Source organism: Saccostrea cucullata, unplaced genomic scaffold, assembly GCF_032062105.1.
Source record: "Saccostrea cucullata isolate Sc308-1 unplaced genomic scaffold, CSIRO_AGI_Scuc_v1 ctg1066, whole genome shotgun sequence".
Taxonomy (NCBI): domain Eukaryota; kingdom Metazoa; phylum Mollusca; class Bivalvia; order Ostreida; family Ostreidae; genus Saccostrea; species Saccostrea cuccullata.
The window spans coordinates 1-69,944 of NW_026933978.1; the positions used below are offsets into that span (position 1 = coordinate 1).

A 69,944-nucleotide genomic window follows, 5' to 3' on the forward strand; every position below is an offset into this window, starting at 1 on the left:
CCGTGATTTTTCATATAAAGTAATTGATAATGAAGTGTGAAATGATTAAATCTTAAGCGAGCACTAAAGGGTATAACAAAACAATTATAGACTGGGATTAGGGCAACATATGATTTGTTGGACCTGCAGGTGAAAATGTTGCCCTTGGCCTGGGCCTCGGGCAACATTTTCACCTTCAGGTCCAACAAATCATATGTTACCCTCATACCCAGTCAATAACTGTATAAAATAGTTTTCAAGTTGAATCTATTCGACATTGCATCCAGCGTGTTAAATGAGTCATTTCTAGTATTTGAGAGCGACCGTATTCTACGTGTAATAATTATTGGTTGTAGGTTTTTATAAGATCCTTTTGGGGGCAATTTTCGCAATTTAGGCAAGGTTTTTGAGTAATATTGTCATTCAATTTTCTGCTAATTTTAGATGTTGTCAGTGTCATTATATTATTCAAGGTTATATTTGTTAGTTTTTTTTTTTACAATTAGATACCACAGACTTATATACATGTATTTGTTGTGATTTTATTTAAACGACTCCGATGTATTTAAATAAATTTTAATTTGTTTTATTATAATTATTAAACATCTAAGTATATTTCTTTTTGGTTGATATTTTGTACAGGAATTAATCTGAAAGAACATGAGTTGATGAGTTGATACCGTATGACAGCCATATGCTCCACTAACAAAAAAAAATACTTTAAGTTCCCGTATTTCAGATAGCCACTGTAAAAAAAAAATACAGACCGAAAACGATAAAGCTGATATAATATTAAGACAATAAACATTAATTATTACCTGAAGAAAATGGTAGCAGAGAAAAAGACGAACATCTAGATATATGAGGTGGGATCAGGTGTCATGGAGGAGCGAGCTTCTCCTTTCCAACTTTCTCTTTTTCACACCCGGCCCTTGTTATGATTTGGCAAACAAAATAATTTGTAAAAAATGATTTAAAAAGTAAGCAATTCTTATGGAATGAGTGGTAAATTTTGAATACATATTGTTCCGTTTCACGAAATTGAACCCGATGTTTATAACTATTTAAATATCTCTCAATGACAAATTAACGACAGAATTGATTTAATTGCATTTATCACCATATTGGGATAAATGCTTTTGATACCAGTGCAAAGGCGATAACTCGTGCGTTCTTGGTAGTGGTAAAACAATATTGAGACTTTGGGTTTTTAATAGATGACGCAATATTTTCAAGCACCTTATGACACTGGTTGTCAAAATCTACCGAAAAAGCTAGAAGGGCAGACATGTTGCAAAATTTCATCATCCCACCCTTCCCCAAAAATTGTGTACATATTTCTGCTGCTATCTCTTCTGTTATTTCAATGACAAAAGCCTATTATTCAATGGAAATTGGTGTTTATGTGGAACACGGTTGGAATCATAATCAAAGGAAGGATGTGGTCATGATGTTTATGGTTGGATCATTTGGTGTTTATTGGACATTTTCTGTTTAAACAAATGATATACCCCAGGAATCGTTCGGTCCAGGGTCATAAACGGTATTAAGCGTGTACATCGGCACCAAAAAGCAAGCGTAATTTTTACATTTCTTTTACGGCAATGCTACATTCTACCTATTTTAAGGCATTGCAACCCACTATTGACTTACGGACTCATTTCAAAAATCAAACAATGCCTATAGTTAAAAATATAGAATACAGGTCCTCGGAAAGGGAAACACCTTACATTGTAGGAAAAGAGAATACCCCAGGTTCAACTCGTCACCGTCTTAATTTATTTGAATAACATTGTAGGAACAGATAATATCCAAAATTCAACTCGTCACCGTTTTAATTTATTTGAATAACTTTTCTCCTTACATATATACATCTTAATTTTATCGACTCTGAAAAAAATAACTGTTCCTAAGTCTCATACATTATTACCAATTTATCTATTATCATTATTTATTTATGTCACATGTTTACCTTTTTCAGTCTGTATAATATTAAGAAAATGTAGTATGTTGTTGGAAAATATGTACAGTGAAAAAATTTCTCTGTAAAACCAAATACCAGGTAGGTTGCCCTTATAAGAAATGCAGAAAATCATTTTCAATTTTGTAGTTTTTAGAAAATGTTGTCAGACAACAGCTTGAATTTGAAATTGAATAAAAAATAATCGTAATTTAATTCAAAAATCTACATTTTCTTTTTTTGGTCCTGTCTGGCTATTGTCAACTTTAACCTAGACCCCAACTATTGCGCTGTAAAGTTTAAGGCTTTGATATTTGATATGAGCATTCATTATGGCGAGACATTTCAATATTGGTACAGGTTTTTTTTAACTTGTGACCTCAACTGTGGCCTTTGACCTTTGTTTGAAAAAAAAATTAAAATTGGTCATAACTATTTCACTGTAGCCAAACTCTATTGCACTACCAAAGGTTATGCTTTAATATTTTGGAATGTGCGATTTTCCAGTCTAAGTTCTTAGGTATTTTTACCTTTGCTACATGTACTCTTAATCCAAACATTTTTTTTCAAATATTTATTGATTGATTATATGTTGTTTAATCTCCTTCTCGAGAATTTTTTACTTAAATAGAGACGCCAGCATTTTCCGGTGGAGAGCTGCAAATTCTCTCCTCTACTCGGCAATTGCGGTCATTGAGCTTTGAGGGATCTTTTTCTTGTGTCAGCATCTACTGCCACACAGGACCTCAGTTATTACGGTCTTATCCAAAGGACCGGTCTCCACGTCCCACAGTGGGATTCGAACCACTGACTATAGGATCCACTCCTTAGTTTACGACTCTAGAGCAGACGTTTTAAAAATGCGTCACAGGGCAACTTTTCACAAAAGATTATTTTTAAGAAATGTAAACTAAATTTTTCTTTCACAGATTTATTTTTCACGAATTTTGAAATTTCTTTTAATTTTTCTTTTTTTTGCAATAAAATTGTTAGCAAATGTTTTATGTTTTGTTTATCTAAAGCACATTTCGGGAATTCTGCATGATAAAGGGGTGCAAACTTTGATTGTTATATTACCTATTTGTCATCCAATTCATACAATCTAAGATCTGAAAAACTTGTGTGGCACAAAACCAAAATATTTCAAAATTCTTTTCAATATTGTGTTTTGTTTATCTCCATCACTTCAAAGTTTTAAAATCAAGTCAAGAAAATTTATAATAAAAAGCACTTATATAATTGTATATTGTAGACTGTATTATTAATGAAATTCTGTTTTATTATGTATAATACTGCATACAACATTGTTGAATGTACTATTTATCAAACTTTGATTGTCGTATTTACCTGAGAACAGTTTGCTGTGAATGTCAACTTAATTTTCATTTTGTTACCATTTACACTTTGGAGTTCACTCAGACTGGTTTCATCAAACTCTTCATCTGATTGACCAAATGAATCTATTTTATCATATGAAAACGCAACTTCGTTTAAGTAAAACTTTGTGAGATTTTGATTGGAATCCCTCTTCCCTGTTCGATTGATGACTGTAATTGTCAGATTAAACATTAATTTATTGTTTTTGTCAACAGATTTGGTTTGTGCTTGGTGAGTTCTTTTCGTTGTGAGTTCTAAATGAGTTTCATGTAGCTGGATTATCAGTCACCTACATCCATCTACGTCCATATATCGCAATGCAGTGACCATTATTTAACCTTTATCAAAACAATACACTCTCATTTTAATCCAATTTATTGATTTAATAAATTTTATTTGAAACCAAAAAATTCTGTGGTCAATATACTTCAAAATGAATTAATATTTAAATTTTCAATTTCAATGTAAACAACTTTTCTCAACCAAAATATTCAAGACAAGCAAATGTTAAAATAAAAAGAACTCACAGTAAGTGAGTTCGATTATTATCATTCGGAAAACAAAATCATAATTGGAGATATATATATATAAATTAAAACTATCTATATTAACATAGGGAACTTTACCATTGCATGCTCCAAACATCCTTTGATGATAGGTTTTAACTCTACTGAAAATGAATTTAAGAATACTATATACATTTTTAATCTGCATACCAAATACCTTATCTATTCAGGGATAATTTAAATGCAGTATATATGTACTGTAACATTTGTCCCATCCAACATATGAGAAAATCATTTCTCTGTAAATTTAACCTTTAATTAGGTTTTCATCTATTGCATGTTTATACGTGGCAATGCAAGATGTGTTTAAAAAAAAACAACAAAATGTGCCTTAGATGCAGGTCGGACTTTACATATATCTATGTGCTACATGTAAACACAAACAATTTGTAGTCTCTTAAGTAATAAAATGGAAAATTTATTACATCAAATAACTTTTTTGTTTGCCTTTATTCAATTGTTCTATAAGAAAGTCAACAGTCTACAAACTAAGTCATGAAAAATATATGTATATAGGTTTCACACTTAAATTATAAGGTGTTTCATTATGCATCAATTTCAAACTCATGGTTTTTTTTTTCAAACAAAGATCACATAATTTAATGTTAACTCTACACACACATGAATATTTATGTAACGATTAATGGAAATCATATTTTTACCATCAGTTTCTAGATAGTGTTAAAACTTTATTTACTCAGTCGACCAGTTGTTTAATGCATGCTTTATTTCTTCTGCAACATCTTTCATCGACTTGAGCTTTTCAGCAAGGCTGATTAACTTCTTTTGGTTTGCAATTATTCTCTCCCGGTTTTCAGAAAGTTCTTTGATCGTTTCTTCGATGAATTTTATTCTTCTTTGCAAAATAACATCCGTGATCTTTGATATCAATTTATTCAATGCATCTCCATGGTTGCTTTCCATTGAATTGCATATGTGTGATCTAAACGTTAATTTACATTTATCATATTCCTTATCTATTAGTTTCTTTTTCCTACTATCTCTGCCTAAAAATGCAATGATAGGTGCCGCAAAAGGTACTGAAGCTACAGCTATGGCAACTCCTGCTGCCAGTAGGGGAAACCATATTGGAGACGTAGCTATAATCCCTGCAACATACGGGGCAACGGATTCCTCTTTATAACTTATTTCTCTCTTCGAATAACTTACATCGACAGTCCCTGTCCATGCGTTTTCTATTTTTTCTATTTCGAACGAAATTTCTTTATAGAATTCCAATATGTCATCTTTTATATTCTTGAACTCCTCAATTACTTCGGGAGACCGAACTCTTTCATTTATGTAGTGGTCAATTCTGGCTTGGACGTCATCACCTAGTGTTGTTGGAACATAGGTTACCTCCATTATAGGATCCCAACCCTTTGGATTCAAGATTCTCTCTTTACCATTATCCGATGACATATATTCAAAACTATCCTTTGCTTCTTGCTCTATAAAACTTTTAATACGTTTTCGCCAGCAATGGCTTTTCTGGAAATGAAAAATACGTTGAATAAATGTCCATTATTTATTTCAAATACTTTATTTCTCTTTAAGCATCTAAAGTTTCTTTTTTCGTTGTTGACAAATATCTAACAAATTGATGCTCGAAATTACTGAAAGTCTTATCAACTGCAAATCATCCGTAACGCAAAATTAAGTAATTCATTAAGAAGATATTCGCTAATTTACAGTTTCATTTTTCCCTCCTACGACGGGTTGTTGGTGAAATGCTACGGGTTACTACTATTAATTTTATAGCCAAATATATGATAGAAATGATTTGCAAATTCCAATTCCCATCTAAATGGTAAATGGTTTGTATAAAAAAACATCATCATTTTTCTTTATTGTTTCAACTATTTGATTGGCTCAAAATAGATAACATGGTCAAGCATAAAAAGTGTTATAGACTGGATGTTTCTATTTTAAAAACCTGCTGTTTTCTAAAATTGAAAACGTTTTTCTGTGAAGCAGCAATAGTGCTGACATCACAATAGTCTTTATAAACTGGATGTTTCTAAAAACGGATACTGCCTTTGGTATTCATTACTGTGACGTCATAATGCAAATGACATAACAATGTCTTATATACATGTAAGAACGTACTATTGTTAGAAAGAATGGTTTTAAGACATTTCTTATTAACTGATAAAAAAAAATAAAACAATTGTATCCTTTTGATTCGGCACAATCCCTAGATATATAGACCTTAGGAGAAGCATATTGACCTCGCACTATATGTCTTTATATCTAGGGATTTACCTCATCAAAAGGCTATGATTGTATAATAATCAAACTTCAAAAAATCAACAACAACAAAAAGAAATACAATTTTGTGATGAGGGCATAAAATATGGACCCCTGGCAAATCAAGAGTGGGTCAGTAGCAGTAAGGAGTAAGCTCTCGCATTTTATCCGGTCAAAGGCAAGGTGATTTTCATGTTTTTAATAACCCTATTCAAAGTCTAAAGTTAAAAAACAAAGACCTTACATCCGGTATACAATTATTTAGAAAAGATACAAACCTATGATTAGTCATGCTTTCTAACTAGGTCAATATAATAGCCATAGAGTCCATGAAATACCGAGTGGCTTTCAATAAAGTTACTGAAATTTCTGTAACATATGATTTGAATACCGTTTTGCATTTTTCTCTGAGCGAATCAATCTGCATTTGATGCTCTTTTCTCTTTTTCTCTTGTTCATCTTTGGATTTTTTGACAAGTTCTTGTCTAGTGCGAACCCCTGTGCATACATCATCCAACAGTGTATATAGATATCTGAAATAAAGTACAAAACAACTGAGTTGATTTTGTGGTGTGTGTAAGCATCAACACATACCAATATACTTTCCTATACTCTACAATTCCTAATTCCCCCTCTCCCTCTCTTTCTCTCCATCTTTTTTTTAATTTCAATCCGTCCAATACTCCATCGTTCCATCCATACATACATACATATTTAAATACATAAACCCAAAAAGTGTTCAAAAGAAAAGCTAGCGTAACCTGTGTTGAGGCATCCTTATAAAATCTACTGAAGTGAGTTCAAAGAAAAGGTCTGAAATTAATACCTAAAATGTTCTGTGGTTCTTATATTTTCGTTTTCCATCACCATCTTTTCTAAACACCTTCGAAACTGATTAAACTCTAGGGTTGCAGTTTCCTTTTGATATACCTAAAGACAATAAAAAAGAAATATATATATAAATTAATAATATTTTACAGTTTTTTTAAGTTTAGAAAAATACTAGTAAGTTGGTGCTCAGTATATTTGATATAAATTGCTTAGTGATTGTGATAGTTGTTTATTTTGGTTGAAATGTACTATTTGAAAATATTAAAGTTTTGTAAGAAATCGCGGTCATTAAAGGTCGCCGATAGTGTACACGATCAAACATAAAATGTTATAATAAACATTTTCAATAAAGTTTTTAATGATTTTTTTTTTTGTTTTTCATATAATAAAATGATAAGGATGCAAGTATTTTTTTTGCTATTTTTGGTATGATTTCTACTTAGTTTTTCTTAATACCGATTGCTATACTGATGACAGTAGTCATATTTGAATATAATGATTTTGCTATGTATATTTTTTATGGAATGTATCGTAATTTGCGGTCATTATCAATAAAATCTTCATAAAGTTACGCAAAAAGCTTTTTTTTGTGTCTGACTTCACTTGGCGGGGACAATTGAAATTAACATGTATGGCCAGTTGTGTTTTAAATCTATCAGAGATGATTTTTTGTTTAATTTATATTTATAATTTTAATACACATAAATGTTAATATAAGAATTAAATGTCTAGTTTGTTGGGTATGCAAGGGTCATCAACAATAGTTGGAAATCTTGGATAATTTATCCACAATGGGCTTTGTTCGGTATGGAAATTAGCCCATGTTTCCAACTCTCCTTGACCCTCTGGCAATTACCCAACAAACAAGACAGTGATTTCTTAAATAGATTTTCTTAAAAATAATCATGAAAACAGCAACAGAAATAATATTAAAAAATTCTATAAATATATTTTATATTAATAAATATTAATCTATTTGCATATTTTAGATGATCTAACATTGATAGAAAATGTAATATTTTCTATTCTAAGAGGAAAACCAGTGTAACATAACTTACATCTGTTAGATTCATTCTGAAGATATTTTCTTTTCTGACTGAAGGCCAGTGTCTCTTTATTCTTTCTGATAATTTTTTCCATGTTTTTTCGACCTCATCCTCATCGCTGCTGTCCTCTGGGTCTTTCTTAATGGAATCCCATTTGTTTGTTATGAAGATAACACTTCGTTGATCAAAACAAGGCATTTCATCATCCATTTGTAAGTTTGTAATTGCTCTTAGTATTTCTGGAAGCTATGAGAAATTTTAGTGCAATCTTTGTTTTTTTGTTTAAACATATATCCAATATTCATTTAAAAATTGGGAAATAAATATATTATTTGATTTATGTTAACAATAATGAATATATATTTGTTAAACTTGAAACGATGGAAGATTGATACGTATAATTTCTGTCGTTATACGTAAATATATATAAAAATGACTTAACAGCTATTTTAAATAATCGGCAAGCGATATGAAGTATAACAAAGAAAAATAAATCATGAACATATCAAACAGTAATTGAACTAAAAGATTCATTGACATAGCCCAAAATATCTAAAATATATCTAAAACATCAGAGGTAGGATTAGGTTCATGGAGGAGTAAGCATTTCACACTGCATTATGATACTAAACTGAAATAATTGATTGTGGAAAAAAGAAAAACACTGGTATTTCTTTGTTAATGTTACCAAATATATTCGCAAGCCTTTATCTACAAAAATTAATTTGAATTTTGCACTAATATTTTAGTACGGTCAAATAAAATCCCCACACTTTAAATGTAAGTCGCTATTCTGCAAAACTCGTTATGACAAAAAATACTTTTACGAATATTAGTATCATGGCTTCGACACTTAAACAGAACAGTCTTGCATTAATATGGGGTGTGTAAAATATGATTTGTATTTTATTTTTATTTATTTTTTTATTTATTTATTTTTTTTTTTTTTTGCATCAATGGTCATCTGCAAACCTTAATTGATGAAAATATCCTGATAATTTATCTGTCCTTTGGAGCTGATATCTAAATAATACTTCAGAATCTTATTTGCAATATCTTTGGAGATAGGTCTCTTGAAAATCTCTTTGAATTGCAATCTGGTGAAACGATTTCTGTTTTCTTAAAAAAACAGAATTTATTCACAATTTTCAACTTGAAAAGAACACCTTTGAATTTTTTTTACATTCAGAGATACCCATGACTTTTTTAATCAGCTAACAATTATCATATTAATTATTTGTTGTTTGGATGTATCCCATTGAACTAGATATTAGAGAACATGCGGATTACTTTTAATCAATTAAATATTTGCAGGTTTTATAAATTAAAATAAAAAAGAACATTCAAGGGAAACTAACGATTTATTATTCTAATAATTGCTTTATCCTCAACATATTTTCTCCAAGGTAAAAAATTCGCAAGATCAAACGTATAAATGCTACTGATTACAATTTCTTCTGTAAAGTCGGCTCGGAAAATACGCTCTAGTACAAAACATTAGCAATCTTGTGTAAAGTCAACATTTCGCAAGATCTAAGTACAATAAATGTCGCAAAAACAATCGATGGGTCGAATGATTACTTATGCTTCTCTTAAAAAATTTTAGCCTTTCATTATCACACTGAATTTTCTTCGGAATTGTAGGTTTGCATATACATAGCCATTGGGTAAGCTCTATTAAACCTAACTCTTTTTAAAAGGTCTATGCATATACTTCTCAAAAAATGTATAATTCTGATGGACTCTAGCATGATTACTGCTTGTTACATTCATTCTCAAATAACCTCTTTTCGAATGCATACTACAAAATGTCCATATCAATTTCTAATTAGCCCTTTCACGGTAACTACGGTACTACTCTTCTGCAGGGTAAATTTTAGGCGAAGTTTTTGTTGATAGATAAATAAATGACTTTTTTAAAGTTGATTAAACGTCATAGTTTACAAAAATTTTTAATTTTGCCCCTTTAAAAGAGTAGTACTGTAGCTACAGTTATGATGTAAGGTTTTATTTATTATTTAAGAAAATTACCCTGTCTCTTTGCATCCCCCCTGCACTTGCTATATTGATCACAAATATGAAAGAAACAGCATTTGGCAAGTATTCCATTAACTTTTGACTGACTTTTCCTGAGCCTCCGATGCCTGGTGCATCCACCATTATTGTGTTACCCTGGGAGATAATAATGAATGGAATATTAATAGGTTTTAATTTTTGTATTCATTGTATTCAATATATAATAGTAAGAAAAAAAACTTTTCATTTCTAAACGTAAAGATATGATTTGATGTATTATTATAAATACCTTTAAAAAAGATAGTGGTAATCCAATATCCACACTTTTATACTTCCTACTGCCTTTTTCAATGGTCATATCTGTAAGATTTTTCAAAGTATCTCGAAGAGTTTTTTCCCCTTCCTTTGTTAGTACATCAATGTCACTCATATCTATACGCTCAACCTCACCATTTTCTGACTCAGTTTTTATCACAACTTTGTCAGAGTTTCGTAATTTGCAGACTGTTGATGTAGATTCCATGTTTCTGCCTTTGAAAATTCTCATTTCTAGTATTTTGTTAATAAGGGTGGATTTTCCCGCGCTTGTTTCTCCTGTTAAGAGAATTTCAGGCTGATATAAAAGAAAACATTAATTGTATTCTTTTAAATAGGGTTCATAAAATGCTTGATAAGATCAATCTACGGTTCTATATGTACCATTTGTCTTCGAATATTATTATAAATTAATGAGCATTATTATCACGTTTTCCTTTAAATTTCAGAATGTATTCAGAAAAACATAAATAAAACGATAACATTTAAGGACTTCTAATGATTTTCAAAATGATCACTTACTATAAACACTGCAGTTTGGAATTTTGTACTAATGCCACCTATTGTACTTTGATATTTGAAACTTATTAAAGTTTCAAATATTCTTGCTTCAAATATAACTGAAGATTGAGGCATTCGAATGTTATGAAAAAAGTTAAACTGTACCTGCTACAACAATGCCATGATCTGATCTCATAATATCCTTCTTTCGTTTAGCAATAGACGTCATATAATCTGGAGATGCTTTTTCCAGGCATTGTCTTAGGTTTGTATCATATTCCTTACTTTCAATGATCTTCATTAAGTCATCAAACATGGTAATTATCAGCTTCTGAATATCATTTTTATTCCTTGTAAGTCCTTTTTTGATTAATTGACTAAATTGTGAAGAACAAGATAAACCAATTAAGGAGTACACTTCAATTGCAAGATATTTCGAAGGTAAAAAAAAAGCTTAACCATGTCTTATATGGTAGGGTGGTAGAAATTATTTTTCCGTCTACTCTCAAACTGAAATCTTTATCAGTGTATGATTATAATATACCGATATACATGCTAATTGATTTTGTGAAGACTAACGTTCAATCTTACAGCACAGAATACAATTTAAGTGCATTTAAGTCTACTGCTCGAAAAAAAAAGATTTGTCCCACTAAAGGAGTAAGTAACATTATAAAACAGCGATTCAAAAACGCACTCATTCTTCTAAAATCCAAAAATGCAAAAACATCGTGCCAGATGGTCAACAAAGCTCACATTATATACATGTTTATGTATTTTACAATGTAAAAAATTTAACGTACGTTTCAATACACTGTTAATTTGTGTTGATTTATTTTTTATAACTTCGAATAACATTAGCATTGTACCCACTACCAACTGTACCAAGCCGTCGACACAAGTTTCTCGAATGCATATACATGTATCTATTATTTTGATTGATTGAATTAGACATTGAATACATTTTTGCAGGAAAAGAAAACAACATTTTTTTTCTTCAATAGAACTAGAACTATTTGTTAACAAGAAAATCGTTGAGGGAAAATAATCAGTTCCTTATTTAAGGAATTGAATGTATAGCTTCGAATCTTCCTTCACTTTAAAGTATCATCAGTTTTGTTAAATCCAAATCGATAACAAATTAATGAAATTCCAATGCTCGGATACAAACTCCATTTCCGATACTTGCCGATGAAATCCTGGACAGGTTTTTGGTGGTAACTCTAAACCATGTTCACTGACTTTGCTTGCAGGAGTTTTAGTTAAAATTTGCTGTTTAGATATTTTCTCTGGCTCTGGTGAATGTGTAAGAGTTTCTTCCTGTATTTCCCTCGAAGCATTCTGTTGAAAGCCATGTCTAGTAGTGGATGAGAAGCTCGTTTTGATAAACATGCACATGATTTAAATAGGAAAATGATACTAGTTGTGAAGTATAACCGTACTGTTTATGAAATGAATGTTCAAAAATAAATAAGACATTGGAAATATTGGTCTAAAAAGTTCTTCCAAAATAGCAGAGCGGATTTATTTAGTCTAACATTTATACATTTACGATATTAGGAAAAATACACAAGTCGGATAATGTGACCTAAAGTACACAACACATTACTGAAATAGGCTTACATTGCATGTGATTGAAAAAAAATATTCGCATTCATTTAGCAAGTTAAAAAAGAAATATGAGTACACAGGTATAAGGTTAGTTTATGATCAGCTCAAACCCATACCTTGTTTGTTTTTTGAGGCCATCAGGCGATTTCAGATCTTTGCTCGACTTGTCCAAGATCTGAATGTAGAAATTTATTAAGTGAAAGAAAACCGGATTAAATCCTCAAATTCAAAGTACATTTTTACATAGCGTGACACATGTAATTGTCTAACAGATGTCGAGTCATTCTGCCTGGAAGAGTTTAGTTAATTAATGTGAAATATACATGTACAATACATCCCATTTGAAAATAAGGTATCTTCTGTCATTTAAGTTTTTTATTGTCACAAATTATACATATAGGTATTTATGACTTGTTTTTTTAGGGATAAATACATGGTATGGTAGTAGATTTTTCTTTTTTGGTAATCAAATTTAAATAAAAGTATAAGTTTAACATGTTTCAATTAAGAATGTTAACGATGATATTTAAAGTGACAATTGTCTGCGACAATTTTCAATCAGATTTGAATTATAATTTACAACTTGCTTTAAATGAAGCAGAACTTATGCAAAATCTTATACGTGAAAAGAAAAAAACACTTGTTGTGGCCTTCAAATCGACATTTAGATACCGGTATATCGACGACATATTGTCTATTAACAATGATCGTTTTCATATCTATGTCGATAAAATATTTCATGGTGAGCTTGAGACAAAAAATACCACAAAATCTGACACTTCTGTTTCATACCTGGATAGATATTTTACTTGAAAATGACGTTTATGGTAATCTAACGACCATGTTCTATGATAAACGTGATGAATAAAATTTCTATCGTAAAACCTTCCTTACTTATGCAGCGTTATACCTTTAATACCTGCAAATGGAGTTTATATCACTCAGTTGATTCGATATGCAAGGGCATGCTCTACGTATGAATACATGTAACTTTTAGAACGAGGTAAATAATTGACAAAGAATTTGATGAAACAATAATATCAAATGTCTCGTTTAAAGTAATCATTTCGTAAGTTCTATGGTTGATGCTATGACCTTGTCTCGCGAAGTAAGGAGTTGATCCTTACCTCGCGGGTTCGAATCAACTTTTGGACATGGTGACCGGGTCCTTCGGATGACATCATATAAACCAAGGTCCCGTGTCGCAGTAGGTGTTGGCATGAAAAAGATCCCTCCCTGCTCAATGGCCCTGAGTGTCGAGTATAAGACAAAATTTGCAGCTCTCCATCGGCAAGTGGTGGCGTCTTCATATAATTGAAAAATTCTCGAGAGGAATATATGCAATCAATCTGACCTTGTCACCAAATGCAATTTATCATTGAGTCAAATTGTGACACACGTTTTCGTTACTAAATTTAAGTCCGTTATTTATACACTGAATTGACGACGATTTTTCCGTTATATCCCGATTATGACAAAGAGCCTTCGGCGGGTATGACCGGTCGGCAGTAGATGCCCTCTTCTCCATGGCACCTGATCCCACCTCTGATGTTTTGGAGGTCCTTGTTTGCTCTGCTCCTATTGTGTATTGTGTGATGGAATTTGATTTTGAATACTTCATTAGAGCAAAATAGGAAATTAGAACAATATACGACACATGGATATTGAATTTGGGTACCACAAAGTTTTCGTAAGGCAAGGATAGAGTACAAGCGTTGCCGATCCCTTCATCATAGTTTGACCTGAGCCCAAATATCACAATCATATTTCAAGGAGATAAAATGTATTTTTTCCTGCTACATATATTACATTTGATATCTAAATCGAGCTATATGTAGCTGACTTGGTCACATCTTTTCAGTTGAATCTATGAAGCCATTGCATAACGTTGTAACATGAATGACGTAACAATCCTTCTAGACCATCGGAATGCATACACAATTCTTTACAATGGCATAAACCGAAAAACGCTTTGTTCATTAGGTAAGGCTTATCTAGTCATTACGAGCGGTTATTATAGGAGATATTAAAATATTTTGATTCTAAAATAAAATATTGATAAGAAAGTCAATGAGATAACAAAATTTGAAAATTGGTGATGATTTCCAAGTTTTTAGTAATGGTGCCGGTTCAGACGTTTTCCTGGCACGTAAAATTTCAAATCATAAAAAAGCCTAAAATACTTCAGATATTTTGGACTAATCAGAGAGTAATTTTGGGGTCTTCATAAATCGATCTAGTGCAAAGAAATACACTGAATGATTCATAGTAAACTTTTATAAATGAACTTTAGAAGTATTAAGGCATCTGAAAAGTGCTTCAATCCTGATGAAATCTTGAAAAAAAAAATAACTATATCAATATGCCCATGCACTAGTGCACTATAGGTAACCTCAATACTGCAGGTAAATGTGCTAAAATCACGTGACTGTCGGATCACGTGACATATCTAAATATAAAATCTGATCGTCCTCAATATGTAGTTAATAACCATAATTACAATTATCAGATATAAATGATGTACTAAAAATAATCGCCATCCAGATTATGAGTACATCTTTAATTAAAAAATATCATTTCCTTTGCGTGCATTAACTGTACTGCGTTATCAACAATACTTCGTTTAGAGTATTTCACAGTTTAATTTACAATATTTTACTCCAAATTCTATGAAATCTATGCCATTTCAAAAATTCGAACTGTATCATTTATTGATCAATTTTTATAGCAATATACTCGTCACAAATTTATTGTGTACTGAAGAAAATAAACAAATTTTATTTTATTTGTTTTATGGTGTAATGTATCAGCTGTTCTTTTAAGGAGGAACAGCTCCTTTAGCTGAAAAAATTGCAGTCAATGATTTTTTTTCGAATTTTTTATGTACCTGGTTTATTATGTATTTTATATTTCAAAAGGGTCCTCTCCTGAGATTTCTTGACTGATTTATACGGTGTCGCCGAATAAATTTCGCCCTATATAGTGTTTAAATTAAATTTCGACACTTCATGTCTACAGGTCCATTAATACAGGTTTTTAATGCACAAATAATAAATATGTTTGATATCACTATACCGCACAGGATATTGTTTAATAAGATGTAAGGATGATAAAACGCTTCACGTTTTTATATTTTCCCGAGTGCGGGAAATAAAAGTTCACAAAGGATTGTTCATAAGAATAACGTTTAACATGTTCATCTGCAGAGAATCTGACGTAATCTGTCTTTTGAGTCATGTGACATGTGCCCTTTCTCCCCTTAAATGACCTATTTCAATGATTTTGAGCTTTTGCTGTATAGTGCAACTGTCGATATATCATGCATTACTTACCTTTTCTAATTTCTCTGTGAAAGGAGTCTCAAAAAATGGTTTGAATGAAATATGAGGTTTTTTCTTTCTCAAGTCATTTATATCAATAGGTTCACTTGAAACACTCTGTTCTACGGAAGGTTCCGAAATCTTTGCCACCTGTGCCTGAGTCCTAAAATGGAAGGTTCTATCTAATGATATCAAGAAATTTCTATCTTATGATATCAAATAGAAAAGCTGATTAAGACTTAACTTTAGACCATTATAAAGCATTAAAACTCTGTATTGCACTTTGTGTTCTTTATCATACCAAAACCTACAGTGACAAGGGACTTTGACTTTCAGTTTTAATACTGTTGGAGAAGGAAAGTCAGTCTCTTTGTTCACGTCGTATGTTTGATATAACGCAGTAAATTAGAACACTTCCAGACCCCTGATCACATTGCGAGTTTTTTATTGCTAGGCTACCGTGGCTGGTTAAAGATTAAACAAAGCAAAAAACATACATACACTTGAGAAGTGTGTGCGGGAAATTCATGAGCCGGTTGATTTTTTCTGTAAAAGGAGGAAAGAAATTAGATCAACAAAATGCCTTTTAAATAAATAAACTTAAATTACATTTTGTAAAAATTATAAGTCGGTTATTTATACAATATGTATAAATGAATGTTTTCTATTCTGCATATAGGACCCTGCGTTTCATCAATAAATCAATTGTTTAAAATACTTTTAACTTGAAATCATAAATTCTCGTTTACTTAGTTGTTTTCAAGTTATGAAGAGACACAGCTATTCATGTCCACCATAAAATATAAAATGTTGCACATATAACTACTCAACAATTATTTATCCACAAAATCAAATCCACTCAAAACAAGTTTTTTTTCCTCAAACAGCGAAACTTTGACCCCACAAAAATATGTGATTTAACAGTAAAAGCATGTTTATGTACTCTACTTTTAAAAATGATTCAGGGACATATGACTAAAATTTGAAATTGAGCAGTGTAAATGCTTTTTTTAAAATTTTGTTCTATAGTGTTCAATTGCACTGTAGTGGTGCATGTTAATATGTTAGAAAATACATGGTTTATTGATTTTTTTAACATAAAATCCTGCACGTTGGCAGCATGCTGCTAACACTTAATGAATTAATTGTTTGATAAATCAATAGCTCAAGTTTTTTTTATCCATATAATGAATAACTAGAATAAAATGAGGCTTACAAACCTGTGTTGCGTAGCTTGTGCTTTGCTGTCTGTGGTTAAATCCGACTGACTGCTCCGTTTTATATATTAAGAAGAAAAGAGAGATAAAAACAAATGTATATTCATCATTCTTGATGATTATCAATATTAAGAGATTGATAAATATTTTTTATAGAATTTAAGACATTTTTAGATAATTTTTATATTTTATACAATTTTATAGATATTTTGATAATTGATATATTTCATAAAATATCCTCGTTTTCATATGCTCATGATCATCTATTCCATTATCAATAATATCACTATCATCTAATTAATTTTTTCATGTAAAAATCTTTTAATAATGGTTGTTACGCATCATTTGATTCCACAAGAATAGACCTAATTGTATAACCTAGGTTTCTTAGGTTTACAATGATTTGCACCAAAAGCGTATTTTTGTGCGGTTAAATAAAATCAATTTGAAATATTAAATTTCTACACTTTATGAAGGAAGATTAGATAATAGGAGTGAATTTTATAGCCACGTAAGTTATACTTATCTGGTATAACCTGATTTGGAACTCTTTGCGCCTTTTTTATACATCGCTTCTAAAAAAGCGTAAATTGTTTCAACTCAGGTTAAATCAGTATGTTTTTCCATAGGTAACTATCATTTCATTCATACCTCAAATAATTCTGGTGCATCGGAAAAAATATGACTATACATATAACAAAGGAAACATCAAGAGATTGTTTATTGTGCAAAAGAAAAACACTAACCTCGAAAACTTCCGAATGATGTCCCCAACTTTTAATGGTTTTTCCTCTCCCATTTATAGCTCTCTTATTTTGAAAAAAAAATAAAACTTATCAAATGTGTTCTCATTGCTACAAATATATTTCCAATAAATATAACCTATCCGAATTGCCAATATTCTGAGCAATATTTAGCCATCTTTAAAAAGGTTTGTCTCTTTCTCCTCTCCAACCGACTGGATAAATTGGCACGACTAAAGACCCTTTTTCATTTTCCAGTGGACAATTTTTTTCCTGTTTTTTTTTTAACCCCATGAATAGAAATGTTGAAGTCGTTTTTAAGAAATGAAATTTTTGACCAACCTACCAACCTATTTCTATTACCACCTGTATTATTTAAAATAATATCTTACTCAACAAATTTTACAGCAATAAAAGGACCTTGACCCACAAGTATAAAACAAGAGAGACCCTTAAGTGCAAAATGCAACAATTTTCTTTAAAGGGATAACATTAATAGAAAAAAAAATTGACGCATAATTTGATTCAGGTTGCACTTACATTAATAATGCATGATAGGTACTTACTGCTTGTGTCGAATCATAAAGAGTTGAACCTGTACAATCTAAGTCGTAAAAGACCCTGTGCTGTTAAACAACGATTTCCATAGCTGCACAAATAATCCTTTACTGTGCATTAAAGCTTGACGTGCTGATCGATAAACTTTAAACTCAACGTCGGCTAATTATAAAGCATTATCACTGAAAGATCGCTCTACAGGTATGATTAGGGGTCTCAACTCTTTTGACTTCCATTTAATTTCAAATTAAAACAGTTCGCTTGACTAGTAGAGGTTTCTTTGTTTTAGAAGATTTTCCAATAAAATTTATCTTCTCTGGAAAAAGTGTGTCTCTTATAATAATGGAAGATTAAATGACAACAATTCCTGATTGTTGAGATCTGTATTAAGGTACTTAACACAAAAAAAAATTGATGAACTGATTGATATATTTTTTTTCTGATTTTGGTTTCAGATAAATAAATAATCAATCCCTGAAATATCAAGATATCGTATGTTTTCCTTTATGCTTAGATATGAGTTTTTCTTTTGCTTTCTGTATAATTCCGTACAAAATTTTGCACGAATTTTAAATCTTGTTACAAAATCTTATAAAATTCTCCAACTATACTTCATGAACATTATTCAGGTTACCAATTTAGATGTAAATCTATGAGAAATATTGCTGGTTTATGAAAAGAAAAATTATGTATTCATAAGGATGAAGACATACCAGGTACATTGTAATATGGAGTTAATAATTATCACAATTTTTTACACCGGAAATATGATACTATAGTCATTAGAGATCTATAGATAAAACATTCTCTATATAAAATATTGCATCATATTTTTTCAGCTATTGCACGTTGCTGAATTCCTAAGGAAGACAAAAAGAATTCCAAAAATGATGAAAAAAATGATAAAAAAAATTTAAAAAGCTCCATTTCTGAATCTTTACTTTCTTAACTTACTTAAAAAAAACTTCCCAGGATAATAATTTGAGAAATTCAATTTTCTTTCTTCAGAATTCACTTTAAAAATCTAAATATTTACAATATCATCATACTCCTACTGTTTTTTTTTTCACAATATAAGAGTACATTACAAGGACCTCTGTCTGGGTTTTATTCATTCACACTCTTTCTTTTATTTCTGTTTGATAAACAAAACTCCCCTCACTGAATATATTTTTTTCAATTATTTTTTTTTGGTTTCAATACTTGATATCACGATAACTTAACTTATTGGAACTTTTTTGCGATGAAGATAGGAACCCTCTGTTTGATGGGGGAAAATGTTTGCTATTGAATGCAATGCATGCGCAAGATCTATCATTGTAGAATTTATAAGGGCATATAAGTAAGATATCATGGTGAAATACCTTGCTAAACATTCGCTAAACAAACCCAATAACATTTTTAAGAGAAGCTTATCCTAAAATGTTACATTTTTACGACATTTCTAATCAAACAAACTCTTCTCATTTAATTTTCATTAAGAATCGTCACATTTTGAAGGTGATAAAATCTCCAAACTTTCTTGCTTGACAAAAAAAAATGTGAGGTGTTCAATCCTTTGCAATACATTGTACTTTCGGCTTGATGATTGTTGAAATGATTATATTGTCACTACTATGTTATGCCCCAGAAATATTGCAGGATTGAGATTTTTCTCGAATCCCACACAAAAGAAGGATAGTAGGTCCGATAACTGCGAAGTACTCGCTATATTATGTATTACATTTAAAAATTAGAGGTACAGTGAGCAACAAGCTTACTAAATGATATTCCTGCCTCCAAAATGATTATAATGACAAAGACCCTGTTTTGCTCTTGTAGACCCGAAATAAGTGTCAGATCAAAAACTAAAATAAGAGGTGCACAATGGCATTATGTAATACAGTAGAGAATCTGTGAAAGTATCATTGAATTTTATTCAGTGGTATAGAAGGATTTGCAGATAAGAAATGGGTACCATTCAATATGAGTATAATACTGGAACATTTTACAAATTCCAAAATTTTTGTTCTTTCAAAATTATATTTCAAATTAATTACATGCAATTTAAATGGGGAACTTGAATTGAAACATTTTCCATTAAAAAAAATCCTGGACCTGGCATCGGTTTTAAATTTATGGGGAAGGGAATGGGGGAAGGGTTGAGTAATTGAGAAGCCAAAATATTCAGCCGAGTAGAGAAATGCTGAAAGTGGATGTCAGCCTATAAAATATATAGGACCCGGTTGTATCAATATTTAATGAATGATTAAAGCTTCATTAAACTGATTATTTTTAATGTGTCATTAAATTCCGTTGTATCAATGTTTTAATGAACGAATCCGGTGCATTAAACCTTCATTAAATTCCTCAATTCTAATGAAGGTAAGGGGGCTTCATTAAGTAGTCATTAAGTATGGCGGCCTACTTTATGTTTTGCCCGCTTGGCAGAAGGAGAAGAATCAGTGCCTTTTGTGAGCCTTTTTCATTGCACATTATGGACGAGGAAATTCGGAAATGATACCGTTTTAAAAAGAAAATGATGGACGGTTTGTCGAACCTTCAATATCTAGACAATAAGACATTTGGAATCACAAATACATCACCTACCTTGTCAACAAAATTATAGGTATAAAGATGCTTCTTTAAATCAAACCACAATAGAAATCCCAACTGTAATCCCAGTGAATGCAAAATACCTTCGTGTATATTTGTAAACTAAGTGACGTCATTTCTTTCGTCATCATCTATGAGGTGGTTAGCTCTTTGTAACAAAGGTAAACAGTAAAAAAATAAATACAGCTCCTATTTTAAGGTTTACGGGTATCAATAAAATCATGCATATGAATAATATATCAGAGATCTTATTCTATATACTGTAATAGAAAGCCCCCCCCCCCCACCCTTTTCTCATTTTTAACACAAGCCTGATACTTCTATCACAAATACATGTAACAACGAATTAAGAAAATCGCTTTAGAGATATTTTAACAGTTTATTATTTTTTGCATTCATCGCTAAAGTCAAGATGTTATAAATTATTCATTGCATTGAGAAAGATATAGTTTTGAGTAGAATAAAGAGCCTGTACCTTCTTTACATATAATATCTTTAAAATACGAGTATATGCTTTAAGTTTATCAGTGTTATTTTATTTAAATCATGCCTACCAACCCAACACTTTATAAACATGTAATAGTATTTATTTTTCTTAGAAATCATAATTGACAGATTCAGTTACATTGTAGTAAATGATGTCTCATCAAGCTATTATTTTATAAATGAACGTATTTTAAGTTAAATCTAAAAATTAACCTGTGACTGCATCTAGAAAATTGTCGGAAAGACACTAATAAATTAATGCATAAAAAAATGCAGAACATAATTACATGTACAATACATACATGAAATCTTTTTCGCAAAAAGGTAAACGTGATTCCATTTTGCGCCGTGATAATCTCCCGTATTTTATCCTTTACTTAATTGTTTGTATTGAACATTCTTCGTAACTTTGCTATTAATGATATTGCTACTTTCTTCTATTCGTATTGTTAGAAATAAGTCTTCCATTATTACGATTATATCTACATGTACATTCGTTGAATGAGTTTCATTGTTTGCGTGAGGGAATTTTAATAATGAATTTATAAGAATAGAACAACATAGGAGTAAATGAAGAGAAAAAGTCAAAGTGAAATGTAATATAAGAATATGAACAGCTTAGTGAGACAAAACAGTTACATTATCAATCAGGTAGAGTGCATTTAAGAATACATAAACAGGATAAAGATGTGTCGACCCCAGATTTTAAGGAGAAAAAAATGGAAGGAGCGGGACCCCCCCCCAACCCCCACCCCCGGTGCCTCTACATTATTGTAATACCAAATAATAGACAAGTAGACGGAATAAGAATGAAAGCGAAATACACAGACTTTTGGTTGTATTTCCCTTCTATACCCCCCCCCCCCGCTACATGTATTTATGACATCGACATTTCTCTACATAAGTTCGGTTAACAATTGAATTTCGCTAGAATTAATTTTCTTTCCCTGATTTCTATTACATTTAAATTGAATTCTGTCAGTAGTTCTAGTGCAGTTTTTGATGAATTGACCCCTTGTTTATGCATGTTATTCCTAAATCCTTCAAGACAATCACAGACTTCGTTAAATGACAATTTTTTTTTATTTTCACGTCATGATTAAAATGATTTCTATTCGGTTGATAAAAAAAACTATTTATTAATTAGAGCTTATTTAAGTATTTTGTAAACAAAGGAAACGCCCACGGATACGCCCCCGGAAGTATGAATGCATTGCATTGTGGGATATTCACCTAATGTTAATAAATGTTCAATGAATTCTTAAATATTTAATGATTCATTAAGTAATAAGACTCTAATAAAGGTTTTGTACAACACACTTTAATGACTTTATTAACTAATGTATCATTAAGAATTTAATGAATCATTAGGCTTAATAATTCATTAAATTTAATGAACCGTTGATACAACCGGGTCCAGGTTTTTAACAGAGCACACATTAATGCAATAAAAACGGGAGGGTTGAAGCCCCCTCCTCCGCAACGGGCTTTATGGAATTTAATATCGTGACCAACCCGTATTTACATCCCTATAGATGTTTAAAAATGATACCTTATTTCTTAAATAAAAAATATTAGTGATAAGAATCTCCTAGCGACAATGTGAAATAAATATTCTGAATGTATCTCGCAAACGTGTCCATTTACATCCTACCCTTAACTTTAATATGCCTTTTAATTCATAATATTCAGTTTCCTTTTTTGATCTCTTTTAATAGTTGTGTTATCTGAGTTTGATAAGTTAATTATCAATTGAATTGTTGCCTCTGTATTCTCTTCTATACTCTCCTTATATGTCCATTCTAACGTTAAATCAAAACGAAGAAACACATTTTAAACATTACGATTTATTATAAAATTAATTAAACCAAGTATATTTTTTAAAGAATTTGTAATGAATACATGTATAATCAATTTTAATCATTAGATTCAAATAACTTTTCATTTTGGTTTTTAAAATGTGAATCATTATTAATGTTTGGCTTGACACGTGTGTTACATGTATACTGTACGTGTATAGAAAAATAGGTTAAGATTTTGTATATTTCTTAAGGATGTTTTTTAATGCCACATTGTATTTTTGTACATGCATTCTACATGACGTTTTAGATTTTGTGATCTACTTAAACAACCCTATACATTGACAAGATAAACATATTTTTCCAAAAGATTTTTGAACACTTCATGCCATAATATTGCATACATTTAGTATGGTTTGCAATAAATGGTTACTTTATCGAATTCACTTCTCACCATTAAAGGTTTTAATTATATACATTGCAGAAGAAATTTTCAAAAACTATCCTTAAAATAACACAATTTAAAAAAAATCTGACTATATGAAAGTATTAGAGTTTCTCGCAAATAAACGTATGCAATCTTGAACAATCCTAATCATCCCAGAATCCATCTCGGCACATGAAGACACAATACCCATCTGTTTATCATCAGGCTGATCAGTGAACTAATTCGAATATGTGATGTTGGTGACACGATTCCAAGTGACTACTCCTTCAGTATCGATGTCTGTAGCTCCTATGCAACATTTGCAGCAATCCCACCATTTAGCACACTCAGCAATGAAAATTGAAACATGCTTGAATGGAACCCACACTCTCATAAAAAAATAACATTAGTTTAGACATTCGATTTTAATATATATAAACATGTTTAAAACGAACACCGAACTGACACTTACCAAATTTGACTTCTTGACCGTGACTTTAAAATTTTATCAACTTATACAAAAAAATACCAAACCTGAACCGTGGTCATAACTTTTGAGCTCTTGGTGCTAGGGATTTCATACTTCACATGTGTGTTCATCATGACAAGATCTTTTAAAGGGTATGAATATTTTTGACCTTAACCTGAGAGTTTGATCCACTTTTGAAAAAAACTAACGTTGGCCATAACTTTTGAAGAGGTAGTACTAAGGTTTTCATTTTTCACACATGTATTCCTTGGGACAAGAGTTAGACCTTCCTTTGGATACCAACAATTTAGATCTGTTGACCTTGACCATGGAATTTCACTTGCATTTGAGAAACTTCAATCTTACATATGGAGCATAAATGTTTCACAAACACAACTTTGAAAATAAAAGTTTTAAATCTTTTGATTTTCAGTTGATACATAAATCGGCAGTGCATTTTGATAAAATTATATGTGTTGTAAGCTGTTGAACAGTTCAAGAGAAAGAAATATGTCATTGATGTACGAGTGTTGTTCGAAAATTATTGAGACATTGTGTGTATTTTGCTTTCTAATGAACGTCTTTGGGTGAAATTTTGCATGTACGTTTGACATACACTTAGATTTAATAAAAGCAAAAAATATTTTACAAATATTAAATATTTTCTGTACAATGCTACATAAATGCGTGAATAGTAGGGATATATCCGGAGCAGTCACGAAATCAGATATCGAAAATATGTAACACCAACGTTCTAACTCTTCGTGGACCCATAATAATAGCGAAAATAATTCAATTTTAGTTGTATAATTTTTCAGCTTTATTTCAAATTCATGTTGTGCAACTTTGTTAGAATTTTGATCACAAATACGGAGATCATAAAAAAATTAAGCGCGGTAGATAAACCTGCAAAGAACGAAAAAATAAATTTTGACGTCAAGGGCGGAACAGCCAGCATGCCTAAAATTTTGTCTATCGCAATGTAGAACTCTTTTCCAGACTGGACGACCTGCTAAAACTATAACAACGAGAAAGAAAATAATGTGCTGGATTTTTTTTAATTTCATTGATATACAGGATTTTCTTTACAATTAAACCAGAGTAAAATCAAAAGCTCCGGACAACCATCAGTTATTACGTACGGTAGTAATATCGTTACGGTATTTATTTCGTTGACCCGCGTTGCATAAATCGGCACTGCATGATTCTATAAGTCATCCTTTCCCACAAATGAAAATTTTACACTGGGGTAGCAATGCCATACAATTTTAAAGAATAGTTTGAGAAAAGAGACTGGTTGATTTTTGTAAAGTTATATGTAATAACAAAGAAGGAAAAGTATTAAACGCTTTGCGATCGTTTTACATGCAAAACCATCTCCGGGTGACGTGACGTTAAATGACGTAGCGATGCTGCTCCGGGTCGATAGACATATGCATGTTTATCAATTCACCGAAACTTTTCTTATTATCATAGGAGTTAGAAATTTTGCATAATTATTTTATACTTTCTTTATAAAATGTTGATGAATTTTTATGAAATTATCGCCGTCCTTTATGGAGTAAAGGTAATTGTCTCAATAATTTTCGAACAGCCCTCGTATTAATGCACTAATGCAAGGTCTTTTAAAACAATATTGTCTTTGCTGTAGTGTCATTTACTTTTGGTCTTAAATTAGCTTTACGTACAGTGAGTTTTTTAACGCTATTGTTTTAACGCTGCAGCAGAAAGTCTCTTTGAACATGATCTATATGAATAATACAAAATGTTGACCCCTAAAGCCTTTTTTAATTTTTAGAAATTTCTTATGACCTTATTTTCCACATTGATATAATTCCTTTTGGGGGGTGAAAATTTTAATTGTGGAACTATTTTCATGTGCCTTATATCATTTTCTTTGTCTCAATTAAACGAGAAAGAATATATAATTTCTTTTATATGATAACAGATATTAAGATTTTTATTTTTCGTGCACTCTGAAAAATGCTTACATCTCTGTTTTATGTCAACTCATGCCGAGGGATATCACATGAATTTTAGCAGTTTTTGGGATAAAAAAAATGTTTTTATATCACACAAATGATATAATAAACCAGACATGGGGTTATATAAGGAACAAATGTAAACTATGGAAATAATATTTCATTTTTAAACGTTTAAATCCGTAGTAAGCCGTTAAAATATCAAGCCATAGAGCTAGGTTCACTATATGCATAAAAAGGCCCTAGCCTGTATACATATCTATTTATGGGCTAATATTTATGACCTATTTCAAACACCAAGATGAAGTAGATACTTAGTGCTTTCATTTTCAATTAAAAATTTCTGCGGAAAGTTCAAGTATAGGAAAACATGCTCTTTGAAATTTCAATGTTCTTTCATTTTAAGAAAAACGGGTATGTTTGAGTACTTACAGAGAAGAAAAATAATTTGAGCATGATTCTTGAACCAAAGAAATGAAAGTTAATCCTCAGAAACAGTTCTATAATTTGATAATTACATATTTTAGATCAGAGTTTGCCCGCTATACGTAATATCGGAAAATAACTTAAGAAAACTGTGGTTTTATAATTAGTAGCATTATTCAGGTTCTGAAAAAAATGACACAAGTCATGACGTCAGAATGTTTTTACTAGCGAGACATTTTCGTCCCTTTTGAAAGTTTCTCAATCGCTAAAAATATAAATGATATCCTATGCATTGTCAATTGAAACTTAGCAGTTTCCAAGGCCAAAAAATACTATAAGTGAACCTTGTTCTTTACATTCTGTTTATCGCTACTGAATACAACAGAAATCACATAAATTACTGTAAGTATTTGTTGTATGTGCAACATAGCTTTCATCAAGTCTTGTATTTACACAACCTTTGTGTAAAAGGCATTAAAAGGTGTATCGAACATACTAAAATTTATCTAAAAGATCAATTTCAATTCCTTTGCAATGTATTGGAACCTTGTATTCCGTAATAATGAAAGTCCTAAGATAGCCTTTTAAGCTAACGTAAAACGTACAAAGTGCCTTAGAGAGCAGGTTGATTCTGAGCTGATTAATTTAATCATCGTTTACTATTTGCCGTGATAATTTGCAATGTCTGCTTAGTTACTTGACTTTAAATAATTTAAAACGACATTAATGATAAAGTTTAAGATTTTGTAATAATCGTTGTATTTGTCTATGAAATATTCCGTATCATGATCAATACATAGGACGCACTGGTGGAACATGACCCGACAACAAAGGATGGTTAGTTCTCTTATTACATGTACCTGGTCCTACCAGGAGCCCGTGTTATAAACTTTTCACGAATTTGAATTGTTTATTTAAGAAATAAGATAGCATTTTAGAGTTCAATTGGAGTATGACAGAAAGCCGGTCGTGTGATAAAATTCTATAAGGCCCGGGGCCGTTATAGTAGATTTCTCACGTACCGACTTCATGTTATATCCCAATGGAACTCTAAAAAAAATTATTCCTTATTATTATATTTTTATTTCTATTCACATTACAAAGAAAAAGGGACTATTTAGATTTTGATATTGAAATGCAACATAACACATTCATATGATGTCATATGACGCCACAGTAAAGACTTTTCGAATATCTCGCGCGATTTGCTTCCAATACGCAAGAAAGTCTGATTATGTGAACGACTGCAGGTCCTTGAAAATCCAATGTTAATTTAATTTACATTGTCATATAGTCATATAAGGAAAAGCATTGACTAATGTAAATAAATATTTGTGAGAGAAATTAATGTTTATCATTTTAACTTTTTTTGTTAAGTCGTATGATAACCACTGATTAAAATTGTTTGAAATAAATACACGAGAAATGATTGTCGGATATATTTAGTGTTATATAAGGAAGAAAACCCGCACATGAAACACGTACCACCTGTTCCTGAGTTCATTTTAACTACATTATATCCATAAGAAAAAACAAACAAACATACAAACAAGGACATTACAGTCATTGCAATTACAATCATGTGATTACGCACAATCAATGTCAAGGAAATCATTTGAGCTATTTTATGTATCAAATAAAGTTATTTTATGTATTATACACCCAAGTAGACATCAATATCAGAAATGATGAATTCTGAAATTTCAGGCATTTTCTTGATCAGTGTTTGGAGTATATCTTATTGTAAGAGTGTTTTTACTTTTTTAATTTTTTTTTATTTTATAAAATTGCAAATCTATAAACTTTGGACTAGTAAAAATAAATGACAAATTCTTCCGTATTTTTGTATGTTTATATCTAATTCACGTCGGAACCATTTCCTTTTCAAACGATTTTATTTCTCAAAATTGCATTCCCGACCGTCGAATGTTGACATTTGCTGTTGTTTGATGAATTTTGAATTAATCCAAACATGCATATTAGAGGCACATCAAAGTTTTTGGTGAAATTATAATAAAGATATTTTTTGAAGCCATTTATGAAGTAAGCAACGAGTGTGATTATGGCTCGGAAAAAGGGGGTAAAGATGGAAATTTTCTAATACTTAAATTGACCAACGGCAGTATACATGAGATCCCTTTTGTAAGTAGTTCAAACCGACAAGAAAACATTTCATGCACCATCTCTACTGAGCTCCTTCCTGCTGGTATATAATACATTGTAAATTCAATAAAATTTACTTTTTCTTCAATTTGACGAATATACTTTTTTATATAAACGGAATTTAATAATTACTATTATTTTATTTTTGATAATTAAATGTTCTGCTTGATTATTTACATGTATGTATTTATGGATTTAGAGTTTTGTGTTACGTCACTACTTTACACACAACATTCAACTGCGCTTCATACTTCGTTTGCTGTCACAACATCAGTAAATGCACAGAACTCATCTGTTTCAACTCAGCCTGGATACGACCAACTAAACAGTAGATTATTTACTAAACAAAAGAATGTCTTCAGTTTCTGTCCTAAGTTTTCCACCTTTTGTTACTGTACATCATTCCATTTATATGAATTACGTGTACGCATGCTATCTCTAAATGCCTACTTACATTACATTTTCTATACACTTCTCCCCAAAAAAGTCTTCAGTGCCCTAACAGAAAATTAGCTGACAAAATCATTCATTTATTCGAATGATTCCCTTTATGCTACTTTACACACATCATTGTCAACGGATTTTCATGTTTTCCCCCATTATGACAAGGAGCAGACGGCAGGTGACACCTGTAAGTGGGGGAAACTTATTCTTCAAGGGAACCTGGTCCCATCTTTGGTATTTAAGCTGGATAACTTCACGTTTTCTCAAAATTACATTTTTCCAGACCATTCCTTTTGTACCATTTTTTACAATGAACTTCGACATTCACTTAATTAGGAAAAAATTAAATCTTCCCAATTACACTGTACAGTGTACTTTTATATAAATAACGGATGGAACTAGAATTTTTGTGTCACCTATGTTTTCATTGTGAAAAGAACTTTCCTTAGATATCAATGCTTTCTACCTCTTGACGTTGTACTTCGAACTTCAGTTTGAAAAAAAACTTTAATGTTCACCTTGAGCTGCCACTATGGATGTCAGTTATTCTACAAGCACATCTTTTTTTCTTACATTAACGAGCGGTTCTCAAAGGGATATTGAGGACTGATGAAATTAATAAAGACTTTAACACACCTTCTTAATATAACTTTACAATGTCATGAGCAGTTGATTTAAATTCATTCTGTATACAAGTAAATGGATGTATTTATAGTGAAGGATTCTCACTTGAAGGATTGTTCAAGAATAGATCAACTCCTTTATTATAACTTTAATCAGCATGATCATTATTATCAAGTGTAGTAAATGAAAAAAAATTTCAATTTTCATGAACAAAACCTATGGTGTGATTTATTTGATACTCGATTTTTAATAGAAACGAATGATTTCAACAAGAACATGTTTCCAGTTATATGACTATTAAGTTAGATATTTTTTACATATATATGCATATTTAATTTAGAGAGCAAACAGAAAACTTCAGAAAGCTCGGATGCCAATGACCTCTCTTACAGTTTGTTTGTTTTTTATTTTAATTTCTTTCAGTTTTGACTTTATTCGTTTTATTTTTCCATGTAATGTCTTAACTAAAAAGTCTGTGTTAATATTTCATTTTAGAAACTTTATATGAATCTTCTTTCGGGGCTGCATTTACTGGACTAGTTTTTGGTTTAATGATTACATCTACGACCTGCCTGATCCGTGAAAGGCTTCAAAAGTACGTAAATCTCTATTTTCATATTTTATTACTCTAAGTAAAACATCCGTTTAACCTTTCTCTCTGAAAATATATATCTACATGTATTTTGATTTTTTCACTTCTTATTGATCCATTTAAAGCTATATATGGCGTATCTGAGCTAAAAATATTAATAACAGATTAAGTATAGATTTACATGGTATATGTTTTTTTTTACTTTCAAATTCAAATTTTAAACAATTTTGAACTTAAATATCCTCATTTTTTATAGTAAAATTGACTAAAGATTGTGTCTCATATTTTAAATGCCGAGTCGGAAATAAAACGGATATTGTTTAAAATCTATGTTATATATAAACGGGAATTTTTAAATTGTATAATTTTCAAGGGAAGTCATATCTCCATGAATTGTAAAGTAACAAAACAAATAGGAAGATCTTTTTAATTTTAGTTACTCTTGACTTATCAAAAATACGCAATATTTCAATGGAACTATATAGCAGCACTTTTATAATCAGTTTTCTTTTATTCAAATAATGCAGACAAAAGAACAAAGCAGTGTATATACAGAATCATTATGAACCACCAAGCCAAAAAATTCAAATGAATGATGTGTACAATGAAATAAGTGATGAACGCGTGAGTATTTTTTTTTTCGGAAAAAAATTATTTTGTGAAATTCGTAATATGTTGCTCATATGACCAGCAGTAGTATATTATGGGAATGTATTTGGAGAAAAATGCGATTTGAGAATATTTCGAATTCAGATGAATGTAATGAAAATACTGGTATTGAGATGTACGTCAGAAGATCTGGTAGCTTGCTATAAATATTAGGAAAATATGTATAAGATGTCATAAAAAGAATTCTCATTTACACTTAGTATCACTCGACCTAAGTAGTGATGTGAAATCAACATTCCCTGTGTTACATTTGTAATCAAATTTAAAGAAGGCTATGTAAGCTCTACCGATAAAATAGAAATACATGTCCCGATAAATGAAAAAAAAATGATGCAGCTCTTAATTGTACAGTGTTAATTTCGATATGAAGAAAAAAAAGGTAAGAATCTATCACAAGCAAAGTTAGATGAATTTTAAATTTTCATAAATATTTACTAGAATTTCAAAGATGCACAACAGATAACAGAACAACTTCATTCAAGCATGACATCCAACACAATGTGCGGTGTTTATAACCATCTCCGCGAATTACCAGCAGATGACAGAGAAAACAATTACGAACATGTACATTTATCAAAAACTGAAGATCCCTCACCTGGCCATTGTGATGGCGCTATTGATGGTGTTCCACATCCTGATAAAAGTTCAGATAGGGACGAAGTGGTTGATGATAACGACGTTTTGTTAGAAAGTGATAGATTTAAATCAAATGAAAACTACTTTGTTCTAGAAAAGCAGTCTTTTACCAGGGAAAGTCTAAACCAAAAAGGAAATAATCAGTGATTTGTCTTTTGAAATACACAATACGTTTTATCGTGTAATATAGTTATATTATTCAAATGAATCCTATGAGTGCAACATGGATTCTTATTTTCTCATAAATTCTTGATATATTTATTTCAATTTTTAAGCAGCGATGTTTTTAAAAAATGAAGTCAATACAATAATTCATTTTCTTATGTTAGAATAAATTTCTAAATTATTTCTAAAGGAATTCGTTCAAGAAAAAGTAGTAAAGTATCCTTTTTTTCACTTTGTATGCAAAATAAATACTGCGAACAATTTTTCATTCATGCAGATTCTGTCTGGACTCAAACCGCCATCATGTAAATGGATCTTGTCCAGGAAAATGTTTGGATAGATGAAACATATGGAGATAACGAACAGTATACAAGCTCACAGGTCCCTTAAACAATACAAGATATAAGCAGAAAAAACTCCGAATTAACAGAGGTGGGGTCTTTGCCATGGAGGAGTGAGCTTTCCCTGCCGACCTGTCACACCTGCCATTAACTCCTTGTTATGATGCATGGGGATATAACGGAAAAAATCCGTCGTCATACAAATGGTATGAAAAACGTCAGTCAGCATGTGACTCAAAGATGAACTGTACTTGCAGACAAGGTCATTGTATCGCCAAAACAAATTCATCTTCAAGAAGTATACAATTTTTTCTTAAAGTGTGGATGTTGTGGTTCCCAATATTTAGTTTTATTAGTCGGAATCTTTAAGTAATAAATGCCAGTCTACATTAAGAATGCAAAGAATAACACGGCTTGCTTTTAACTGGATAGAGGGATTTTTTTAACCAAAAAGAGGATAATTTCATTCATTTATTTAAAGTACATTGTCTATTCTGTGCATATCTAGATCTGTTAAATGCAGATAAATTTTTAGCTATCCTGAACACAAACACTATAGTTAAATATAGTTAACTATAATTCATAGATTACTCTAAGTTAGTATACTTGACTATAGTAAATCAAAGTGTCAAACTTATCACTGTAGTAAATCAAAGTTTTTAAAGTCAGCATGCATTTTAGTGTCAAAGTTATCACTATAGTAAATCAAAGTTTTTAAAACTTATGACTACAGTTAATTAAAGTTTCTACCAGAGTAAATGAGTGTTCATAGCTCTCGAGCTCACTTTTGTATCAAAGTGTCAAAGTTTTCACTTTAGTAAATCAAGATTTCATAGTCTAACATATCACAATAATTTACTATAATTAACAATAGTTAAATATAGAAAACGACAGTGAACTATAGAAACCTATAGTTTACTACTGTATTTTTTTAGGATATCATTCGAATAATATTTTTTTTAAAAATGAACAAGAAAGAAAAAAAAACATGTGCCGACTTTATTCAAACAGTACTTCATTATGATAATATAAACACGTTCAAATTTAAAAAAAAATAACTCTGCCATGTTGACTTTTTTTTGATATACTATATACAACTCTCTACCAGCACCCACATTCTGTTAGCTGCTGTCTGACAGTTAGCTCCAATCAGGTAGTCGGGTTCCCTTATAAGGGCATTCACTATGAAATTGTTCACAGTATAATGACAGTTTCTGACTGGATGGCCTTCGAGGCAAATCCAACTGTAAGAAATGTACATTATAATCAATGATCAGAAACGAATCTGGCTCAATCTAAAAATAAAAAAAAAACAAATAAGATAATACGCCCTCGCACTTTTTAACCTTTGACGAGATATTGTGGAATTATTTTAATTCGTGGGGTCAATTTTTATTGATAAGCGATTTTTTTTTTAATATTTGGGGGGACGTAATTTCGTGGGTAACTCGTAATTATGATGCTTTAATGAATCAATATGCTAACAAAATAAGCGTACATGCATGGGGATGTAAATTCGAGGGTAATGTGACACAAGAAATTCACAAACATCCCCCCAACGAACAATGATTATTCTACAGTATTTAAATCTTTCGGGATTGTGGGACATATTTTAATGAAAGATATATTTTTCCATGTGAACATATCATAAATAAATGCACAATTCTAAAGCATATTAATGAAGATTCCACAAGGCCAAAAACGAATTTTAACTACCTTGATATGTTGTATATATAAGTGTTTTACAGATCTCTTAAGCAGTCAATTTGCTAGTACTTTTCTCAGAAGTTATTAATTTGTTTGATGGTAAAGAATAGTGAGAAAAATAAAAATCAGAATATCATGAATTGATTACATGCTTGGGAGTAAAACATCTAATTTTTAACACTTGACAGTATTTCATATGAACATACAATTAATAAAGGTTACATGTACAACGTTCAGCATTAAAAGCTAAAAAAAAATTATCAGGAAAGTCTTTATTTTCAACATAAAACATTCAAATTATACTACACGCTTGAAAACTTCCAGGGTCTATAGTGATTGGGAAGTCCCTCCGCCTGTACGTCAGTTCATTCGTCTGTCTGTTCGTCTGTCTGTCTGTTACGCTTTTTTTATACATGCATCAATCGCTTATCCGCAACTTATCCATTACCACTGAATGACAATTAATGAGATTTTCAAAGACCTTGCTACATGGTGTCATTGTGAAGCTCTTATTTCACATTTTAATCGACACTTTCTTTGAATTCCAATAGCAAAACATGGACATTGCCATTCTTTTTATAATACTACATGTAAGGGTGCCGATCTCTTATCAGGAACTCTACTTACGACAGATTTTTATTGAATAATACCATTGTGTACCTTTAATTTCACTTTTTGATCGGGTATCCGACAGCAAAACATGGATTTTGCCATTATTATCTTACATGTATGGGAGGCGGGAGTACATAAGTGAGCTCAATACTCACGGTGCCACTAGTTTATTTCACAGATATACACAAAATATTGCACATGTAATTTCAAAATGTCACATCTGACAATAATAGCATCATTTTTAAGCATATTTTTTTTCTGTTAATTGAGATATCTACGAGATATTTGACATATAGTTAGACACTTTCTAAAGACATCCATATGGTTAGACAAAATTTTCATTGTCTTTTATAGAACAGGTTGATAAATGAGTGTTTGGTCATATTTCTAATTCACCCAAATTGCATTATTAAAAATTCTTATCTCTGGAAAATATACCTTGAATTCATAAGAGCAGCATCTGTAATAAATGTGTCGGGTGTATCATCATAATTCGACCCCTTGAGAAGTAGCCAATGTCCCCCATTTTCCACGTAAACGACAATACCTGCCTGGGCGTTCATATAATTGAACCTTCGTTTCTTTCCAACAATTGAGCCACTGTCTCCGCTGGATGATCCCGAGCTACCAGAACTTCCCGATCCACTCAAGGGTCTGAATATTAAGTTGTCATGATAACAGCAGTGTTATGTTACAAGAATTTTTTTATTTTGACCTGAAATTTCTTTTCCTGTGATCATGCATGATATGGCATAAGGTCAGACGAAACATTCCTAAAAATATGTAATTGATCTAAAGAAACTGTCATTGAAGAATAGGTCCTTTAACAAGATTCCTTACACAAATTAGGGTACCTTACCATGCATTTGGACAAGATACCACAGGGTCATATTACTTATATAACCCTTATTGGTAATATTTTGAATGGCCTATATCACAATTTTTGGTCTTCTTATATTTAAAAAAAAATTGACAACAAACAATGTAGAAATCAGACGAGAATGGCAAATATGAATATTTTTAGCTCACCTGAGCCGAAGGTTCAAGTAAGCTTTTCTAATCACATTTTGTCCGTCGTCCGTCCGTCTAGCTGTCCGTCCGTCTGTGTACTTTTCACATTTACGACTTATTCTCAAGAACCACTGGGTCAATTGTAAGTAAACTTAGTACAAAGCATCCTTGGGTAAAGGAAAGTTTTTATTGTTAAAATGAAGGGCCTAGTCCTTTCACAAGGGGGCATAATCAAGAAAAGACAAAAATAGGTTGGGGTCATTAAAAAATCTTCTCAAGAACCACTGGGCCAAAAAAGCTGAAACTTATGTGGAAGCATTCCGGGGTAGTGTAGATTCTAAATTATTCAAATCATGACCCCCGGGGGAAGGGCGGGGCCACAATAGTGTATCAAAGTTTAACATAGAAATATATAGGGGAAAAACTTTAAAAGTAATCTTCTCAAGAACCATTGGGCCAGAAAACCTGAAACTTATGTGGAAGCATCTTGGGGTAGTATTAATTCTACATTGTTCAAATCATGAGTCCCCGGGGGTAGGGCGCGGCCACAATTGGGAATCAAAGTTATGTGCCCTGTCTCCCCTTAAATAACTTATTTCAATGATTTTAAGCTTCTGTTTATGGTGCAACTGTCCATATATATACAGTACCAACCGGACACAACCTAACAGAAAGCGAACCCGGAGCGGACCCCGGGTTCGCTCTGTGGGTCCGCGCAGTTATGATAAGGCTGTCCGAAGGCTTAAAATGTCTAAAAAATATACATTTTATTTTGAGCTAGATTTTAATTTCAATATGTTATCCTTGTTTGAAATTGCAGTCAACTTGATATAACAGTTTAATCAGGTATTATAATAAATCATCTCTGTGATGTCAGATGACTGTGACGGACATTTTTGATATTCTTAAATGTTGCACAAAAATCGCATCGGCACAAGTGCATAACACAATTATTTTGCAAAGTTTGTTTCATAGATCAATTCATCGTGATCCATGGTACCTAAAAAGTGCTGGGGGCAGGTTTAAAATTTTCTTCTTAAGAAAATATTATACGATAAATTAAAATTACCAACGTAAGAAGGGGTATTTTCCACTCTTAATCGCAATTTATACAAAAACAGATAAACTACATACGATCCCCCAGAAAAATTTAGTTAGATGACATACTTATCTTTTAGATTCACCCAGAATATCTTCGATTTATCTTTGTCTTTCACTTGTGCTAGTCCAATATAACCTTGTCTACGGAAGTGTAAGGGGAGCGTTTCAAACAAAATGTTTTGCTATTGCTTGAATATATGCATATGGGACAAGCAAAAGGAATAGAGATATTTAAATATCAAATGTTAAACATTGTAGCACACACAAGCTTAAAACAACCTTACTCTTGAATTAAACACAAATCCCCAGAATAAATCTACTTGCCGTGTAATAATTATGACACTTTCCCCGTCATGTCAGCTCAAGTATGCAGTGACTTGACGTCATATTCTATTATGACGTCATATCTAGGTAGTTCATAGAAGTTACTACAGTTTGAACAGTTTGATATTTTACGGGCAGCCTTATCCTAGCTGCGCGCTTCGGGTTCGCTCGGGGTCCGCTAGGGCTGACCCCGAGCGAACCCGGAGCGAACCCATTGCGGACCCCGAGCGAACCCGAAGCGGACCCAGAGAGCGAACCCCAAATTCAGTAGCAGTCCCAGAGAGCGAACGCGCGTTCGGTATTTCTTCATAGAGCTGTCAATCAGCATAAGCGATTAACCAATCAGCGCGTCAACCAATCAAATAACATATTGATCTGTCGATTGGGATAAAAGATCGAACGTGTTAATATAATTCAACATAAATCCAAACATTGTACATACAAGCAAAACGTGTAAATAAGTTACAGCGTAAATCTAATATGATCATTAAAATATTATTCTATATTTATTTATTTTAATTCTCCTGGTAGTATTTTATATTTATATATTCATTTTCTGTTTATATTAAAGCAATTTATAAATTATATATTTTAATTTTCCACGTAGAATGATACATGAATATTTACGTATTTATTTTTTTTAGTTCTTTATACCAGTATTTAAACCCCCTGGGTAAATAAATTGTGTAAATACAAGGCGTAAAAAAGGAAATAAATAATTTGCATTACAATTTTTACTGACAAAAAGAGGAGAGAAGAAAAATAGTTGGTCTTTGACAATTATTGTAAAATTTCATCATCTCAAGATACTAACAATACAATAATATTTACGTGCCCATTATTCAATAATCTTATTTCCATTTTCTCAATTTACGGGTTCCTTTAAATTTTTTTAAATTCACATCAAAATTATTGTTCTTTTAATTGCGCATGAAAAAAAAATACTTGTATATGTACGTCTTCCTGTATATTTTTGAAAAAAAAAAATATTGCAGCAGGCTTATAGAAAACAATACGAATACGGGATTTGGAGGACGACTTATAGAAACTTAGGAAAAAGTCAGCAGGCTTTATTATTTAAATCTAGTCTAATGATGAAAGTTGATACAGTTAAGATCTCTCTCTCTCTCTCTCTCTCTCTCTCTCTCTCTCTCTCTCTCTCTCTCTCTCTCTCTCTCTCTCTCTTGGTCTTGATGTTTCCTGTATTTATTTATAATCAGATATTTAGAAGTATTTTTTCAGATAATTTTTAATTTTATTAATGTGTGTGTGTGTGAAAAAGGGGGGATATATTATTTTATTCTTAGCGGACCGGGAGAACAATTATTATTTGTCATTTTATTTTTATTTTTTTCATTCTGATTAAATCATAATCGCTCCATAATTCTGAGCGTGAAAAAGATCCGATATAATTTTTTAATTTTTTTCAAATGTCCTGTAAATATTTATTACGAACTTTTTATGTGTAACTTTTATGAATGAAATCTAAATATATCACGTGTAAAAAAGGTTAATTTAATTTATAAATGCGATATCATAATGCACGTGTTTGGCAAAGATTTAAACTACGATTTTGCAAAACTTAAGGAATAAGAAATATAATTTTAAAGTATATAACGCATGAATTTGAAAGGTATTTTGTTTAGATACTAACTTCAGTTTCACTTGTACACCATTCGTAACATTTAATTTAATTCATCACCATTTTCTTCCTCTTCTGTTTTGTTTTCACGTTAAAACTAAAGAAAAATAAATGCCTAAAAATCCGTTGTTTAATAATTTCTCGGGATCGAAATTCCGAGATTGGAGAAATCAAGGAAATCAATTATACGTCGTATGTACAGTTGAATTTTGGAAAATTTATCAGTGCTCTCCATAATGTCACTGTTTACATGTACAGTGTACATGTATCGATCGCCGCATAAACAACAATGATCGATCAACAAACCCAATACTGTATCGGAATATACAAGGGGCGGGGCTTAGTGGCGGCGAGATTAAAGCGGGGTTCCGCTTCACGCATCAGTGCGTAAAGCGGTCCCAGAAAGCGAACACCGGGTTCGCTCTAGCGGACCCAGAGCTGACCCCGAGCGAACGCGGAGCGAACCGGGAGCGCACCCAAAGCAGACCCAGAGCGGTCCCAAAATTTCTGAAAGCGAGCCCGAAGGCGGACCCCGAGCGAACCCGGGAAGCGAACCCGGGGTCCGCTTCGGGTTCGCTCTGGTGTTAGGTTGTGTCTGGTCGGTACTGTAATGTATTTCTAATCTTTTCTAATATCTCTGTGAAAGGAGTCTAAAAGAACGGTTTTGATGAAATATGAGGTTTTTTCTTTCTCAACTCATTTATATCAATAGGTTCGCTTGAAACACTCTAAGGAAGGTTCCACAATCTTTGCTACCTCTGCCTGAGTCCTTAAATGGAAGGTTCTATCTTATGATATCAAAAAAGAAATTACATCTTATGATATCAAATGAAAAGGCTGATTTATTGTACAGTCACTGTGTATATTCAATTGCATCACATCCTGAATGCTTTATACTTATACAAAGACTTAAATCTAGACCATTATTACTTTAGGAGGGTTGATCCAAAAGTTCGTGGAGTTTCTTCATATTTTATTTATTTTAAATTTCCTTAAAATTGCCCAATCTAAAAATCTAAATAATTATGTCAATTTAGAGTTTCTCGCAAATAAATGGATGCATTCGTGCACAATCTAAATCATCCCAGAATCCATTTCGACACATGACGACACAATGCCCCATCTGTAGATTATCTGGCTGATCTATGTACCAATTCGAATATGTGATGTTGGTCACATGATTCCATGTGAACACTCCTTCAGTATCGATGTCTGTAGCACCTATCCAACAATCGCAGCAATCCCACCATTTAGAACACTCAGCTATAAAGATTAAAAATGCTCAAATGGAACCCAAACTCTAATAAAAACATCGACGTCAGATTTTACTAAACATTTAAACATGCTGAGCCTCATAACAAACACGCTAACAAGGAATTGACACCAACGACGAACTGGTTTTTATTCCTCATGACTTTAAATTATACATGTATGTTAACCTTAACAGATCTAGATATAACTAAATACGTTTGTAATGAGGCAAAATTGTCTGTCTCTGGCATTTATTTATAAGCCTGTTTTCTATCATAAGATTCATAACTCTTTTAATAAAAAAGATGCCTTATTGTACGTTTTTTAGTTTTGTAATGTTTTATTGGATATCTTAAATTGAATATGTGTTTCCAAATATGCTTTAGCTAAAGTTCCTCTCTCATTTTTTCTACATTAAACAAGACCTTTTTGGAAAAAGGGGTATTCTTATACCTAAATATTTTCAAATACTCCTATCCAGACACTCCTATTTTCAAGCAAAACTCCCGTATACCGAATAAAACTTCCTCTAGCGTCTGTTCAAATTATTTTGAACGTTGTTCAAAATTTGATGCATTTAACATGTAAATCAATCGTGATTTTCGAGTACTACTGGGTCGCTTCCACATGGGTATCTTATGATTTGAAAACTGCAAGGTATTATTTTAACCTGATTTAATTAATTTTCCAAGTCTTTTGATGATGTTGTTTTTATACATCTGTTTTTTTTTTGTCAGTGCGGTGAATAACCTTAAATTGTTCTAATTAATTTTTTTATGAAGTTGTCAAATTCAAGCAATTTTATCAATATCACATAGTGTTGATTTCAAAGTTGAATTTTGAGGAAATTTCCACACCTAATATATTTTTATCCTGACTTTATATATCAGAAAAATCTAATTTAGGAATGTTTTATATTCAGCCTTAGAAAAAAAACATGGCATTCGATTGCATGTTAAATTAATTTCAATTCATTGAATATGTTGAGACATGTTGCAAATCATAAATGAAATGGATCTTAAAAATCAATGACATATAGAGCACATAATTATGCACATGAACAGATACAGTGGCTGCAACGTTATTGTTGACAACTTACACGAACGATCACGTTACACGAAGGATTCCGCAAGATTAACGCACGATTAACACACGATTAAACCTGTTACACGAACGATCCTTCACGTTCTCGATTCTACACGTTACACGATCTTTCACGATTGCTAACGCAAACGCACGATTCTTCACTCAAAATAGTTCAAAATATATAGGAATCGGTATTTTCAAAACGAAAAACGGCTTAATACTGATTATAAATTTCAAAGAATTATTAATGATATTTCGTAGACTTTGAGAAAAAAACATGTAAAACTTATTTCGTATTTTAGAACATAAATCATTATATTAATATTGGTAATTATCCGACCTAAGAAACGCTTTTTTTTTTGGTTGTTGTTGTTATAGCAGATGCACATGGACCGTAAAATTTAATTGAATTGGATTTCATAATATGCAGAACGGGAGATATACGATTGTAAACCAAATGGCAGGATGGAATGAATTAAATTACGAGTTATATCCATATGTTTCAACTGATTCAATGTTTGTGAATCTCTAAAAATGAGCTTCCCATTTATTCAATATTTTTTTATTTGCAGAAAAAAAAAAAAAAAAAATAATTAAAAGTAAGCTACAGATAAAAACTGATAAACAATACCCTGAAAATCATGTCGTGTGCATGTATAATTATTCGCCGACTAAATATTCATGTAAGCATTGAGAAATGCTGTTTTTTATTTGTTAAAGAATTTATTTTTGATGAATTTAAAAAATATCTTAACAACAATAAACAGTAAAAAAGAATGAAAATCACAGAGAAAAAAAACGTTAAACAACTAAGGATGGTTTATCAAAATATCATTGGTCGAGCTATTTGACGAGAACATAATATTGTACGACTTACAACATTGCTGGTTTACGAGCGATAATGAGTTCGTTCTGCATTTAATTATGTAATTTGCGCTTCATTCATTTTATTTGGATTAATATATATATTAAAAAAGACATGCGAAATGCTTCTTTAACAAATAACATTCCGAAAAAAACGAAACGAAATTTACACGTTTCTAAACGCACGATAGCGCACAATTAAAACGGCAAACGATTGAGTCTGATACACGCACGATCTCGCACGTTACACGAACGATCACGCACGATACACGAACGATTCTACACGATTGGTTTGTCAACAACAACGTTGCAGCCACTATAGAGAAAAAACATCTAACAAGATAGAAAACAAAATTCTTACGTTTTATTATCTTCAATTTTTATAGCAATATTTCAATATGATCTGCATATATTGTTATAGTTTCTATTCAATTCCCAGGATCAAATATATAATCTGACTATCTTCCTATATACTAAGTAATTAAATTTGAGGCAAGCTTCTGACAAAGAAGTTGATAAGTTGTTTAAGTCAGTATTTCATGAACGCTATTTTAATATAATGAATTAATGGTAATCTCACAATAGCGCTTTATGATAAACGTGACGACTTTAACATATCAGCAATAATTTTGTGTTCGTTACAATGTATGCCCTTCTCAATAAATACAATCTATCATTAAATTATATAAATGCTGACGAATTTCATAAGGATGTTAGACCGTTATTCAAAAACTGACTTATTCACAGATTTGTTTCCGTTATATCCTGAGTGTGGCACGGAGCTCACGACGGTTGTGACAGGTCAACAGGGAATACTCACTCCTCCGGGGCACCTGATTCCATTTCTGATATTTAAGAGGTTCATGTTTGCTCCGATCCTTTTATCCCCTTCCATGGCAAAGATTTTAAGCATTTCTAGATAAATTGATATTAAAATCTCAATGCATTTTTTGGGGTATTTCTTGTAATTTTTGTATATACCAATGCATATATTCCGAAAGCAAGTATTATGTTGTTTCTAAAAATGATTATAAAAATTTCATTTCAGTTGCCATGGCAACGAAATACACCATAGTCATACTGGAATTTCCATTTATTAAATAATAAATTTCAGTCTAGTTTTTTCACTCAGTTAAATATATCAAAAACTATTTTATTGTTGTGTTGAAAATTATGAACATGTTGTACATTTTTTTTACACACTAATTTAAATTATTTTGGGGGGATTGGGTAGGGTTGGGATGTAAACACACCAAAATTTAGCATTTTTACATATAACGTGCTACCCCAGCATTGATTTCGATAATGGCAAAATCGCTCAATTAGTGCGCAAAGTTTTACTCAAGCTAGCAAAAAACTGGTACTACCGATAAAAATATTTTCTGTATATTATTTTACCGTATTTATTTTCTCTTTCCAATGGTGCAAGATTTATTCTGATATTTCCAGTATTAACAAAGTTATGAATGTTTTTTCACACTATACTTGTTTTTTAAGTCTGAAGCGTAGAAATGCGTATAGGCCATGTAAGGGGTTAAATAATGTTTAATGGGTTTTAACCTTGAATACTGTTCGTGTTCTTCACATAAATTATTAGCAAATATAACCTATGATTAAGTTGTTTGTTTTTTTTTTCTTTAACAAAAACGCAGGTATGTTAAGGTTACAACCAAAAATTCTACTTGCCTATATAATATGAGTTATGTGACGTGAAGTTTTAGAGATAACAATTTCTTAAAATCGATATCAAAGATTGATTTGAGGTCGTAAATTGGATCAAAATATGCAGAGGCATAATATAAACGGAATTTTGTCCTTTCTGGGCCTCTGTATTTATCACATGGGTTGGATACCAAACCCATGACGTCATAACTGTTGATCGTGCAGTAGCAGAGTGAAAATGAAACGTAACTAGAATTCATGTAAACAAACACAAGAAATCGGAGTTTAAAAGCATTTAGAATGAATATCATGTATGATTCATGTGGGAATAAAGCCATTGAATAAGGTATGCCAATATAACTCTACAGTTTCTTCGTAAAATAAAAGCAGAAAGGGTGTTTACTTGCCGATCAGCCTTTCCTCTGTCGTTCGTAACAAAAAAGATGCAAAAGTTCAAACTACGCCGCATACTTTGAAACTTAATTTTTGTTTCTATATCTAAAGTTCTTATTCTATTGTTTTTGGAAAGTGCTGCTAGAATCGTATGGTTTACGGGAATTGGTGCATTTTTTTCGATGTTATGAACAAAATGTAAAAATTTGGGGAAGGTTTCCTCCGAAAGTGTTGAATAATTATTTTTGTGATAGGACAGTAGGATTCTAGCAGCACTTTTCATGGTACAGAGATGTTTTTACATAACTATGACTACAAATTGAAATTAATTATCCCCGGGGTAGTGTTGAATTTGTCACTTTTTCATTAAGGCATTTTTTTCTAATTATAGACGTCACGTGGTTATGAAGTGGTGTAGTGCCTCTTGTAGTAAAGGCCCTAGATGTCTCATTGACGTCTATAGAATGCATAATTATAGTAAAAGTTTTATTCATGACTGTTCCGATTTATTAGTGTTACATGTAATAAAAAAGTGTTAATTCGCCGAATTCTGATCCATGTGCTGCCTTAACATACCCACGAAGTTTTAGGCTTTGCTTTTATTCTAAATTTCTCTGTGTAATACTTTGTCAACTTTAATAGAACATATGGTTTATAGCCGTGATACATTTTAAAAGGAATGCTTATTTCTTCTGATCCAATCTCTGAAATTTCCAGGGTTCATGTTGTATGCCTTGTTTACTTATATTATTTTTCCATCAGAGAATTTTCCTTACATTTATCTTTTATAAACTAACAAAAGCATGATTTGAAAAAAAAATATCTCTTGAGGAATATGTACGACTTAATTAAGGAATTATACTCTTACCATTAGTCCAGGGTGGTAGAAAGGTTTCCATGACCCATGTGTTTTCACTGTCAGACTCAATCTCAATAAGACGTGCTCCATTAATTTCACACTGAAACTAAAATAAGTTATTCCGTCTTAAATAACTAATTTTCTATTCTTTTTAACGTAAATGTATACATTCTTGCCTATCGGAATTTCTAAAAATCTTTTTCAAAATTAAAATTAAAATAATCTTTGAGGGGTAAAACTCTTCACTCTAAGCCGCATTTGAATTTCTAGGTATGAAATTCAATCTATTTCTTCATATCCTTTTCTCTCTGTGACAACTCTTTTAAAATGACATTCGTTAGTTTCTTGGCCATTATAATTAAATGTAAATTTCGGCAAGTGAAGGAGCAAAGGCCTAAAATAAACTTGAGTGTTAATATGGAGATCGACACTTACTCTTTTAAGACCTCTCTATTCATCCTCTTAATCTCTATTATCCAGTCTCTTTATTTCCAAGAACAATGTACATAAACTCTTTGTTTTTCATATAGTTTTAATCATGATATAAATAATAAATTTAACTGTTTACCTTGGCTTCGTTCCAAGTTACGGCTGTTGTATTAACATAATAACAATGGTTTTCATATCGAAACCATCCATCTAGGCAATCTGAAAAATAAATTGTTAATCCTAAAGACAATTAATATGAACTTGAATTCAATTATTTTACATAAAGCAAAAACTCGCACAAAATACTTTCAAGTTTACTTTTAAATGAAAGATATGAACCATCGAAGAGAGATCAATGAAGCCTATGATCTTGTCGACTTAAGCTTCGTATTTACAAACGTACCTAAGGGCCCCATTTCGTCTTCCAGAGTTAAGCCTAAAACAGAATACAAAAAGAGAATGAGTGGTTTCGAAAATATAATTATATTTTTAGCGATCAAAATTTTAAAAACAAAAGCTGAAAAAAATTACATATCTATGTAAGATATGCTGCGAAATACTTACAACCATTGCCTTTTTTAGTGAGTAGTACAACACATGAAAAGGCATAATCTTAAGCACTATTTTTGTAAATCTGTACATGTAATTATGTGCAACCACCTATTCTTTGCATGTAGATTCATTTGGAGAAAATACATAGGTCTTATTAAGACATATCGCAGAGGCAAAGGATCAATGAATCAGAAACGGCTTCGACACATACACTGCGAACCTTTCCAATTCTTACAATTGAAATAAAAGTCTTTATTTTAGAAAAATGTTCTTAACACAATTGAGTTAACCAGCAAAATATATTCACCAATCTGTATATTAAATGTAACTAGCAGCCATAAGGTAGCCATACGATACTAAATTTCAGGTTCAACACTTGTCAAAATGTACAAATAGTGTAAAAATATTTCTTAGGCTTAGCTTTCTTGTTTACGGTTTTGCAATGAAAAGTTGACCTCTTACGATCAACAACCATGGCTTTAACATCATAAATAACAAGTCTATATGTAAACAAAATTGTAGTGAGACTGTAAAAATATTCAGTAAACTAGTATCAGAGAAATCGTCGATATATCATCAAATTGAATTAAAGTTAAACAAAAAATATTTTAATCTAAATATTGCTTAAATTTCCATCAATTGTTTTTTTACTTAAAAAGCAATATTCTTTGTTGAAATGAATTTTGGAAAACAAAAGTAAATAAAGTAAATAGACAAACCTTTGTTTAGAATCCAAAATTCCCATCCGCCAAAGACCTGATTCGTGTCAACCAGACTTTCATTTAGATGACAATTCAAAAGTTTGCAAGAATTAAGGCCATCATTGAAAAGCAGAGATATACATAGAGATGAATGCATTATACATTGCATCACGCATCCGGAACGGCTGATATCTTCGAACGTCCCAATATAAAACTGCGAATTTATTGGTAAAAGATCGTCAAACGAAAAATCCCTGGTCATTTTTCCCTCATGGGAATGAGCAAGAGGGAAGTCAATTGTAAAAACGCTGAGAGAAAGTTTTAATATTATACCAAGTATCCAAATCATCGTCATTAAATTCACAAGAAAATGCATATATTATAAAAAGCTAAATGAATGATCATTTAAAGCAACCGTGCTGCTTTTTGCTACTTGTAAACACTCCATCCATAATCACCCTTGGCTTTTTCCCTTAATGATAACCGTGATCATTGATTAGCCACAAGAAATGCTACGGATTTTGCAATACGACTATTTCAAAGGAATTTTCCTAATACCTTATTATACAAAATCTTAGAAGAAGTTATTTAAAATATTCAAATTTATATTCAGCTTGAAGATCAAACTGGGTATTAATCATGAAGCAATTCTTCTGACGTATTTTAATACGGATACTTTCATTCAATTTTCATGCACATTTCTTTTATTTCACGAAAATGATATAATTCAAACTTTATCCCTCTGATATTCAAGGAAACGTTCGATGACTGATTATGTTGAAATGTAATTAGAAAAAAAAATAAAATGTTTCATGTCTAGAGAACCATTAGAGGCTCGGATTTAATCTTCATTTTATATATGTATTTCTACCACGATTATTGCCGAGATCAAAGATATGTCGCGGATATCATTCTTTAATAAATCACGAGCGCCATAAAAAATTATGAGGTCAGAAAAAAGAACCAAACCTATACAGTTGATATAAATATTTGTCTCTAAAATAAAAAAAAAATCTTAATTAGACTCATCAATGTGTCGTCTTTTGCAGTCGAAACACTATGTAAATTGCTTAGAGTACCTGATGCATGTAGGTTTTTATATCAACCAGTAAGCGGGGCTGTTCCACGAACCACCCTACACCATATTTAAACTCCATAATATTAGTGCTAAAGCAATGAAATAGAAAACTAATTTTTCTTATTGTACATTCATAAAAAATATATATGTTTGATATAAACAAATCTATGATAAATAAAAGGCTTTTTTTATGCGGCGAAAGCTCACATCCACTGCATTCCATAGGCAGGTCAACAAACACATTTACTCTTAGGTGTTAATTGGACAATCATTATCGAGATATGGATAGGAATAGATATTAATGAACTCCTTGTTGTCATGAATGATGCAGGATAACCCCCGATGTCGTGAAATATTGTTTGAAATATAATTTCCTCAACGAACGCCTCAGATTCTTATCTTTCAAACAACAGTTTATGACACCGTAGGTTATCCTGCAACATACGCGCGATGAAATTGACTTTTTTTCTTAGATATATATATTTAAATATTCAATCAATTTAGCCAATAAACTCACGATGTGAATGATTTTTTTTAAATTCTGGAAATTTGCTTACATACTAGTACTCCTCATGTGTGTAATAATAGTAATACTTTTTTTAATGGTATTATTATTTAAGTATTTTAAAATCATTGAGAGTTCAAGGTCATTAAAGATGAATATCTGGTATGCCCCCTTTCGACACAAATCTAAGCGAAATTGGCATCTAATGGAAGTAGAAATAGAAAGCATTGTTATAAAAACTGTATAGGATTACCCTCCCACTCCAAGTGTAAAGCTTTAGTAAGCTGTTGCAGAGTCTGTGGGTGTGATTGCCTTTTGACTTAACATGCCAATCCACTTTGTCAAGTACTGCTCAGTTGAATTTGAATTTGGCGATTTAGATGACTTTGGTTGAAACAGGTTGCTGTTGCTTTGCAAGAATGTGATTTTCAAACGGCTCATATGTGGCTTTGAATTGTTCGATTACAATACGGTTCCAGGAGGCTGCAAAATTGAAAAGGCATATGCAGGTAGAGCATAGCTTGAGTATCTTTTCCCATCAAAGCCCTTTGAATATGAACCTAATTAGTCTTACTTTTATGCAATACTCTTTACTAAGACTACCACCAAAAATTGTTTAAACGTCCTGGGGCAGTGCTCTGTCTTACGTTCATTTCGAAGCCTTATCACTCTTAAACTTATAAAAAGGCTTCCAAGAAACATTCTGGACTAGTAGATAAACCAAAATGTTTTTCAGTGATGATGATACTGTATCTTTGAAGTCGATATTTATATGGTGTTATGTTGTCAAAACAATGGCATGAATAATCCTCTTGCAATTATACTTTACATATTCAACTGAAAATAGTATAGAATAATGAGATAGATGTTAAGATATAGCTTATGTATATGACGTCAATGAGTTACACTCATGAAATTTACGAAATATTCTGAAGGGATGCTGTGCTGCTAATGTCACACCTGGCCTGCCATATTTTTGAAAACTTTGGGTATTGCATGTAAAATTCCAGGTGGATGAAGGGGAGGAGGAGGAGGGTCAAAATCTCCTCCCTTTTAAAATTACAGTAAACAATGATCACGTGATCCGAGATAAAGGATTTTGTAAGACGAAAATCTTAACTGGAGGCATAACAAAATCCGGAATATAGAAAATAAAAATTTTACAATAGAGATGGTATAAATTACTTTATGCTTCACATAAATACAATTGTCGTCTATTTTTACATCAAATACCAATTTTTCAGTTTTTCTGCCAGAATCTACTCTGCTCTGTTTTTTGCCAAAAATGATATCAACAAATATTTGAATTGAAAAGAGCATTTATTACAAATGCCAATGAAATATACAGCAGTATTGTTTGATATTAAATATATGTTACACCTGTCACAATGAAAAATTAAAAACAACCAAAAAGGTACATACAATAAAAATTGAAATGCATATCTTAGATTTGCCCTAATTAATATAGAAAAACAATGCATATAGAACTCTATAAGTATGTACACAATAAAAACACACATGACTAAAAATGGCAAAAAAGATGGAACTTGATTAAAAAACATGCCACAAACTTGTCCAAAGCAACAGCTTAGAGACAAGTGCCCATGTTTTTTGGTTGTTTTTAATTTTTCATTGTGACAGGTGTAACATATATTTAATATCAAACAATACTGCTGTATATTTCATTGGCATTTGTAATAAATGCTCTTTTCAATTCAAATATTTGTTGATATCATTTTTGGCAAAAAACAGAGCAGAGTAGATAACAAAATGTATTTGATGTAAAAATAGACGATGGTATAAGTAAAATTAATGGTCTATGTTTTATAGGCTAGATATTGTGCTTTACGTACATTTGTAACATTAAAACCTCTTGCAATTGTAGACTATGTTACACCTGCTTTCAGACGCCCTTTTTTCTATTTGTCTTATGCAACATTCAGATGCAGCACGTTTAGAAAGTTCAATTTTCAAATAAAACCAGAATCAAAATATAGTGATCTTCTACATTTGATAGCTCCTTTGTTGATGAAGGGATTGCATTAAAAATCAAAATATGAAATTTTTTCGGACATATTCAAAATCAAGTCTTTTTGATTATAAGATGAATAGCTGTATAGTAAACAATTGCGTTGATTAATAAGTAAACGCAATTTACTCGAATGCAACGTAACCGTCTAATAACAAAATGTATGACAAAACTATCTTACATTTTTTAAGGTAATTGTTCCCATAATGTGTTTTTTTAGGGGTATGAAAGTATTTTTTTTTCTTTTTTAAAATCATAATTGTAAGTATAAAGATATGCCAAAATACGAAATCTGATTGAATTTTATACATGAACAAAGATGTATACCTAAACAAAGATTTAGTGTACAAGGCAGAACTCATTGTTAGCATTTCATGTCTTTTTAATTAGGGTATCTACAGTGGCTACACGACCGATCCCGCACAATTAACGCACGATTAAACCTGTTACACGAACGCTCCTTCACCCACACGATTCTACACGTTACACGATCTTACACGATTGCTAACGCAAAAGCACGATTCTTCACTCAAAAGAGTTCAAAATATTTAGGAATCGATATTTTCAAAACGAAATACGGCTAAATACTAATTTAAGATTTCAAAGAATTAGCAATATTATTTCATAGACTTTGAAAAAACCCGGAAATGGATATTTCTGTAACTAAATACATGTAAGACGTAATACTTTAGATTATAAATAGGCCTAATTATTTAGGTAATTCTCCGACCTAAGAAAACAAATGTTTTCGTTCTATCAGAAGATGTACATGTATGTGGGCCGTATATTTTGATTGAATTGGATCTCATGATATGCAGAAAGGGGGATACGATTGAAAAAAAAATATGGCAGTATGGAATGACTTCAGTTACAAAATATATCCGTCTACTTCCATTGATTCAATGTTTCTCTAAAAATGAACTTGCCAATTATTTAATTTTTTTTATTTGCAGAAATTTAAAAATTAATTAAAAGTAAGCTCCAGAGATAAACACAGATAATCAAAAACCCTAAAATCATGTCATGTGCATGTATATTCGTCGACTAAATATTCATATAAGAATTGAGAAATGTTTATGTTGCTGTAAAAAATATTTATTTTTGATGTATTGATCTTAAAGATATCTTTACCACAATTAGCAGTAAACAAGAGTGAAAATCAGATGTAAAAAAAAAAGTTAAAGATCTAAGCACGCTTTATCACAATATTGATCGCGCTATTTGACGATAACTTAATATTGTACGACTTACTATTAATATTGCTTGTTGACAAGCAATAATTAGTTCATTCTGCGTTCAATTATGTAAATTGCGCTTCATTCATTTTATTTGCTTTTAAATAGATAAATTAAAAGAAGAGAAATGCTTACTTGCTTATTTTACAAATAACATTCCGATAACAAAAATTACAAAACGAAATTTACACGATTCTAAGCGCACGATCTTGCACGATTAAAACCGCAAACGATTGAGTATGATACACACACGATCTCGCACGTTACACGAACGATCATGCACGATACACGAACGATTCTACAAGATTGGTTTGTCAACAATACCGTTGCAGCCACTATATAGGCTTTAAACCTGTTGTCCAATCTTTTCGATATATACTGAATAATTATTATTTAAGTCAAGTAAATGTAAACGATAATTGTTTTTCTTACTGAAATAATATGAAAATCTGAAACAAAAGAAAAACAATCAAAGTAAAATTTCATATTTAAATCACAAATAACCATTTTTCTTATTTGAGATGAATTTGGGAAAAGAACCATGATGGGTTTTTTTTTCTTTTTTACTGATTTCATACCTTTTTTTAAAAACATACCCAATATTTGAATTCTACTTCTTATAAAACTTCTTAAGGCAGAAAAAATAAGTTAAAAAAAATCAGTCTTCAGTTCCGTTCTTTAAATTCATCAACCAATAACACGGTGCAGAGAAATCTTCGTTTTTATATCATATTTAACTTACATTAACTTCAGTGTACAAGACAAGTTTGGGGGAAATCCACTGTATTTAAAGAAACTGTCTCAAAATATAGCTACATTTACTATAGGATTATATAGGAAAATGCCAATTTTAGCACCGTAAAGCTAATGATAAAAATACTGAAAAAGACGTGTAGTTCAAACTATATATAATATTTGATGAATAATACTATATTGCACATTATAGGAAATGCAAAATTCTGCAGTCTTGTTTCCATAGGGGGCATCTCAAAATGCCAAAAATTAACGAATTTTCCTATTTGTTTAAGAGTACTGCTTAATATGATGGGTACAAAAGATTTACATATATATGAAAAAATATAAAAAAAAATAATGAATATTCTCAAATTCTTATTTTTTTTATTTCAAGAGCGTATGTTTATTACTTTTTCTTTAATAACATTTTTATAACCCTTTTCTTTAAGATCTTCAGCTATCTTTTCGTCAAAAAGACACTGTAAAGACGTCAACCTATCTATCAATTGCAAAATTGTTTGAAAAATCAGTCATATAGAATTATAATTACATTTGAAACCTGTAATTTCTTAATTTTGTTTAATTTTATTAATTAAGCAAAAAAATGCTTTAAAACAGTAAATTCACTTCATTTTAGAATGATGTGCGAGGTGGCAACCACATTCGGCGCCCTTGAACACAACGTGTCATTTTCTATTTTTTGTAAAAAAAAAAAAAAAAAAAAAAAAAAAGGTCCTGAAAACGCAAGGATATTTGTGAATCAAACACAAGCCGAAATTTGTAGTCTCAAGGACTCTCTACGTAAGTTAATTTTTTGTTTACATTTAGGACAATGTATGACACGCCGTATTCACTCCTAGGGAAAGTATTCAAACACAAAACAGTAATTAAATGAATATTTTATTTATATGTATTCTACATCGAAGTAAATAACAGTAATTTGTCTTGAATACAAATTACTGTTATTTACTTCGATGTAGAATACATATAAATAAAATATTCATTTAATTGATCTTGGTTTTTTTGAATGTTGAGAATACTTGCATTGATTCGATTTGAGCCATATACTATATCTTTCTATTTATTGGAAAATATATCTAAGGGCAGATCACTCCACCTACAGAAACAATAGAATCATAACGTTTTAGTTCTATGTTGAGAGGATTCTTAACACTTCTCAAAATAGAAAAAAAAATCTTGACATTCTTTTATTATAATTGGAAGTGAAATTCTCAAACAAGGTATAAATCTTAGTGTTGTGCTGATCATTAATACTTAAAATCATTCTAAACACAAATGTTTATGATAAGTTGTAGGAAAAGATACAACACTAAATTCAGATTCAAATTCATCTAATCGTTCATAATACGGATGCTGTGAAATCAATAGTTTTCGTGCTGGTTTAATGTTCGGTTTCTTTTTTTCATCACCACATCGAGTTGTAAATTTCAAATGAATTTTTACTCAACACTTCTCTTACCTCGAAATAAAATCTGCACAAACCAATATCTTTCTCCCACACCTCGAAAATTTGACCCAACGAAAATATGTGATTTGACAGTATAGGTTTTCTTTAACATTTTAGACAGTTTCGCAGATGAATGCTTTTTCATTGGTACACGTGTTATCGTCCCAGTACCCATCCCGACAGAAACTGACACAATCTCCCTGCAAAACGCCATCAGGCTGGCCAGGGAACCAGTTTTTATAGGTTATATTGGTGAGGTCATTCCAGGTGAAAACCCCCTCTATATGTCTATCTGATCCTCCAATCCAGCAGGTACAACATTTGTCGAAAGGAGAACACTCATCTATAAGTAAAACAAACACAAGTAAATTCAAAGAATCTTGGTCCCCCGGCTTTCGGCGTTTTATTGGAAAATACATATTTGAAATATTACTTCATATTATGGTGTTTTTGAGGTATTCGAGCGCACTGCAATCCATTTGTTTTCCTAAAGTAAACTTGAGCTTAAATACTCTTAATGTCTACTTACAAACTTAACTTTGCCTATTAAACTTCAAAAAAACTTCATTCTCGGGCTACGACTGATTTGTTTGCAATGTAAAGATCCTTTAACCTTTCTAACTCAAAGAATATTTAAACTTTTTAGTGCAATATGTACAAAAAATGGTTATATTGGGAATGTTATTGACAAACAAATTAATGAAGTATTGATGTCAACACTCTTGTTTAAAATAACCTTTTCGTAGGTACTATGGTCCATACAAAGACCTTGTCCGCAGATGCAATGTATGTTTAAGTCAAATGCTGACTGGCTTTTTTCATACTGATAATTAGGCCATCATTTACACACTGAGTTGTCAACGGATTTTTTCCCCGTTTTTTTATGATTATTACAAGGAGCACACGGCGGGTGTGACTAGTTGGCAGGTGATGCTTATTCCTCCATGGTATCTTATCCCACCTCTGATGTTTTTTTTGGGGGATCTGTGTTTTTTCTTCTCTTATTTTGTATTGTTTTATGGATTTTTGAGCACGTTTAATGTTCGTGATCCCCGCTTATATATGCCAAAACCCTTAAAGGTTAATTTAGAATAAATTGCTCTCATTTAGGCGTTTTTGGAGATTTATATGAACCAAATTAGTTTGAAAATTAAATATTATTGATGTGGCTTAAAATGGCTTAAAACTATTGTGATTCCGAACTCAATGTAGACAAAATTCTACCTTGATCGGATTGAATATAGAAAATGATATATTGTAAATTGATTTTTATACCGATAACAAACATACCAACTGACACAATGTACCTTAAATTATGCATATTTCATTGCCTTTTTCTAAGTGTTTTATAAATGCCTATTGTTTTAAATTGCTGAAAGATATTGAGATAACGAAAAGTATTCAAGCTCAAGAGGTCATTTAACAATACAAATTAGGAGAATAGCAAAAACGTGCATTAAAAATATTAGAGGTAGGATCAGTTACCATGGAGAAGTTTGCATCCCTCTGACGACGGTCACACCCACCGTGTGCTCCTTGTCATGATCAGGAAATAACGGGAAGATCCGTCGTCAATTCAGAAAGTACTAGTATACAATGGCTCAACAATCAGTATGAAAAAAACGTTAGTCAGCATTTGACTTATTGATAAATTGTAGTTATCGAAAAGCCTTACCTGCATTCCAAGGAGGAAGAAACGTTTCCATTGTCCATGTATTCTCAATGTGATTGTCTACTTCCAAAAGACGAGTCCCATCCATTTCACATTGAATCTTAAATGAAAATTAAATTAAATCCATTTTTTATCTCAATATAATACAAGTAATTTTCTGATTTAGTGACCTTTCTGTGGTAAATATTATTTAAGGGGCACTAAGAAAGCGCACTAGTCTTCCAGATATTTTTTTTTCAAATATGAGAGGGCGTTTTTTTTTTCTTTAAACCTTTTCAAAATGCAATAGTCAGAAGATTATTACAATCGATCTATCTTAGATTGTTAATTAAATTCGATTGTTAAATATCATTAATATTACTGTTATTATGGTTTTGGTAAATTGTAGATAAAGTAAACATTAAAAAAGATATAGGAATGGAAAATAGAATTAAAATCTTAAATTCATAAACATTTTACCTTTGCATCCATCCAGCTTACAGTGTTCTTGTTGAAGAAATAGCAATGATTTTCGAAGGGAAACCAATTAAGAGGACAAACTAAAAAGCAGAAACAGTATTAAAATTTACACTTTATTCATGTTTTGGAATCAAACTTTATCACGGGGGGGGGGGCATGTATGTTCATATGTATATATAAGTATATGTCCTTTTTCGCCTTTTTAAATAGGTGCTGGTAAACAAAAAGAACAAAGGTCACTGCTCAGTGACCCGGAGTGTCGAATATAGTTTAGGACAAAATGGGTAGCCCTCCACCGGCAACTGGTGGCGTCTCCAGATGAGTGAAGAATTTTATAGGGACGTTAAACACCATACATTCAATCAATCATTATTTTATTTTTATAACAGATTTTTTTTAAAAAATTTTTCCTTCATATTAGCTTCTGAAAAGTTTTGCATTTTCGGTTTTTTTTTTACAGAGTACAGGCACTTTTGATACCAATATTTGAATGAAAAATCATTTATCATATATTTGAAAACTTATTTGCGTCATATACAGTGTATGTAGTCATAAGAAATATTTTTTTCTTGCATTTAGTAATTTCTTAATTTGAAGATGTTTTTTAATCAATAGAAACGTCATTAAACACACCCACAGTTTTTTTAAAAATGAGTTTTCAAAAATGAAAAATGAAATTTCAAAAACTCACTGTCATTTCAAAACCAGAATTCCCAACCACTAGAAATATAAACAAAGTCTACAATTCTATAGAAACTTCATAAAATATACACACGGTTATAAAGACTCTTTATTACTGAAACTCACTATCATTTTGAGACCAGAATTCCCAACCAAAAGAAATATGACCAAAGTCTACCATTCTATTGGTAAGCTGAGCCTTCATAAGCCTACAAAACTGCAGTTGCCCATTGTATAGTAATGCTAGACACTCGGACTTCTTAGTCAAACATTTTAAAGTGCATCCAAGGCGGCTTATTCCATCAAAAGTGGCAATGTAATACATTGTATGCAAGGGTAAAAAATTGTCAAACGAGGTATCCCTTGTTATCATCATTTCAGATGACAGAATAAAGAGAATTTTTAAAACACCAAAGAAAAGGATGATGACCACATTAATTTTCCGCATCATAATACTAGTGCATAAGTTTCTGCCTGTATATTTGTAACATTAAAAAGCTTTGCAGACGCAATATATTATATAAAGTTTCGATTGTCACTTGATAATTATTCAAAATTTGAAGTGCAGTTTTATCTTTTTAAAGTGATATTGATAACGAATGACTGCCATTAAAATTGTACCCTTGGAATGTGATTTACTCTACGTTTTATATTATGGTTATCTTGCGTATGTCTTTACTACTTACAATAAGCCGCTTATCATTCTTGCAATAATTGATACCATGCTGTAAATTCTAAACCTGTGAAATGAGCTGTGAATTCGATACAAGGTTTTAATGTTCACGTATTCCTTTCTCTTTTGTTGACAGGAAGTAATCCTGAATTTAATTCCTTTCGTTATCAATAATGAGTTATATATATTCAATTTTTCTATGTTTTTTAATCAAATTATTATTTTTTTTCGTGTAATCCATCTGCTTATCCATACATAAACACTTCTAAAATGAGTCATAATAAGCTTAATCATAAATATTTAATTTTAAGTGTTTTATTCACGCTTCAGCAATTTTTCTTTTTAATTTTATGACAGTTTTACGATATTTTCTCCTCAAAAAGTACATGTAGATCATCTCTTCTTATATATGAGTGTATTAGTGGTGTATAAGTGGTTATGATCATGAATGACAAATAAACTAAAAACTAAATCTAGAAAAATGATAACAAAATGATGATTGCAACATTCTTATCGTGATTTAAGCAGTAATATATTGAAAAGGTGCTTGGGTTTCAGATGGACAATATTTGTGAGGTCCTTTCGTGGTCATGACAAACGGCGCATGTGACCAATTGGCTCACTCCTCCAAGGCACCTCATCCCACCTGCGATGTTTTGGAGGTCCTTGTTTGCTCTGCCTCTATTTTGTATTGTTTTATGGACTTTTGAGCTTGAATACTGTTAATTATTTCCATATTTTTCCTACTGTATACAGTTATTTTCACCCCGCTTATTTTCCCCATTCAATCTTGCAAACATATTTTCCCGCCTTAAATTCGCCAAAGAACACTTTTTTTAAAAGAAATTATACTGTATTCTTTGAATTTGCCAGTTAAAAATTCATCCAACGGAGATAAAGGCGAATACTGCAGAAAATAAAATGGGGCCAAAAAATATGTATACAGGAATTTATCAATATGCCGATCATACTTCAAAATACTTACGAACCTCAGTGCTACCTGGGTTTAGTTGATTTACTGATTGATTCGATAGCTTCTAAACGACCGATTCGATAAAATGTCTCATAAATAAAGATAAACAAGCTAATTCAGAGAATTTGTGTCCCCCGCTTAGGGAAAAAGTCGGCTCCCCCTGTCATGTATACTGAAGCAAATAAAATACATGTATGTCAATATGCATATAAAGATTTGATTGCTTATTCTTCATTATGTGTATAGAAGATTTTTTTTATGGAAATTTTATCACATTGTTATGATGATTTTATAGCCTCATAAATTTTTCATTTCACATGCTGAATACTATCATTTAGTCAAAAAAAAAGTATTTAAAAAAAAAAGAAAGGTTCGACCGAGATTTGATCTCGGGACCTCTCACACTTGAAGCAAGAGACATATCCACTAGACCACGGAATCGCTTTACAGAGAGTGAAGTATATGCAGAAGTGAAGTCACATACATGTATATATTCATGTTTTCATGTTCGGTATTCTCAAAATTTTACACAATCCATGGTGTTTGATTTATTTAGCCTTTATTAAACAGTTCTTATAGATGTAATAAGAACATAAAGTCCGCCGAGAACCTGTTTTATACGCAATAACTCTTCTCATGCCTGCGCTAAAAATAGCGACATGTAATACTATAAATTATACTAATAAAACAAACGGGGCGGGGCACTTTGAGAGGGGCGAGAGACGTCCTAGGGAGTTTTGATATAAAATTACATTGCATAAGCTCAAAATCTTCTTGAAATATCGTCCGGATATAATAGCATTACACACAGACAGAATGTATAAATTTACGACCTTGAACTTTGACCTTTTGACCTCAAAATCAATAGGGGTCTTCATTAGGCCACAGGGAGTTGTTATATAAAATTTCATTCCAATAGCTCAAATGGTTCTAGAGATATCGTGTGGAAACGAAATTGTTTTAACAGAGAGAATTTGCTTATTTATGACCTTGACCTTTGACCTTTTGACCTCAAAATCAATAGGGGTCTTCTTTAGTCCACAGGGAGTTGCTATGCTAAATTTCATTGCAAAAGCTCAAAGGGTTCTCGAGATATCGTGTGGAAACGAAAGCGTTACAGACAGACAGAAAGACGGACGGACGGACGGACGGCTAGACAGACGGACGGACAAACCCAAATTGATATTCCCCACTTTTCAAGCGGGGGACAATAAGGACCTGTCGTGGCAATTAATGATTGAGGATTAATATTGTTTATCGTATGAACACTGGTTATGATATAGAATTTCAGTTAACAGCGTTTACGCATATACTTATTTTTATCCGATTTTTAACTTTATATGGGTGCAATCACTAGTCCCGACAAAACAATCGAGATACGGAAAGTTAGGGCGAGCTACGTTCGTTCGTAGGATGTTGGTGTTTCTCTAATATTAAGCGAGTCGGACTTCTTACAATATGTGTCATCTTTTTGATAAACTTTATAAGTTAATTTCAATAATTGTGTCAAAATATGTCAATGTCAAATATACAAGTTTAATGAAGTCGATTAACATACTTGTCCGAAGGATGATACAAAAGTTGACCAACAAAAAAATCCCTGTATTAGAAAAAATGACGCCAATATGCAGGTGACTTAAGCTTGTGATAAAAAATGATATTCGAACTATGAACCACTGTATAGTTTTTCTTGGAAATTCCTTTATTGTAGAATATAATATAATTTGTTTTTTTTTTTTTTAATGCTTTATTTTTGAAAATGTTTATACTTACAAAAGAAAACAAAATACACACCCTCACACACCCTCACACACCACATGCACTCTGTGCACCTTTCCCAAAATACCAGCTTTCATAATTACACCTTAAGTAATAATTGGAATTATGTATGACAAATCAAATCAAACATTGCCCATTTACTATACATTTTAGTTCTACAATGAAAATTGCTCTCACAATATTTTTCAATTTTCCTGTAATACATAAAAATGTTAACAGCTTCTGTAAATTTAGGTATAGTACATCGAGTTCTTGAGTAATACAAATACTTTTTTGCTAACAAGATGAGAAAATTTTCTAAACAACTTCCTTCAATATTACCCAGCATCAACTTTTGTTTTGAAATTACATAATCATTTTCAAATGCTTGATACCAATTTTTAAAATTTTTCCAAAAAATAGTTACATGTTTACACTCATAAAAAAGATGAATCAATGTTTCTGGATCTGTTTTACAGAACGAGCAAAGATTATTTTCAGCAATTTTTATCTTGTGAAGAAAAGAATTTGTGGCAAGGAAGCCCATAAGAATTCTATATTGAAAGTAAATTATTTTGGTGTCCTTTGTGCAAATTGAAGCATTCCGCAGAAAAAATTCCCAGTGTTTTTCTGTAATAGGTTCATTTAAATAAATCTCCCATTTTAACTTTTTGGATTCTGGTGCCACAAAATTCTTATCTTTTATAATTTTATACAGAAATTTTATACTTGTCACAGACATCATTTTTTGTATAACACATTTCTCTTGTGCTGCAAGTTGATTGCCTCTTTCTGTCATATAAATAGTTACTTCCCTTTTTACTCTTGCTGGTACTCTTGATACAATATTAAAATAATTTAAAAAATTATTAGTACCAACTATTTTTTTAACATCATTAAAACACCTAAATTTTCCATCATCCGACAACAAGTCTTTCAATACTTTAATACCTTTTTCCACCCAAGTCTTGTAAAAACTCCATTTTTTGATATCAACAAAATTTCTAATATCAGTATATAAATAATCTGTAGCACTCAAAGAATCTTTTTTAACAATTATAAGAGCTTTTATAACATCTTTCCAAAAATCATTGCCTATATAATTCAAAAATTCTGAGAGTTTTTCTTTGGTTAAATAAAAAACAAAGTTAAAATCTTTTTGATTAAAAATACAGGATAATAATTGCTGCCATGCTCCACTGTTGTCTGTAAGGACTCTCTTGACCCATTTAAGTTTTATATATGAAATAAAGGAAGATAAATGGATCATGTTTAGTCCATCTTCTTCAATTTTTCCTATCAATGTATTTCTTTTTACTTTTTCCACCTTATATGCCCAAATGAATTGAAATAAAATTTTATTGATCTCATTAAGTAATTCCTTTGATGGATTTGGAGGAGCTGAGAATAGGTGTACAAATTTTGGAATAACAAGGGTTTTAATGACTGTTATCTTTCCTATTGGGGTCAAATCTCTTTTTGCCCAGGATGCAAGCAATTTTTTGATAGAATTTATTTTGGGTCGATAATTGACAGAAACAATATTTTCTAAGTTTTTTGTGAAAATTATTCCTAAGAGCTTAAAGGTATCAGCACTCCAATTAATTTTTAAGTCATCACATAGAGTTTGTTTTGATCCTGCCTTGCTTCCCAACCATACTGCTTGAGATTTAGAAATATTAAGCTTCAAACCAGAAGCATTACCAAATTTTTCGATTATTTTCATTGATTCTCTCAAAGACTTTTCACTTCCATCTAATGTTAAAAATGAGTCATCTGCATATTGTCCTAGTTTATTTTCTTTCCCATTAATCGATATACCTTTTATGTGTTCATTATTCTTCAGTGAGATTGCAAGTAGTTCTACAGTAATGATAAAAATGTATGGTGCCAAAGGGTCTCCCTGTCTACATCCACGTTCAAGATTAAAAAAGGAAGATAAGCTACCATTATTTATCACACAACTTGTGCTGGTTGAGTAAAAGGTTTTAAACCATTTAACTAATGAATCTCCAAAATTAAAAGACTTTAATGCTTTAACAATAAAATCCCATTCTAAAGAATCAAAAGCTTTTTCAAAATCTAATGAAAGGAGCAAACCAAATTGTTTTTTATCTTTAAGGTAATCTATTAAGTCGTATAAAAACCTGGTGTTTTCACCTATGAAACGCCCTTTTATAAAACCTTTTTGGGTATCACTTATAATACTGGACAATACATTCTTAATGCGATTTGCTATGGTACTAGACCCAATTTTGTAATCTACATTTAACAATGAAATAGGTCTCCAATTTTTCATATACCTTCTATCCTTTTCCTCTTTTGGAATGCATGTAATTACCCCCTGAGATTGAAACTGTGAAAGTTTTCCAGTTATATACCTTTCATTTAAAGATTTCAAAACAAAAATACCTATATCTTTCCAGAAAAACTTGTAAAATTCCACTGTAAACCCATCCGATCCTGGGGATTTTTTGTTTTTCATATTTTTTAAAGATGCTGTGCATTCTTGAAGTTTCAAAAAACCTTCACAATTGTCCCTTTAGTCCAGTCAATATAAATTTGACCTCAAACTAATTGCAACAGAATTTTTCTCACAGTAGTGTTTCTTCTTATAGCATAATATAACTCCATAAAAAAATCGGAAAAAATCGGACGAGTAGTTTTTATAGTAGTCGACTTCAAAAATAATGAAATATGACTTTCACTTTATATCTGGTATGCCGCACCATACTACTCGCTGTTGACGTCATTTTTAACTAAAGTCGTCATACATAAGAATTATTTCGCCAAAAGTTCGAAGAGTAATATTTTTTGACAAGTTTCCTACATAATATTACTAATTATTGAATAAGGGGAAACGAAAATAAGCCAGGATATCATTTTATACTTTTTGATACAATATAACGTTTCGACATGAAGAGGCTACAGTTTATTATAGCCTCTATAATCCATCATAGGTCTACACCTTTTCTTTTTTAATTAGACTTCAGTAGGAAAATAGTTAAACATATGTAAGCCCACACTAGTTTTAATAGTTGTTGATTTCTAAATTCCACTAGAGCAAGACCTTTATTATGCAATGATTAGTTGGGTCATTCTCAAATTTTGTCCAGATTCCATCAACAGAATTCAGAGAAAATAAATTCTGAGAACTACATACTTTTAAGTTTTATGTTAGTAATGAAACATCAAAGATGCGTAAATAATGTTGAAACACTAAGAATTCTATCTACATTTACTATAGAATCCACTTTTAGTACATGCATCCAACAATAAATGTCCATGGTGTTACTTACTTAGAAATCGCAATAAAATAATAACTAACGAAAACTTAAGGTTTCTAGAATCATAATCTAAACATCCTAATCAAAAATATTCTATCAGAACAAACTGAGGGTTCTTGAGAGAAAAATTTTAGATGACATGAAGCTGAAAGTTGTTGAAATTATAAAATTTGGTTATTCTTACAAATATAACTTCAGCATACGTCATTTTACCTCAGCATGAAACACTGTCTTTGCAAATATACTTCGTATTTGAAGACAACAGGCTTGTGTAGCAAGTTTTGATAAAATTGTGGAAAGATTTAGAATATAAATTCAGAAAAAATGGTTGAGTAACACCAAGGACATTTTCATAACACAAAGGACATAAAAGTAACACAAAAGACGTTTTGTTCAAACCTTAAGAATAAATAATAAATTTGTTCCCCTTCCCCCGCAAAAAGCACAACAATGGCATTATCTAATAGATGTTAATGAAAGTATATGATTTTAAGAAAAAAATTGCTTGGGATTTCATTTCTTTTTACATTTGGAGTCCGACTAGTAACAACAATGATTAAAAAGTAACAACATAGACATAATTGTCTAATTATAAAGATACGTGAACATCAACAAAAAATAAAAATAAGTTGTGTATAAATAATGCAGGATTACTATCATAGGTCCTAGAATCATTGATCGGTGCATGTACAAGTATTTGTATGTCCAAAAAGAAGTTGTAACACCAAAGACAAAAGATAACACAATGAACATCTCATTTTATTTGTTTTGTTTTACATACAGTCTCCTTCTACACTGGGTTATCTATTTAATACTTCCTACCTACAGGATGTGGAGGACGAATTATAACCAAAACATCAGCTATGTTGTAATATTCATCTTTTACCGTTTTTGGTCAAATTTAGTTTATTTATTTTCATTAATTAATTTAAACAATATTTTATTCACAGATGTTGTCGTGAATATTTTCATTACTGCTTTGATCATACATGAAGTTCTGATTGTCTCTTTTCCAGTGTTTCAGCATTTTTATCTGGTTTCTTTTCCAGGGTCTCAGTATTTTCAGTATTTTTATTCAATTTTTTTCCAGGAACTCTGGTTGCTCTGGTTTTTCTTCATATGTACTCTTTTGTCTGCCCTTCCTTTTTTTTAAATAAATTATTTGATTTTAAGTTAAGTGTTGATCAGCTGCATAAAGAATAAACCTTTGCCTAATGCCTATTTATTGTTTGAAATAAATTTCGAGATATGCTGGGAAAGATAGAGATCCATATTAAGTACTGCCTCTACTATAATGTCAAATCTTACTTCAGCGCTCTGATTTAATTCCAAAAGCTTTAATATACTTCTGTTGTGTAAGGTTTACAAACAATTTCCAAAGTTTACGAGGAAAATCAATTAGACAATTCTGCATGTAGAGTATCTTCATCTACATTCAAACAAAAAATCATGATTAGTGACAGATGTATTGCTCCTCTGAAATATAATCTTTTGATATCGCTTTTGATGGTGATGAAGAAATTTGTAACTATTGCATCGTCGGACATGCTCATTCCAAGCTAGAATAGTCAAATGTTCTATATCTGACGTTATTTTGAAGGTGTCTGGATTCCTGTGATCTTTCACTTGTCTGTCTGTCTCTTTCTTGCAACTTTTGAACTTTTTTGTCCTTCCAATATCTTCATCGAAAGAACATAACATAGAATCAATAGGTTTCAGAATAAAAAAATGTCATATATCATAAAATCCTGGATTTTTATTTTATTCCCTTGTGTTTCTATACTTCCCTGGAGTTACCACTTTAACCATCTCATTTTCAAGGACTTCATTATATTTAATGTAACTCAAATTGTACCATCTCCCCACAATTGTTTTCTTTTATACATTGAACACAATTACAACTTCATAGGTGGTATTCTTATTTCATTTTTCTATCTTAAATGCTTGTCGTGTCCCTTGTGTAACTGAATTTGTCTATAATGTTACCATAGTTAAGTATTAAAGGGTCAAAAAGGGGTAAAGATGTATTTCATAAGAAATTTTGATATTTCAATTTACTCAAAATAAATAATTCTCTCTACTCTACCGCTGAAGCAAGAATAACTACAAGGGTATATAAATAATGAAAATGTTTCATCATTTTGACGTCCATGGAGTTACCAAATTTGTCCTTTGTGTTACGCGTCTCGTTTACTGAATTAATTTGTGGCATGTATAAAATATTATATGTAAAACATATGATCAGATGATACAAAAATTATTGATATATCATTTTCGATAAATTTTACACATACTTTATTTTTAAATTGTAAATATTGAAGTTTCTGTACAGATTGTCCATAGAGTAATTAGATATGTCCTTGGAGTAACTTTTCCTACAGTAACAAAATGGACAGTAACGCCAGGGAATTACTACATCAAAAGTTACAAGTATAAAAGCAATGGCTGCATTAAAAAGATAGAGCACAGCTCCTACATCATGTGTATTTCACTTCAAAGTCGCTCAATGCATCACAAACATTATATATTAATTTATCTTCACATTATTTAAGTAACTCCAAGGACCTAAAAATAAATTACTCTCTCAACCAAACTCAACTGAAACCAAATATTGTGTCTAGGGGGTGAAACACACATGTTTTGTGTCTTTTTATATTTTGGCGGGTACAATATCTTTAGAAGGCGGCTGATGCTGAAGAGTTCCTTCAAGAAAAATAACTGTTACAGATAACTTTTGTGTCTTAGTTACTCCAAGGACACGGCGAAAATCACAAAGTTTTTTTCAAGGTTTATTGTTTAAAAAATTATATTCTTTCCTTTTTCAGTCACCCTTTAGCGATTTTTGAACAATGTTTAGTATAAACAATACATTAAAGGTATTTTATACTCCCAAATTATATTTACTGTCTCAATAAGAAGGGTTGAAAATATACCCTCGGCGAAATCACAAGCAATTTTCTTTAATTTAACTCATGTTGAAGGATTTTTTCAGTATTTATATCAATTTTTAATCGTACTTTGAATCTGTTCTCTTAATTTTAGATCATTGTTAAGTTCATGAGCACAAAAAAGTTTTTATTTTATTAAAATATTTACCAGAAAACTTGTATCACTGAAATCTGCACATTTTTTTAGAATGACCCAGTTATTAAACTTAAAAGCGTAAATCTCTATGGACCGCCATCTCAGTCAAAATTTCCTTGCAGTGACGCTATATTTTCTATAATACACTGTATCACGGATGTCACTGTCAGAGGGTAAAGTCCCATTAATTCTCTTCTGATTACGCACAAATAGTCAACCATAGCTTATCCTAAAATGTAATGATTAAACACCGATTCCTTTGTTTGTTGTGAACATTTTAACAAATTTTGTCAAAAGAATTTATTAACACAAGTTCTACAAACTTCGGTAGTCCTAAATTCCTCACCTCCCTATTCTTTACAATTACTGCAGTTGTTTTTATGAAAATGCTATACAATTATTTATGTTGTTTTCATTCAATACAATGATTTAGCCATCTGAGGTGTACATTATTCAGCGAGCCCGAAAATTTTGAAAGGAAGGAAAATTATCAGGGGAAAATGACAGGCGAAAAACGTAAAAATTGTTGTTTAGTAAAAGTGTTGGAAGGGGCCTAGCTGCAATAATGTAGCCCTCTCCGATTTTTTTATCTGTTATTTCCTCTCCCAAAAAAAAAAAAAAAAAAAAAAAAAAAAAAAGGAGAGGGCTACATTATTGCAGCTAGAAGGGGCCCTGCATCCCCTCTAACCACCCTCACCCGAAAATATATATTCGCTTAGGTTTTGTTCACATGAGAAAATGTCATAGCCGTTTAAATGGAATTCCCCGATCTATTTTTATATCAATGTAGGAGACATAAATTCTAGTATTTACACGGAACGTCATGTGCAGGTAAATATACAGTGTTTCTACCACATGGTTGGATCTCAGCCAGTCAGAGAGATGGGAATTATTCAATCCTGTAATAATAAGTGCTATGTCTCAATATTTTGGGGTTTCTAATCCACATTTACCGGGAATAACACGGGAAACTGAATTGATGTCACTATGCACAGAGCAATATTTTAGAAATCGTAATACCGAGAATTATGGAATCGCAAATTGCAATGGAGAAAAGAAATACGTACTTCTTATCAAACAAAGCCAAAAAGTATTACGTGACTTCGGGAAACATCAAAGGGGCTAATCAATGTCTATTTAACCCGGAGCCTGTTCAAAACAAGTTATCCTCATTAATTACATTTATTTACTTTTCCTTAGGTAGATATAATGTACAAAAGCAATGAATGCTACGTGAATGTTATTTCAAATATGAGTACTATGACGACAACCATGCAAGAGAGTTTATTACGTCAGGTCATAGACTTTGACGCGAACACGTACATTGCAGAGGAGGGCGAAATGAAATACACATCATCATATAGCCTTCAGAGCACAGGCGCTTGACGTTAAATTTTTAACCTTTCTCATTATGAATAAAAAAATTCCCTTCTATAATTATATTTTAGTAGGGAATTTTTAATTTATAATCAGAAAGGCTAAAAACGTCAGGCGCCTTGCTTCAGAGGCATTAAAGGGACAACTAAGTGATTCGGGGGAGGGGGGGGGCAAACTCTTTCGAGTCGGATTATTTATTTTTTTATGTCGGTGAAGGACAATATCTATTTCCAAACATCACATTAAAGTCAACAAAGGTACTCTTATTCGTGGCGGTAGTGGGTTAGAGACAGATTATTTATTCCCTGTCAAATCGAGGTCATATTATATACGATTCGAATTTCCTCTGTTTTTTTTATTTAATTTAGCTCATGATTTACATTGACCACAGAAAATATTGAAAAATCCTCCATGAATGTCTATTTCCCATTAAATGTTTATGGCTAAGGACCAAAAACAGTCACATAAGCACTGTTTATAAGGCATCTGGAGAAAAAAAATTAATTCGAATTTCCTCTGTTTTAGCATGGTATAATATTGAACATGACGCGTTTATTTATGATAAATAATAATTAAATCTTCTAGATTTTTGTTCCTGTATATTTCTTTCTTATATTAATTCAAAAACTGCTCACCAATATAAGAAATCAGTTTTCTACATATCAATTTTCGCTTTTTCCTCTTTTTTCCAACAAAATATTAGATAATTCCTACCTAAATTTCAAAAAATTGCCTCGATGGAATTTTTCCGATTTTTCATATTACATTGTCTACATGTTGAACTTTCATAAAATACTAAAGAAAATTCTGTTGCAATTAGTTTAGGGTTTTACAAATTTTTTGCTATTTTGACTGGACTACTTTGTTCATCCGATAATTTGACATTATGTTGTAAAAAGATATTTTCACACAAAAATGTGTCATTATTATTATTATCCTTTTTACTTTTGTACAAGTTTGAGAAAAAAGACCTTTGTTCATCCAGAATGGCAGACTGGTCTGCAATATGATTACCATCTGAGTTAATTAATTCAGATATTGTTTTATTTACATAGTTTCTTCTTTCTAATTTACAAAAGTATTCAGAATTTTTTTCACCCATTTCATACCACGTAGCTTTTGAGCGTAACATTAAACCCTCTATAAAGTTAGACCTAGAATTTTGTAAAGTTTGTTTTTTTTCTTCAAGTATCAAAATATCTTCTTCTTTTCCTGAAATATTGACTTTTTCTTCCAAATCTAAGATTTCTTTTTCTAATTTTTTCCTCTCTAGTTTTTGTTTTTTGGACCTTATGGAAGAATATTTTATTGTTAAGGATCTGATTTTCATTTTCAAGACTTCCCAGAAAAATTGATTACTTATACTAAATTGAATACTCTCCCTTTGTTCAATATCTCCTGATATCATATATTCTTTAATTGTTTCTGAAATACATTGCTTTACTTTTTCTATAAACTCCTTTTCATGTAATAATTGACAATTAAATTTCCAATAACCTCTTCCTCTATTACTGTCATTTGTTTTGAATTTTAATACAATTGCTGAATGATCTGTTCTATACCCTGGGATTATTTTGGTATCTAATACTCTACTAAAAATACAATCAGAAACAAGAAAATAGTCAATTCTACTTTGAATAACTGGATTTGATCTTCTCCATGTGTATTGTCTAACTTCTTCATTCCAAATTCTCCATGGATCATAAATTTCAAGTTCGCTCTTTATATTCTTTATTGCTTCATTTGCCTTTGGATTATTAAGATTTTTAACATTGAAAGTGTCAAGTTCTTTATTTTGGACCACATTCCAATCCCCACACATGAGGATTGACATGTTTTCTAATTTTGTAATTTCTTCATAAATATTTTGAAAAAATTCTGGATTATCATTATTTGGACCATACAAATTTACCAAAGTAAATCTCAAATTATTTGCTGAAATATCCATTATGATATATCTACCTGAAGAGTCACATTTTACTGAATGGATATCTAATTCAAAGTTATTTTTGAAAAGTATTGCGACACCAGCTGAGCTGCTTGTATAACTACTAAAATAGGATTTGTAGCCCCACTCTGATTCCCATAACCTTCTCATGAGTACTATGTGTTTCTTGAAAACAAACAATAGAGATATTTTTTTTTCTAACCCAATTAAACACATCTCGACGTTTTTGGCTGTTAGAAGAGAAACCTCTTACTTTCATACTCAATATACCTAACATTTCTACTTTGTTGGTCATTTTAGTTGTCACAGCACATGTCATAAAAAGTTTTCATTCTTATTAAACATTCTTTTTCTTACCCAGTTAAATATATCCCTACGTTTTTGACAATTCGATGAAAATCCTCTAACATTCATACTTAAAATATTTATGCTCACAACCTTTGACATGTGTAACCAGTTAGTCCCTACATTCTAAATAAAAAAAAATGATATATTTGAAAGACATTGAGAACTCAGATAAACTATTATTCTGATTAATTACATCTATTAATGGAAAGTGCACACACAAACATATACACACACTCAAACATAGAAAGCTACAAGAAGATAATAACTTTTTACATGTTTTAGGCATACCTCGCCTTTAGGCAAATGTCACCCTTGTCCTCCGAGCTCCTCCT

The 69,944-nt window shown here is 31.3% G+C and overlaps 3 protein-coding genes and 1 long non-coding RNA gene across 5 annotated transcripts; 1 reads left to right on the top strand and 3 right to left on the bottom strand.

Annotated features, from left to right (window-relative positions):
- Nucleotides 1-4,474: 4,474 nt before the first annotated feature.
- LOC134239723 (uncharacterized) lies at nt 4,475-11,213 on the bottom strand. 2 transcript variants are annotated; one of them, XM_062721876.1, is made up of 7 exons: nt 11,007-11,213; nt 10,315-10,619; nt 10,041-10,181; nt 8,022-8,255; nt 6,959-7,062; nt 6,524-6,665; nt 4,475-5,373 (listed from the first exon to the last, which is right to left on the bottom strand). In XM_062721876.1, exons 1-7 carry the CDS (start codon nt 11,155-11,157, stop codon nt 4,576-4,578), a joined length of 1,875 nt encoding a protein of 624 aa, XP_062577860.1. In that variant the 5' UTR covers nt 11,158-11,213; the 3' UTR covers nt 4,475-4,575. The 2 variants fall into 2 exon arrangements, with proteins under 2 accessions (XP_062577860.1, XP_062577861.1); XM_062721877.1 differs by lacking the exon at nt 8,022-8,255.
- An 814-nt stretch (nt 11,214-12,027) lies between these two features.
- Nucleotides 12,028-15,929, bottom strand: LOC134239724 (uncharacterized). Its single transcript, XR_009986280.1, has 3 exons — nt 15,785-15,929; nt 12,569-12,627; nt 12,028-12,198 (listed from the first exon to the last, which is right to left on the bottom strand). It is a non-coding gene; the product is annotated as an uncharacterized LOC134239724 (long non-coding RNA).
- A 14,132-nt stretch (nt 15,930-30,061) lies between these two features.
- LOC134239725 (uncharacterized) lies at nt 30,062-31,749 on the top strand. Its single transcript, XM_062721878.1, has 4 exons — nt 30,062-30,096; nt 30,201-30,300; nt 30,825-30,921; nt 31,405-31,749. Exons 2-4 carry the CDS (start codon nt 30,257-30,259, stop codon nt 31,747-31,749), a joined length of 486 nt encoding a protein of 161 aa, XP_062577862.1. The 5' UTR covers nt 30,062-30,096; nt 30,201-30,256.
- Nucleotides 31,750-33,126: 1,377 nt separating this feature from the next.
- On the bottom strand, nt 33,127-55,112 carry LOC134239726 (macrophage mannose receptor 1-like). Its single transcript, XM_062721880.1, has 9 exons — nt 55,028-55,112; nt 53,504-53,695; nt 45,453-45,485; nt 45,189-45,268; nt 44,630-44,726; nt 39,577-39,768; nt 39,233-39,293; nt 34,866-35,081; nt 33,127-33,352 (listed from the first exon to the last, which is right to left on the bottom strand). Exons 1-9 carry the CDS (start codon nt 55,110-55,112, stop codon nt 33,196-33,198), a joined length of 1,113 nt encoding a protein of 370 aa, XP_062577864.1. The 3' UTR covers nt 33,127-33,195.
- Nucleotides 55,113-69,944: the final 14,832 nt, after the last annotated feature.

What these genes read in the sequence shown, in the direction of transcription:
- LOC134239723 (XM_062721876.1), bottom strand. Translation starts at nt 11,157, where the DNA reads ATGTTTGATGACTTAATGAAGATCATTGAAAGTAAGGAATATGATACA. An exon ending in TCATGGCATTGTTGTAGCAG is followed by an intron (nt 10,620 to 11,006) that starts GTACAGTTTAAC and finishes TTCTCTTAACAG; the next exon opens with GAGAAACAAGCGCGGGAAAA. An exon ending in AGAACCACAGAACATTTTAG is followed by an intron (nt 6,666 to 6,958) that starts GTATTAATTTCA and finishes ACTTTATTTCAG; the next exon opens with ATATCTATATACACTGTTGG.
- LOC134239725 (XM_062721878.1), top strand. Translation starts at nt 30,257, where the DNA reads ATGATTACATCTACGACCTGCCTGATCCGTGAAAGGCTTCAAAA. An exon ending in ATCCGTGAAAGGCTTCAAAA is followed by an intron (nt 30,301 to 30,824) that starts GTACGTAAATCT and finishes CAAATAATGCAG; the next exon opens with ACAAAAGAACAAAGCAGTGT. An exon ending in ATGAAATAAGTGATGAACGC is followed by an intron (nt 30,922 to 31,404) that starts GTGAGTATTTTT and finishes AATATTTACTAG; the next exon opens with AATTTCAAAGATGCACAACA.
- LOC134239726 (XM_062721880.1), bottom strand. Translation starts at nt 55,112, where the DNA reads ATGGATGGGACTCGTCTTTTGGAAGTAGACAATCACATTGAGAATACA. An exon ending in TCTTCCTCCTTGGAATGCAG is followed by an intron (nt 53,696 to 55,027) that starts GTAAGGCTTTTC and finishes TTTTACTTATAG; the next exon opens with ATGAGTGTTCTCCTTTCGAC. An exon ending in TAACTTGGAACGAAGCCAAG is followed by an intron (nt 44,727 to 45,188) that starts GTAAACAGTTAA and finishes AACTTATTTTAG; the next exon opens with TTTCAGTGTGAAATTAATGG.